This window comes from Mauremys mutica, chromosome 12, assembly GCF_020497125.1.
Source record: "Mauremys mutica isolate MM-2020 ecotype Southern chromosome 12, ASM2049712v1, whole genome shotgun sequence".
Lineage (NCBI taxonomy): Eukaryota > Metazoa > Chordata > Testudines > Geoemydidae > Mauremys > Mauremys mutica.
In genome coordinates, this window is record NC_059083.1 from 1,925,412 (window position 1) to 1,986,359 (window position 60,948).

At 60.5% G+C, this 60,948-nt stretch overlaps 4 protein-coding genes across 4 annotated transcripts in view; all 4 read left to right on the forward strand.

Moving 5' to 3' along the window:
* LOC123346429 (HLA class II histocompatibility antigen, DM beta chain-like) overlaps positions 1-4,088 on the forward strand; it is a 6,751-nt gene extending 2,663 nt beyond the window's left edge. Inside the window, exons 4-6 of the mRNA XM_044983821.1 lie at positions 1,353-1,469; positions 2,727-2,762; positions 2,853-4,088. Coding sequence (XP_044839756.1) covers positions 1,353-1,469; positions 2,727-2,762; positions 2,853-2,863 — 164 coding nt within the window. The 3' untranslated portion in view covers positions 2,864-4,088. The remainder of the gene's footprint in view (positions 1-1,352; positions 1,470-2,726; positions 2,763-2,852) is intronic.
* Positions 4,089-17,591: 13,503 nt separating this feature from the next.
* Positions 17,592-25,727, forward strand: LOC123345786 (class I histocompatibility antigen, F10 alpha chain-like). The gene is made up of 8 exons (XM_044982834.1): positions 17,592-17,707; positions 19,918-20,178; positions 20,901-21,176; positions 21,379-21,651; positions 22,464-22,718; positions 24,755-24,871; positions 25,270-25,302; positions 25,669-25,727. The coding sequence occupies exons 1-8, from the start codon at positions 17,650-17,652 to the stop codon at positions 25,725-25,727; spliced, it is 1,332 nt and encodes a 443-aa protein (XP_044838769.1). The 5' UTR covers positions 17,592-17,649.
* Positions 25,728-32,327: 6,600 nt separating this feature from the next.
* On the forward strand, positions 32,328-43,367 carry LOC123345787 (class I histocompatibility antigen, F10 alpha chain-like). The gene is made up of 7 exons (XM_044982835.1): positions 32,328-32,544; positions 35,450-35,710; positions 37,061-37,339; positions 38,244-38,519; positions 42,074-42,190; positions 42,540-42,571; positions 42,966-43,367. Exons 1-7 carry the CDS (start codon positions 32,484-32,486, stop codon positions 43,023-43,025), a joined length of 1,086 nt encoding a protein of 361 aa, XP_044838770.1. The 5' UTR covers positions 32,328-32,483; the 3' UTR covers positions 43,026-43,367.
* Positions 43,368-53,397: 10,030 nt separating this feature from the next.
* On the forward strand, positions 53,398-59,850 carry LOC123345788 (class I histocompatibility antigen, F10 alpha chain-like). Its single transcript, XM_044982837.1, has 6 exons — positions 53,398-53,414; positions 54,366-54,436; positions 55,601-55,861; positions 56,525-56,803; positions 58,923-59,198; positions 59,648-59,850. The coding sequence occupies exons 1-6, from the start codon at positions 53,398-53,400 to the stop codon at positions 59,848-59,850; spliced, it is 1,107 nt and encodes a 368-aa protein (XP_044838772.1).
* Positions 59,851-60,948: the final 1,098 nt, after the last annotated feature.

Genomic DNA, 60,948 nt, shown 5'->3' on the forward strand with positions numbered 1-60,948 from the left:
GCAGAGGTACAGGGTGGGGGGAGGATGTGCTGGGGGAAGCAGGAGTGGGGTGCAGGGCAGGGGAATGGGGTGCTGGGGGCAGTAGGAGTGGGGTGCAGGGCAGGGGAATGGGGTGCTGGGGGCAGGACATGGAGTGGGGTGCAGGGCAGGGGAATGGGGTGATGGGGGCAGTAGGAGTGGGGTGCAGGGCAGGGGAATGGGGTGCAGGGCAGGGGACTGGGGTGCTGGGGGCAGTAGGAGTGGGGTGCAGGGCAGGGGAATGGGGTGCTGGGGGCAAGGGCAAGGACTGGGGGGAAGCGGATTCGGGTCCAAGCACCAGGGTGGGGGGAGGATGTGCTGGGGGAAGCAGGAGTGGGGTGCAGGGCAGGGGAATGGGGTGCTGGGGGCAGTAGGAGTGGGGTGCAGGGCAGGGGAATGGGGTGCTGGGGGCAGGACATGGAGTGGGGTGCAGGGCAGGGGAATGGGGTGATGGGGGCAGTAGGAGTGGGGTGCATGGCAGGGGAATGGGGTGCAGGGCCGGGGAATGGGGTGCTGGGGGCAGTAGGAGTGGGGTGCAGGGCAGGGGACTGTGGTGCTGGGGGCAGGACATGGAGAGGGGTGCAGGGCAGGGGAATGGGGTGCAGGGCAGGGGAATGGGGTGCTGGGGGTTCAGGGGGCAGTAGGAGTGGGGTGCAGGGCAGTGGAATGGGGTGCTGGGGGCAGTAGGAGTGGGGTGCAGGGCAGGGGAATGGGGTGCTGGGGGCAGTAGGAGTGGGGTGCAGGGCAGGGGAATGGGGTGCTGGGGGCAGGGCATGGAGAGGGGTGCAGGGCAGGGGAATGGGGTGCTGGGGGCAGTAGGAGTGGGGTGCAGGGCAGGGGAATGGGGTGCTGGGGGCAGTAGGAGGGGGGTGCAGGGCAGGGGAATGGGGTTCAGGGGGCAGTAGGAGTGGGGTGCAGGGCAGGGGAATGGGGTGCTGGGTTGCAGTAGGAGTGGGGTGCAGGGCAGGGGAACGGGGGGCTGGGGGGCAGTAGGAGTGGGGTGCAGGGCAGCAGAATGGGGTTCAGGGGGCAGTAGGAGTGGGGAGCAGGGCAGGGGAATGGGGTTCAGGGGGAGTAGGAGTGGGGTGCAGGGCAGCAGAATGGGGTGCTGGGGGCAGTAGGAGTGGGGTGCAGGGCAGGGGAATGGGGTGCTGGGGGCAGTAGGAGGGGGGTGCAGGGCAGGGGAATGGGGCAGGGAGCGGGGAAAGAGACACAGGGTGAAGGGGATCTGGGGGTTGGGGGATCTGGGAAGGCCTCCGGCTGGGGGTGCAGGGGTGCTGTGGGGGGCTCCCCAGTCTACCCCCCATTAACCCCTCCCCCGCTGTCCCGCCCAGGGCCCGGCCTGTCCCCGGGGCTGACGGTGAAGGTCAGCGTGGCTGTCGTGGTGCTGATCCTCGGCCTCATCTTCCTGGGCACCGGCCTGGTGTTCTGGTGGAGGGCGCCCGCCCCGGGTAAGGAGTGGGGGGCTGGGGCCATGTGTCCCCCTCGCCTGGGGTCCTGAGCCCCCAACCCAATTCCCAACGGGGGGGGGGGTCCCTGGGGTCCCTGCAAGAGATGGGGACAACGTGAGTGAGGGGCACTTCCCGGGGGCTGGGGATTGATTGTGTGTGTGTGTGTGTGTGTGTGTGTCCCGCTGCCCCTGCTGTGTGTGTGTGTGTGTGTGTGTCCTGCTGCCGCCTGCTGTGTGTGTGTGTGTGTGTGTGTGTGTGTGTGTGTGTGTGTGTGTGTCCCCCGCTGCCCCCTGCTGGGGTGTGTGTGTCCGTCCCGCTGCCCCCTGCTGGGTGTGTGTGTGTGTGTCCGTCCCCCTGCCCCCTGCTGGTGAGTGTGTGTGTGTGTCCCACTGCCCCCTGCTGGGTGTGTGTGTGTGTGTGTGTGTGTGTGTCCCGCTGCCCCCTGCTGGTGTGTGTGTGTGTCCCACTGCCCCCTGCTGGGTGTGTGTGTGTGTATGTGTGTGTGTGTCCCGCTGCCCCCTGCTGGGGTGTGTGTGTGTGTCCCACTGCCCCCTGCTGGGGTGTGTGTGTGTGTGTGTGTGTGTCCCGCTGCCCCCTGCTGGGTGTGTGTGTGTGTGTGTCCCGCTGCCCCTTGCTCTGTGTGTGTGTGTGTGTCCTGCTGCCCCCTGCTGGGTGTGTGTGTGGGTGTGTGGGTGGGTGTCTTGCTGCCGCCTGCTCTGTGTGTGTGGGTGTGGGTGTGTGTGTGTCCCGCTGCCCCCTGCTGGGGTGTGTGTGTGTGTCCCACTGCCCCCTGCTGGTGTGTGTGTGTGTGTGTGTCCCACTGCCCCCTGCTGGTGTGTGTGTGTGTGTGTGTCCGTCCCGCTGCCCCCTGCTGGTGAGTGTGTGTGTGTGTGTGTTGTGTGTGTCCCACTGCCCCCTGCTGGGTGTGTGTGTGTGTGTCCCGCTGCCCCCTGCTGGTGTGTGTGTGTGTGTGTGTCCCACTGCCCCCTGCTGGGTGTGTGTGTGTGTGTGTGTGTCCCGCTGCCCCCTGCTGGGGTGTGTGTGTGTGTCCCACTGCCCCCTGCTGGGGGGTGTGTGTGTGTGTGTGTGTCCCGCTGCCCCCTGCTGCTGAGTGTGTGTGTGTGTCCTGCTGCCCCCTGCTGGTGTGTGTGTGTGTGTGTGTGTGTGTGTGTGTGTCCGTCCCGCTGGCAGGGGCGGAGCATGTGCGGGAGGGGGCAGGATCACCTCAGACTAACTCTGTTTCCTTCCCCCTTCCAGGTTATTCTCCCCTCGCAGGGCACAACTACGCTGGAGGTAACTATGCTGCCCCCCCCGTCTCCGTCTGCCCCCCCCCCCCGCCGGTCCCGGTTCATTCACGCCTCTCTCGCTGTGTTTACCCTGCAGGCAGCACCTAACGCCCGTGGGCACCCAGACCCCTGGCTCCAGTCCCCCCGCCCCAGTGGAGGATCCCGGCTCGTCCTGTCTGTCGCCCCCTAGGTTAGCCACCCCTCCCCACGGAGTTGGGATCCGTGGGACCGAGACGGGACATGTCTCCGTACCAGCCAGGCACCGCAGCGAGAACGGCTCAGACCAGATCCCCCATAGAGCCTGTACGGACCAGCACCTCCTGCACCCCTCCCCGCACTGTGGCTGTATATACTGGGGCCTATACATGGCTATAGAGCCCTCCCCTTCCCAACTCCAAGCGCCTGAGGCAAGTAGGATAAAATAACGAGATAATGACCTGATTGCTGGCCTCAAGCCCCAGATTAGAGCCAGCTACCCTATATAGACCAGCAGGCCAATACAGAGATATAATGACCTGAATACAGATCCCCTACACACCCCCATCCTCAACTTCTCCCCAACTCAGCGCCCCAGAGCCCATACAGACCACACTTGTATACTGGGGCTATAGATGGAGATAGGGACCAGCCCCTGCCACCCCTCCAGACAGAGCCCCTGAGCCCACAAGGACTGCCCCCCATGCACCCCGCTGTGTATAGCAGGGCCCATAAAGGGCTAGAGGAACCCCAGTAATAGACCCCCATCCCCACAGACTTGGAGCCCTCTGCCCTGTACAGCTCAGCGGGGCAATACAGGGATATAATGACCTGATCAGACCCCTAGCCTCTCCCCAGCCCCACAGATCCCTCAGCACTGGGGGATGCACCCAATTCTCCACCCCCCCCCGGTACAATTCCAGCCCCGGTACAATTCCACTTCCCCCACCAGGGGTCACCCTAGACCAGGGCTCCCTCCAGGGTCATCATAAGATTCCCCATCACTCACCCAGCCGCCCCTGAAGCGTGGCAGCCAGCCCCCCCCCCCAGGCAGGCACGGCACCCTCACCCCCCCGCCTGGCACTATTCCCACTGGGGTGGGGCGGGGGCAGGGCTCTAGGGAGCGGGTTCCCGATTCGGGTGCTGACTGCGTGCGGTGTGTACGGAGAGGGTGGCTGTTGTAATCTCCCCCTCCCCCCATTAAAGATCCTCTCTGGTGCAGCAGGGAATGCTCTGTGGATGGTGCCCATGGACTCACCCATGGGGGGAAGGGAGGGGGCATGGGATTTGGACAGAGGGATAGGAATGTAGCACTGGTTCCTCCCCCCACCCAGATATCAAACCCAGGAGTCCTGGCTCTCAGCCCCCCCCACGCTCTAACCCACTAGCCCCCATTGCCCTCCCAGAACTGGGGTAGAAACCAATGTTCCCTCTAATTTTTGACAGGCAAATTTCTTCTGTGCAAATTTTTGTGCTTCTATGCACAGTGTTTTCCTGTGTGCGTGGGGTTTAGGATCTGTGTGCACATGCACACACACGCACAGCTTAGAGGGAACAGTGGATAGAACCCAGGAGTCCTGGCTCCCAGCTCCCCGCGCTCTAACCACCAGCCCCCACTCCCCTCCCAGAGCTGGGAGAGAACCCAGGAGTCCTGGCTCCCAGCCCCCCACTCTAACCAGCCCCCACTGCCCTTCCAGAGCTGGGAGAGAACCCAGGAGTCCTGGCTCCCAGCGCCCATCCCCCGCTCTAACCCACCAGCCCCCACTGCCTTTCCAGAGCTGGGAGAGAACCCAGGAGTCCTGGCTCCCAGCCCCCACTCCCCTCCCAGAGCCATTTCCCTCTCCAGGGTCTCGTACGTCTCATGTGTTTGCAGCCCATCCTGTCCCTGTCCCGGCTCCTGGTGGCTGGGACACACAGAGGCTGCTGGGCCAGTCCAGAGGTGGGTCTGTTAGTGCCCAGGGTGGTGACTCTGCTGGTTCGATCCTGCTCCGGGCCGGTGACCCGCCTGGTGCCGTGACCAGGGCTGTTGGCGTTTCCCCTCGGAGGGGGCCCTGCAGCGAGTTCACTGCGATAATGCAGGACGCCACGGAGCGCTAATGCCCAGCAGCTTTATCTGACACAACCTGGGCGACCCCCCCCCCCCCACAGGAGGGGCTTTTTCCAGGGACACCTTCCCTCCGCGCAGGTGTGATTACAGGAGTGCGACTCCTGCACCCTGACTGCACCCCGTCCTGCCAACAAAGGCATCCTCCAGAAACAACAATCCCCAGCGCTGCCCCCAGAGATCACTGCACACGCCGCAAAAGAGGGCAGGCTCGGCACCCAGTCAAACAGGTGGGGAAACTGAGGCACAGGGAGGGGATGCGAGTGGCCCAACTTGACCCAGCTGGCCGAGCTGGGAATAGCATCCGGGTCTCCTGAGTGTCAGCCCAGTGCACCACCTGCTGCCACTGACACTGGGACTTACCCGGTGCCAGCCGGGGCAGGGCGCGGGCAGAGAGCCCATCGAGCGTCACACTAGGCATCCCCATGCTCCAGGGCGGGAGTCGGTGACTGACTGATGGGGGGGTGCCCCCTGGGGACGGGTCAGCCCATAACTGCCCTGGCCAGGGCTACTGGGGCACGGCCTGTCTGTTCTGTGTCCATCCAGTGCCTGACACGCTGGAGGCCTGAGCTGCCAGGGCTGCCGGGCACCACTGTAATACACCTAATATATAATGTACAGCACCTGGCACACTCGGGGCCTGGGCTGTGGCTCCCAGGCACTACCGTAATACACCTAATATATAACGTACAGCACCTAACACACTGGGGGTCTGGGCTGTGGCTGGAGCTCGTCTATGCTCCCATAATACCATTATTTAGTAACAGTGCCTCTGCCGCTGCTGCGGCGCCCAGAGACTGGGCTAGATGGACCCCTTGGCCAAGGCCCTCCCTTGGGGCCTGTAGTCCCTGACGGTTTAGGCTCTCCCCGTCTCAGGTGACGCCGGTGGGAAGAGGGCAGCGCTCTGACCCTCCTCCACAACGAGCTCCAGCCAGCAGAGGCGTCTGCCCCACAGGGTAACCTCCGCCAGCAGAGCACGGGGGCCCTGTCCCCCACTGTCAAACATACAGCCCAAGAGAGAGACCAAGCAGACCATACAGAGAGACCAAGCAGGTAACCAGCTCCTACTGAAATGATACAGCTACAATTACAGCTATTGTAAGTAATAGCAAGGAAATGTGTTAGATTATCGTGTGCTTTAGCTTGTGAATTTTCCCTGTGCTAAGAGGTAGTTTTAACCCTGTTTTTGTAACTGTGAAGCTGAGTCCAGAGGGGCAATGCTCTGGGTTCTGAATCTTATTACCTTGTAAAGTTACCTTCCGTCCTGATTGTACAGAGGCGCTTCTTTTATGTTTTTCTTTATAATAAAGTTCTTCTTTTAAGAACCAGGTTGATCTTAGTGTCCTAAAAACCCAAGGGTCTGGTCTGTGCTCGTTTGGTTAACCTGTTTGGTTGGTATAGTATTCTCAAGCCTCCCAGGAAAGGGGGTGAAGGGCTTGGGGGGATATTTTGGGGAAACAGGAACTCCATGTGGTCCTTTTCCTGAATCTTTGTCTAACTCACTTGGTGGTGGTCCAAGGACAAGGTGGAATTTGTGCCTTGCGGAAGTTTTTAACCTAAGGTGGTAGAATATAAGCTTAGGGTTTTTTTCATGGGGGTCCCCACAACTGTACCCCAGAGTTCAGAGTGGGGAGGGAACCCTGTCCCCCACACTGCCCTGAGACACACACAGCTCCGGGGGGGCAGAATCCTGTCACCCCCTGTCTGTGCCTGGCCTGACGAGCGCAGGGCTCAGACCCACGCTGGGCGAGGGACAGGCCAGAGCAGGGCCCCTCTCTCTGCCTACGGACAAAGCCCCGTGTCCAGAGACGGGCTGCAGCGTCGGTACCAGCAGCAGCTGCCTGCTCAGCGGCAGATCCCCCGGGACCCGGCTCCTGACACCATCAGCAGAGTCGTGACATTCACAGCCCTGAGAGATACCGGGCGGATCCCACCTGCCCAGCGCCCAGCCGTCGCAGGGGCCTTGGTCCCTTCTGATCTCTGCCTGGCACGTTTTTAGTCTCCTGAGGACTGAAAGGCTTCGGGCAAACCCACGCTACTGGGCTCGCAGCAGGGTAACTGGTGCAACGTGGTGGCCTGCGATTGCCAGGAGTCAGAGATGAGCTAAAGGTCCCTTCTGACCTTAAAGGCGATGGATCGAAGAGACGCCTCCCTCCCGGCCATCAGACAGCCGCGCTCCAGGGGAACCATGCAGCTGTCGCCCAGCAGGGGGAGTCCTGGACCCTTCCCACGGGCTGGACACGGACTGTGGAACTCCCCGCCACATGAAATGAGAATGAGCACTAACCTCACTGCATTCACTCCCCTCCTCCTCGCCTGGCTTCTCCAGGGACAGCCCCTCGCTTTCACACTTGTACGGCTGTCCAGACCAAAGCCGAGCTTCTTATGCTCCTGGGAGGTGCCCGGATACCACGGGGATGGACACAGAAGAATCTAGCAGGGCCGCCCAGAGTATTCAGGGGGCCTGGGGCAAAGCAATTTCGGGGACCCCTTCCATAAAAAAAAGTTGTAATACTATAGAATACTGTATTCTCGTGGGCAGTGGCATAGCCAGGTTTTAACATCAGGGGGAGCAAACACATTAAAAAAGGCGCCACCCAACCTATCAAATTACTTCCACTCCCTCCCACTTCTTGCCCCCTCAGAACCCCCAACACCCCCCCCACTCCTTGTCCCCTGACTGCCCCATCCTGGGTCCCCTGTCCCTAACTGCCCCCCCAGAACCTTACCTGTCCCGACTGCCCCAACCCTTATCCACACCCCTGCCCCCAGACAGACCGCCAGGACTCCCACACCTATCCAACCACTCCCCGCCCCCTGACAGGACCCCCAATATACACCAAGACACACCCCGTAATCCAAAGTGTGGGGGTGGCGGGGCAGGGACCAGGCACCGCTCCTGCCATTGAGGGTACATGGGGAGCTGCTTCTGCCCTAGCACCTGGCTCTAGTGTGTAGCCAGAAGCCCTTGCGAGCAGGCCGAGGGGTACTACTAGCAAAGGGAGCGCTTGATTTTAGAGTCTGATCCAAACAGACCCAGCAGAGAACGCAACAATAGCCCGGCCTCTGCCATCCCAGCACAGGGCCCATAAACAAAGGGAGGCAGAGACGTGCTGGATACAGTGCATGGGGTGGAGAAGGAGCACAGACCAGGGACGGGGCATGGAGAAAAACCACAGAGCCGGAGAGGAGAAAGTGAGGCAGGAGGAGAAGCCAGGAGGCTGGGTCTCTGGAGGGAAGGCCAGGGGGAGGGGCGTTCGGCTACAGCATATTAATAAGACCCTTGCAAACACAAGGGAAGGGATTGCAGAAGACAAGCTGGGCTACTCACTCAGTCTCCCCTGTGGGGCCCTGTGGCACTGGGTAGCAGGGCCCAGGAAATGAAAATCTCTTAACCACACAGAATTGTTAACTGCTCCCAAATCCTTTTGTGCCACGGCTGCAAGCTTAGGAGAGTTTAAGCTGTGAGATGCGTGGATTTCCTCAAGAAATAGCTCTTGTGCGGTGCCTCAAGCAGGTTTGCAGTGTAGGACCCAGACGAAAAGCCCAGCAGAGACAGTTTGCAACTGTCCCAGCTCTTTCAGCAGCCGTGGGGGCCTTTAAATCACTCAGGCTGCATCTTCCAACTAAACTGCATTAATGATACAGCAACAAAGAATCCTGTGGCACCTTATAGACTAACAGACGTTTTGCAGCATGAGCTTTCGTGGGTGAATACCCACTTCTTCAGATGCAAGACTAACACGGCTACCCCTCTGATTAATGATACAGCTCAGGCAAGTGGGCCGGGGCCGTGCAGGCTGCCCGGGCCAGCGGAAGGCTGCTTTTCTAGGCTTGTGTCTTGCTGTTGGAGAGACCCAGACCCAGATTCCCTCCCATCTAACCCCTCCCCCCGCTCCCTGCCTGCCCCCCGGGACTCCCCCCCGCAGCTCCAGCCCCGGCTGCCTCTGGAGCCCGAGTTAAACAGGTGCCAGCCCACAGCCCCTCCCCCGCAGCGTGTGAGGGGGCGGGGTCTGGCTGCTGGAGGCCCAATGGGAGCGGCTCAGTCAGGCCCCGGCAGCCAATCAGCAGTGCCGCCCTCTGCAGGGGCGGGGATCCCGCACCTTTCTACCCTCTTACAAATTCCCCTAAGGCCACTTCGGGGGAACGTGGTGGGGACCGGCGGCCCCCCTGGCTCCCCCTCGCTGTGCTCCTCTTGTGGGGGCCCCTGCAAGCCCCGGGGCCTGGGGCAAACTGCCCCACTTGCCCCCCCCCCCCCCCGCCCACGGGCCGCCCTGTGTAACGGGCAGGAGATACAGGCCCAGCCGCTGGCTGGTCCAGCTTGTGCCAGCACCTCCCTGCCTACGGCCCCCCTGGACGAGGGGGAGCCCCCACCCCCGCCAGCCCCCTCCCCAGCACTCCCCCAGGCCTGGCAGGAGCAGGTCCGGGGTGCAGGGGGGAGCTGACGCGTCTGCTCATGTGCCGCAAAGCCAGGCACTGGCTGCAGCTCCCTTCCTGTGGGGCTCAGCGCCCCGGAGCAGGAGCCCCACGTCCCCGCAGGGCTGGGCAGGGCCTGACCCAGTGACCCCTCCCCTGATGGGGCCCGGGCAGCTAGCGGAGCCGACAGACCTGGCGGGGGGGGGTCACACGTCCGGTCTCTGCTCCCTGCAGCGAGTCACGGCAAAGGAGGGGGCAGGGGTCCACACTCAGGCCAGAGGGGTCCCGTGCCCAGCGGGTCAGACCCCTGGACAGCCCGGGCCATCGCCCTACCGGGGGTTAACCCCTGCTTGGCCCAGCACAGACCTCAGAGAAACGTCTCCCTGGAGTTACACGCGCAGGGACGGAGAACCCGGCCCAGGGAGTCCGAGGGCCATTCCCCTCGCGGGGGGGGGAAATCCGCCCGAGTCCCTGGCTCAGTTTGTCCAGCCGCTGGGTCTCGTCAGGCCTCGGAGACGTGCCTGGCGGGGTGCACAGCGTGACCCTGCCCCGGGAGCGGGTCCATGGCCGGGGGAGGCGGCTCTGACAGGCCAGGCTGAGAGTCGCTGACTCGGATCGGAGCCTGGCTGGGCCTCGGGCTGGGGTGAGTGGTGCCAATCTGAGGTCGTTTGAGGACGGGGTTCCGCAGACCAAGACCCCCCCAAATACCATGTGACACCAACATTTTCCAGTGCGGCTGCTGTTTTGTGGGAACTCTGGCTGTGACCCTCCCAAGCCCAGCTCAGCCCTCGGGACGGCCCCCAGCTAGTGCCCAGCCCCTGCTGGCCCTTGGGGGAAGCCGTACTGCAAACGGGGGGCGCACTGGGAGCCCCCACCCGGGTCGAGCCACACTGAGGCGCAGCGTGTGAAATGGGCTCGTGCCGCAGGCCGGGGGCTGTGCTGATGCCAGAGGGTTTGCAGGCAGCCGGGCCCCCCGAGGGGACGTGCTGACCGTGAGCAGCACCCACAGGCTGTGAGTTCGAGTATCTCCCAGCAGCTCAGAGGTCATCAGTGGTGCCTGTTGCTCATGGCCTGCTGCGGCTTTGGGGCGTTTTGTTCTCAGCAGCTCAATGCTTGGGGTTTCCGAGCTGGTACCGCAGCGAGCGCTGGGGTCACAGCCAGACACGGACTGGTCTGAGAAGTGCTACGGTGCATCAGAGCCGGGGCAGAGTTAAGGGGGCAGGTCTGGGGGTGTTTGGTCCTGGGCTGCCCCAGATAGAGGCACTCTCAGGAGACACTAATTGTAATGATCCCATTGCTCTAACGCGGGAGCACACAGGGAGACAGGGGTGAGGAATTGGGGCGCAGCAACGGGGTCCGGTGTAGAGTCTGTGGTGCAAATCCGGGGACATTTGGCCCAGGGGTTCCCAAGATGCAGCCCCCGCCCCCAAAATAGCTGCTTCCATCCCTTTCAATTCCTCATCACTTCTTCGGCGCAGAGCTCGGGGGGATCGAAGGCTCCGACCTGCCTGAGCTGTCGCTCCGGTAGAGGTGAGGCTGGGCTGGTTCCCAGGGACCGGCAGCTCCCCCCCGGCCCACAGCCCAGACTCACCCGCCGCTCCAGGGTCCCCGTCCCCACCTGCGCCAGGCTCCGCGTGGGCTCCAGACACTTGTTCTTCGGGGACCACTGGGCGAAGCAGCCCTAGTGCAGGCTGGGGTCCCGCCGCTGCTCCTGGGCCCAGGCCAGCTGCACGGCCCCACCCATGGGAGCTGCGCTGTGTGGAAGCGGATGAAGCCCCCCCCATCGTAGGCAAACTGGAACTTCGCCCCCACGGGGTGTCCCGTCCAGAGCGCAGCCCATGAGAACCTGCATCCCGCGGGGCTCTGGGGGGAAAGAGGAACAGAACTAAATCATCAGCCACAAGCGCTCAGAGATCACGAGGCAGCCGGGCCCCACAAACCCACGGGAAGGGATTATAGCGATCACTCCGTCTGGGGTCTGGTTATTACCACGTTTGGGGTTTTCACCTTCTGGGGTCACAGTTTTTGGTCATGTCTCCTCTGCCCACGAGACCCAGAAACTCACATTTGATGCTTCCATAGTCCCGGGACTCCAGGAGCTGGGGCTTGGAGAGAGACACGGGCCACGGTGCTAAAGCCAGGCAGCGCTGAGACTCTGGAGCGGGTGCCAGGCCTTGGCAGACCCAGGCCCCAAGCCAGCAAAGCCCAGACGCGCGGCTCTAACTTTAATCAGCTTCACAGAGGTCAAGGCCGGAAGGGACGGGTCTGTCGGCTGGTCTGAGCTCCCGCAGAGCCCGGGGCAGGGAACCGCACCCACTCATTTCTGCATCCACCAGCACCGCTGGTTCGGCTGCGGTGTCTCTGGCATGACGGGCTGTCCCCTCGCCACCCAGCCAACGCAGCAGCATGTGAATCCTCGGCCTGAGCGGGACCTGTCCCCTGCCCCAGACACCTCCCGTGCGGCCCTAGGGAGCGACCCCCAGAGCAGGTTGTGGTCCCTGGGTTTGGGGAGGGAGACCCAGAGACCCTCCTTGTGGGGCCACCCGAGACCACCCTCACCCCCCCACCGCACACAGGGCTGGCCCAAGCCCCCCAACCCCCCACTCACAGCCACCTTTGCTCCCCCTCCCCCGTGCATGGGGCTGGTCCGATCCCCCTGCTGCCCGCCTGTTCGTGGGGCTGGTCCTCCACCCCCCTCCGCTGCCTGCCCACGATCCCCCTTTTCCCCTGGGACCCCCTCCACGCATGAGCCCCCCGCCGCAAGCCCACACACAGGCCACCCAAGACCCTCCCATCACCCCTGCCTGCGGGGTGGGCTGGCCCGAGCCGCTCTCCCTCGCCCTCCCTCCAGCGCAGGGCTGGGTGCCACTCCCGCCCCCCCATATGTTCCTTCGTGCCCCGCTACGGGTCCCACCCCACTTTTTTTATTTTGGCAGAAGTGGGCATCTGTCCCGTTCGCTCTGCTAACTGATGAGCAGTCGGCAGGAGCAAGCAGGACAGACGCCCACATCTGTCAGAGACGTGTGACGGCCGGGACAGGGCTAAAAACGGGACTGTCCCAGCCAAACGGGGACATATGGACACCCTGACCAGGTGTGACTCCCCCTTCCCCCAACCCGGGGGGTTCCCAGGTCCCGGAGCCCCAGACCGAGTCTCTGGGGGCCCTGCCCAATGGACGACAGCTCTGGCTAACCCCGAGCCCAGCCCCGGCCGGCCTGGCGTCGGGTGGGCACAGAGGGACCAGCCCCACGGCTGGGCACTAGGGAGGCGGCTGCCTGGGGTGGGGGTGTGACCTGAACCTCTTCCTGGGGCGTCACCAGGCCAGCACGCGGCACCTCCCTGGCCCCAGGGCCACCGCCAAACCGCATGTCAGGGTCCTTCTCCGAGCGTCTCTGGCGCTAGGGCTTGTCACAGCGCCCCCCCCCCCCGCCCTCCAGGAGCCAGCCACAGCGTGACAGGTGGGGCCCCCTTCAGTCCCCAGAGCCAGCCAGGCCGCCCATCCGTCCTGCCCCAGGCCAGCCCCCGTCACTCCTGCCCCACCCCCAGGCCAGCCCCCGTCCCTCCTGCCCCGCCCCCAGGCCAGCCCCCATCCCTCCTGCCCCACCCCCATCCCTCCCGCCCTGCCCCCAGGCCAGCCCCCATCCCTCCTGCCCCTGCCCCAGCCCACCCCCCGTCCCTCCTGCCCTGCCCCCAGGCCAGCCCCCGTCCCTCCTGCCCCGCCCCCAGGTCAGCCCCCATCCCTCCTGCCCTGCCCCCATCCCAGCCCCCATCCCTCCTGCCCCTGCCCCAGCCCAACCCCCGTCCCTCCTGCCCTGCCCCCAGGCCAGCCCCCGTCCCTCCTGCCCCTGCCCCAGCCCAACCCCCGTCCCTCCTGCCCCGCCCCCAGGCCAGCCCCCATCCCTCCTGCCCCAGGCCAGACCCCATCCCTCCTGCCCTGCCCCCAGGCCAGCCCCCATCCCTCCTGCCCTGCCCCCAGGCCAGCCCCCATCCCTCCTGCCCCAGGCCAGACCCCATCCCTCCTGCCCTGCCCCCAGGCCAGCCCCCCCCCCGCCTGCCCCAGGCCAGCCCCCGTCACTCCTGCCCCTGCCCCAGCCCAGACCCCATCCCTCCTGCCCCAGTCCAGACCCCATCCCTCCTGCCCCAGGCCAGACCCCATCCCTCCTGCCCTGCCCCCGGGCCAGCCCCCATCCCTCCTGCCCCAGGCCAGACCCCATCCCTCCTGCCCTGCCCCCAGGCCAGCCCCCACCCCTCCTGCCCCAGTCCAGCCCCCGTCACTCCTGCCCCTGCCCCAGCCCAGACCCCATCCCTCCTGCCCAGCCCCCTGGCCAGCCCCCATCCCTCCTGCCCCAGGCCAGACCCCATCCCTCCTGCCCTGCCCCCAGGCCAGCCCCCACCCCTCCTGCCCCAGGCCAGCCCCCGTCACTCCTGCCCCTGCCCCAGCCCAGACCCCATCCCTCCTGCCCCAGGCCAGACCCCATCCTTCCTGCCCCAGCCCAACCTCCGTCCCTCCTGCCCCGCCCCCAGGCCAGCCCCCATCCCTCCTGCCCCAAGGCCAGACCTCATCCCTCCTGCCCTGCCCCCAGGCCCAGGGGCGGCTCCAGGCCCCAGCACGCCAAGCGCATGCTTGGGGCGGCACGCCGCGGGGGGCGCTCTGCCGGTCGCCGGGAGGGCGGCAGGCGGCTTCGATGGAGCATTCGCAGGCGTGCCTGTGGGAGGTCCACCGGAGCCGCGGGACCGGCGACCGGCAGAGCCCGCCCTGCGGCGAGCTGCCGTGCTTGGGGCGGTGAAATGGCTAGAGCCGCCCCTGCCCAGGTCAGACCCCATCCCTCCTGCCCTGCCCCCATCCCAGCCCCCATCCCTCCTGCCCTGCCCCCGGGCCAGCCCCCATCCCTCCTGCCCCAGGCCAGACCCCATCCCTCCTGCCCCGCCCCCAGGCCAGCCCCCATCCCTCCTGCCCCAGGCCAACCCCCATCCCTCCTGCCCCGCCCCCAGGCCAACCCCCATCCATCCTGCCCCGCCCCCATCCCAGCCCCCATCCCTCCTGCCTGCTCAGGGATGGATCCAGGCCCCTGGCAGAGTCCAGGAAGAGCCCTGTGTCCGGGCAGCTTTTAACCACATCCCCCGGCAGGTTCCTCGCAGTGACACGGGTCACGCACCCCAACGGGACACGAGTTCGAGGCAGCAGTTCCCCAGGTCTGTCCTCCCTCTGCCGGTCCCCTGCCTGAGAGCTCCCAGTCCCTGGGCCCCCGCCAGCCAGTCTCTGCACCTCCTCATGACTGCTCCATCACATCCTGCACCCCAGGGCTGCCCCGAGCGGGGTCTCTGCAGCCCATCACCCCCAGCCCCCTTTGCCTGCCAGCCCTGCCCCTGCCGAGCTCCCCAGACCCACCCCCAGCCCTGGGTGCAGCCTGCCCCGGCTCCGCTGGACGCCCCCTTAGCTAGGGGCTGCTGGTGGGTCCCAGCCAGTCCCGACCCCCCAGCTCTCGCTGGCTCCGTCTCTAAACCTGCTCCCCCAACCCCAGCACTGCACCTGCAGGTCCATCAACTCCAGCTGTGGCTCTCTCCTCCTCCCTCTTCTCAACTCTTGCCTGGCTCTTCAGAGACCCCAGTGCCTGCTGCCAAGCTCCAGGGCAGGGATCACAACCTCTGGCATGTGGCCCGCCAGGGTGAGCCCCTTGGCAGGCTGGGCCGGTTTGTTTACCTGCCACGTCCTCAGGTTCAGCCGATCGCGGCTCCCACTGGCCGCGGTTTGCTGCTCCAGGCCAATGGGGGCTGCGGGAAGTGACACGGGCCGAGGGATGTACTGCCCGTCACTTCCCACAGCCCCCTTTGGCCTGGAGCAGCGAACCACGGCCAGTGGGAGCCGCGATCGGCGGAACCTGCGGACGCGGCAGGTAAACGTCCCAGCCCGGCCCCGGCGAGCCATGTGCCAAAGGTTGCTGATCCCTGCTCCAGTGGGAGGCAGCTAATTACTGTGAGTCACAGAGGAGCTGCCCCGTTCCCTCTTCAACAGGCCAGTCACCCCTGGCAGCTCTTCAAAACCAGGTCGGCAGCCATGTGCCCACGTCACGCAGCTGGAGCTGGGGGTGTGTGACGTGAGCTCTGCTCTCCGGAGCAGCGGGATTGCTCCTGACCGACTTTTCTCACACTCCCAAGTCAACCGTCAAACTGAGACAGAAACCGAGCCGGGGAAGTGGTGGTCTGGAAGGTGACAGCTTGCCCGGGTCATCAGTTCAGCTGTGTGAATACAGGAGTTCCTGCTTCTCTGAAACTTTAAAAAAAAAGGTGTCTAGGGTTGAACCAAAACTGACATTTTTTCAGTGAGTCAAAGACGAGGAAAAAAATTAATTCCAAGTGACACAAAGGTTTTATTCAGTCCCAAACTGAATATTTTGTTTAGATTCTAAGCTTTTAAAAAAGTCTTTCAAGTTTTTGGGACATTTCAAACCAAAAAGTAATTTGGAAACAACCCCATCCCCTCCCCCACCCCGCCAATGTTGCATTTCTGGAGGGAGCATTTGGCCAAATCGACACAAATTCACCAAATGTTTGTGTAGCCAACGCTGCATTTTTTGCTAAAAAAAATGCTGGATGACAAATTCTTGCCCCGCTCTGGGTAGAAGGTACCGGGGGGGGGGGCACAGCGGGAAGTGGGGGGCAGCCCCAGGCTTTGCAAGCCAACGGCCACCTCAGAGTTTCATCGCGATGGGAAAGTCACTGGGTGCCAGGGTCTGTGGGTCGCAGCTGCTGCCCGCGGCACAGGGGGTGCTGGGGGCAGACAGCTCAGAGGTGGCTCCGTGACCCCGGGCCCTGCTCTGAGCCCCTGGCCAGGTGCAGGGCAGAGGCCCTGTGGGTGCCCGTGTGGCTGGCGCGGGGGGAAACCCTGGTGGTTTTCTCAGCCCCTCTGTTCCAACAGCAGCCTCTGCCCCACACAGGGAGCCCAGCCAATCAGAGACCAGGGGCTCTGGCACCCGAGGGGGATGGCGGCCACGGATTGGCTGGAGGCCTGATTGCTATCAGGAGACAAGCAGGTGTTGGACCCCTCAGCGAGGCAGGAAGCTGGGGGCGGCGGGGGGCAGGGCTGCTGCTGCTGCTGCTAGGAGCGTGAGCTTCAGTGTATGGGAATGTATCCCACGGGCCCATCTACCCTGGTATCCTGCCCCGTTCCCACTGCCCCGGATCGAACCCACGGGCCCATCTACCCTGGCATCCTGCCCCGTCCCCGCTGCCCCGGATCGAACCCACGGGCCCATCTACCCTGGTATCCTGCCCCGTCTCCACTGCCCTGGATCGAACCCACGGGCCCATCTACCCCGGTATCCCGCCCCCTCCCACTGTCCCAGATCGAACCCATGGGCCCATCTATCCCAGTATCCCGCCCCGTCCCCACTGCCCCGGATCGAACCCACGGGCCCATCTACCCCGGTATCCCGCTCCGTCCCCACTGCCCCGGATCGAACCCACGGGCCCATCTACCCCGGTATCCCGCCCCATCCCCGCTGCCCCGGATCGAACCCACGGGCCCATCTACCCCGGTATCCCGCCCCATCCCCGCTGCCCCGGATCGAACCCACGGGCCCATCTACCCCGGTATCCCGCCCCTTCCCCGCTGCCCCGGATCGAACCCACGGGTCCATCTACCCCGGTATCCCGCCCCATCCCCGCTGCCCCGGATCGAACCCACGGGCCCATCTACCCTGGTATCCCGCCCCGTCCCCACTGCCCCGGATCGAACCCATGGGCCCATCTACCCCGGTATCCCGCCCCGTCCCCACTGCCCCGGATCGAACCCACGGGCCCATCTATCTGTGTGGGAAGGGGAATTGGGGGACCCTACCTGGGGGGAATGGGGTACACAGAACCCCTGGTGGATGGGAGAATTGGGCACACAGAACTACTGGTGTTGGGGGGAAATGGGACCCTCATATAGGGGGAATGGGGCACACACAACCCCTGGTGGGGGGTAATGGGGGACTCAGAATCCCTGGTGGGGAATAATGGGGGGACCATGATCTGGGGGAATGGGGCACACAGAACCCCTGGTGGAGGGGAAGGGGGGACGTGGGAGGGGAATGGGGGGACCCTGGCCCAGGCGAATGAGAACTGAGGGGGAGTGGGGATACCGGGAGCCCCTGAGGAGGTGGGGGGAGGGAAGCCTTATGCCCCCGAGTTGGCTGTTGGGGGCCGGGAGGATCATCCCCCCCCCCGCGCCGGGTCGGCCCCTCTCCCTGCAGCAGGCGGTTCCGCCGGCCACCCCCAGGTCCGCGGCTCCGCCCAGAGATCCCGCCCGGCGGCTCCATTGGCCGGGGCCGGCCCCACCTGTGACCGGGGCGGGGTGGACGCCCCGCTGGGCTCGTGGGCTCTGCCTTGCCGGCGTGGGGAGACCCGGCCCGGAGCCATGGCGCTGCCCCTCGCCCTGGGGCTCTGCTGGGGGGCGCTGGCGGCAGCAGCGGGGGGTGAGTGGGGCTGGGGGGAAGCGGGGGGTGAGTGGGGCTGGAGGCAGCGGGGGGGCAGGAGTGAGGCGGGGGGTGAGTGGGGCTGGAGGCAGCGGGGGGGCAGGAGTGAGGCGGGGGGTGAGTGGGGCTGGAGGCAGCGGGGGGGCAGGAGTGAGGCGGGGGGTGAATGGGGCTGGCGGGAGGGGCGCTGTGGGGAGCGGGAGGCTGGGAGCAAAGCGGGGGTTGGGGAAGCGGGGGGGGGCAGGAGTGAGGCGGGGGGTGAGTGGGGCTGGGGGCGGCGGGGGGTGGGGAGGACGCTGGAGCGAAGGGCGCTGGGGAACGAGCAGACCCGGGACGATCCGCTGGAAACCGGGAGAGAAACACCCAGCCGGGCCGGGCCGGGGCTCGGAGCGGGGGATGCTGCGCTCGGAGGGAGCAGCGCGGCTGCCCTGGGACGCTGGGGTCTCTCCCGGCGGGGCGCGGCCCGGGTGCTGGCCCATGGCTGGGGAACGGGCCCGGGGGGTCCGGGCTCTGCAGGGAGCAGCCGGGAGCCGGAGCGGGGCTGGCGAGCTGGGGGGTGGGGGTGGGGGGAAGCCGGGCCTGGGGGGGTGTCTAGCTGGGGTGGGGAGAGCTGGGGGGAGCTGGACTGGCTGGGGTGGGGGGAGTCCGAGGGTGCATGGGTGGGGCGCGTGGCTGGGGTGGGGGGGGAGCCTGGGGGTGAATGGCTGGTGTGTGTGTGAGCTGGGGGGAGCTGGACTGGCTGGGGTAGGGAGAAGCCGGGAGGCACGTGGCTGGGGTGGAGGGAGCCGGGGGGACAGGACTGGATGGGATCCCCCAGCCTCCGGCAGCCCCTAGCTAAGGGGGCATCCAGGGGAGCCGGGGCAGGCTGCACCCAGGGCAGGGGGTGGGTCTGGGGTGCTCGGCAGGGGTGGGGCTGGTGTGCGAAGGGGGCTGGGGGTGATGGGCTGCAGGGGCCGCTCGGGGCAGCCCTGGGGTGCGGGTTGTGCTGGGGGCACAGCCGTGAGACGCTGTGGAGCCGGGCAGGCAGGACGGGGCCCTGGCATGGGGGCCCAGGACTGGGAGCTCTCGGGCCGGGGACTGGCAGAGGGAGGATGGACCTGGGGATAGAGGGACTGTGACAAGCCCTAGCGCCAGAGACGCTCGGAGAAGGACCCCGATGTGTGGTTTGGGGGTGGCCCTGGGATCAGGGAGGTGCCGTGTGCTGGCCTGGTGACGCCCCGGGAAGAGGTGGCCGAGCTGTGAACCGCAGGATAACGCCGCTCATGTCACAGAGTTGAGACAAGGGTTAATACTTTCATCTTCAGACAGGAACTCCTGCTGCCCCCCAACACCTTTCGCACTTAGAGAAAATCACCCGGTGCCCCCGCAATTGGAGCCTGTAGCACCCGGCATCCACAGAGGGGGCAGAGTTAAGGACATTGGCACCAGCCTGGCCCCCTAACCACCAAACTGTCCCTCATCCACTTCAGCCCCTGTTGGCCGCCCTGGCTGTGTTCTCTGGCCCACTGGAGGTGGGTTTGTGTCACTCCGCAGAGGGCGTCTTCGACCCCCCACGTGCCGTAGGGCACCTGTGGTCGCCCAACTCCCCCTCAGCCCAGGGGCTTTCTCTCTCCCGGGGGCTCGGCTCCTCTGACTCCAATGTTCCCCTGCCCTGGGGGTCTGTACTGAGGGGGCCCAATGGGGCACTGGCAGTGACAGCCCTTCCCTGGCAGCTCCCCAGGTTCTGCACAATCTCCGCTCCCATTTCAAACTACAATACAACTCCTGGCCCTTCCAGTGGCCATGAAAACCTCCCAGCTGTGACCCTGACAGGAGGGTTCTCACTGGCTACAGCCTGCCTGAGACAACAGCCCTGCAAGCTACCCCATTCATCTCAATGGGTGTGTTAACTCTGAACCCTAATGATGGTGATGGTACTTGTTGACCTTGCTCAGTATGTCACCGCTGAACATTTTAGCAGAAGCCTCTGGTTTCTCTGGCATTGTGGGTGAGGCTTGGGGACAGCCCTGCCCCACTGCTCTGACCCCCGTGGCTGCTGCATCCCCTTTTCCACTGACTCTCTGCAAGGGCTATCGCTAGGGGTAGCAGAGGGGGGTTAAGAATAGGGGTGTGACTGGGGGTGAGGGCTCAGCCCGACCCATGGGGACAGACCCTCCTCCCCGGAGTACAGGGATAAGAGGGTGTTTATCTTGTCTTTCCCGCTGGCCCAGAGCCCCACAGCCTGGACATCCTGATCACGGGGCTGAACGAGCCGGGCGGGACTCACGGGTTCTTCATGCTGGCCAAGCTGGACGGGCTGGAGCTCGCCTCCTACAGCAGCGCCAGCCGCGAGGTGAAACCCCTCCGGGCGTGGGCAGCGCAGGCCGTTGGCGCGAGCTATTTAAGGAAGAAGACCCAGGAGTTCAGGCTCTACGAGGCCATCTCCCGAGTGGTGACCCACCGGTGGATGGTGCAGCACAACCAGACCGGCGGTGAGTGCTGCCCCCGCGCCGAGCTCCCAACCCCCACGGCGAGCTCCCAGCATCCGCAACCTCACCACCAGCAGCCCCAGGGCGCGGGAACCTGCGTGAGATTTCCCGCCCTGATTGGCTGCCCTTCCCCACTGCCCCACCTCTGGGGGAAGAGCAGCCAATCAGGGCAGCTGCAGGAGCGTGGCCGAGTTCTTGCTCCCCAGACTCAGGTCTCGGTGGCCAGAGGCTGGCTGGGAACCAGGCCCCAGGTGGGGTCTGTGCGGTGACTTATCCCGCTCAGTAAGTACCCGCGTGGGTGGGGATTTCTGAGCACAGACGGCGCTTTAATCCCAGACGTTGCTGTACGAGAGCCGAGGGCTGATGGCTGCAGCGAGACAAACTCAAAGGGGCTAATTTTACCCGGGAGTAACTCCCGCTGGGGTCAGCTCAGCCAGGGTCACGGGGGGTTCTCTGTGCAGGCCGGATGCCCCGTTCTGGAGTTAGATCAGGAGCGATGGGCTCTCTGCGGGAATGCCGGGGTGCGCCCGACGCCCTGTGTGAGCTGGGCCCAGTCACGCTGGAGCTGTGGGCCTCAGTTTCCCCACCTGTGCCCCAGGGACAGTGGCCCAGCCCTGTGGCAAAGGGTGATGGGACACGTGCGTTAGGGCTGGAGAGGGGCTCAGGCACTGCAGTGATTGGCAGACAATATCCTGCACCGTTTTTCCTCCCTGTCTCTCCCCCAGGGATCCACACCCTGCAGCTGCACGTGAACTGTGTGCTGGACGGGGACACCCCCGTGCGAGGGCAGTTTCACTTTGCTTTCGACGGGCAGGATTTCCTCATCCTGGAGAGAAACCAATCCGCGTGGGTGCCGCTGGCGCCGGGAGCCTCCAACGAGACGCACTTCTGGGACGCTGGCCACACCTGGACCCTGTTTGCCAGGGAGTTCCTGCAGGAGGAGTGCGTGGACACCCTGAGGAGCCTGCTGCGGGGCGGGATGGAGGCTCTGGGACGGCAGGGTGAGTCCGAGCAGCCGGTGGCAAGGTCCGGAGGGAGCCACAGAGCACCCCTCTCTCGTGTCCGGAGGGAGCCTTCGGCTGGTAGCGGGTCTCAGAGCTCCCCTCTCTCGTTCTGTGACCACTAGTCCTCAGGGCTTTGCCAACCGCCCCGCACTGGCTCAGGGCTGACTGCACCCCGCTGACGTGTTCCCCTCCTCTCCAGTCCCCCCAGGGATCTCGGTGACCTACAGAGACGCCCCCCACGGCTCCGCCACCCTCTCCTGCCACGCCAGGGGCTTTTATCCGCGTCCCATCCGCGTCTCCTGGGTGCGGGACGGGGCGGAGATCCTGCCGCCCATGAACACCAGCGGGATCCTGCCTCACGCCGACGGCACCTACCAGATCTGGCAGTCCCTGGAGATCCCCCCGCGGTGGGGCCACAGCTACGCCTGCCGGGTGGCACACAGCAGCCTGGGGGAGCCGGCACCCACCACGGGTAAGGGGGGCGAATGGTGGAACCCAGAGGGAAGGGATGTCCCCAGTGAGCCAGTGCCCCCAGGAGCAGGCGCTCTGCAGTGCTGTCTGTGTGTCCCAGTCTGCACCAGGCAGCGCCTTGCACCGTGTGAGTTGTGCCCTTTGAAAAGCAGCCCCGGGAGCCCCTAGTGTGGATGTCCTGAGACGGGGCTCCCACCGCCGCCCCCCTTGGGGGGATAGCCGAGGGCTAAGCCGGCCGGGAAGCCCGTCGCTCCCGCGGGGCGTCTCAGAGCCAGGCCAGGCCGAAGGTGCCTCTTCTCCTGGGCGATTGGTCCCCTGGGGCAGTAACACGGTAAAGATCCCTGACCGACGCGCTGATGGAGTCGATGCTTGTACCACGTGTAACTCGCAGTAACGCTGCTGTCCGGGCAGCGCCCGGGGCGGTGTGAGCGGCTGTGAGGTTCCCTTTCTCTGCTTCCGCTCCACAGGGCTCACAGTGCAGCTCATGGTGCTACAACCGTGGGGCGGTCACGGCCCAAGCGCCGGTTCTGGGGGCAGCGGGGCCGCGAGGGCCCCGGGGGAGTGGGGCAGCCCGGGGCTGCAGGGCTGAATCTCGCTCGGGGTCTGGGAGCGGAGCTGCATCCGTTCCCCCCTTTGCAGGCTGGTCGGCTCAACGAGGAGGCTGCCAGACATCAGTGTAAATATGTCCCTGTCCTGTAACCACTGAAACGGGGGGCTGGAGGCTGCGCTTCCCCCTCGATCCAGACCCAACGGCGAGAACTTAACGTTCAGAGCAGAACAAACGTTGGGTGTCTCCTTTTCTCTCCCCCACAGCCCTGCCCGAGGTCTCGGTTTCCCGCAGAGACGCCCCCGACGGCTCCGCCACCCTCTCCTGCCGCGCCAGGGGCTTTGACCCGCGTCCCGTCCACGTCTCCTGGGTGCGGGACGGGAAGGAGACCCCGGCGCCCCCCATCGGTGACACGTCCCAGCTCCAGTCATCCGTGGGGATCCCGCAGCAGGCCGGGGCCGGGCACAGCTACTCCTGCCGCGTGCAGCACCGCAGCCTGCAGGAGGCGCTGGCGACTCCGGGTAATGGGCTCTCTCGGGGCAGGGGGAGGGATGGGACCCCCGCTGGCACCGTCCCTGAGCGGGTCTCCAGCGTGAGCCATTGCTGAGCACATCCGGCTTCATCTCCTGCCCAGGGCGGGGACCGGATTGATGCCCACAGACGTGGCAGCAGGAGCCAGGTGACCCCACGGCCCCCACACTGTGCCCACCCCCATAGCCCCATTGTAGGCGTCTGACAGCCGGGCCTCTCGGGGACTCGGACACCAGCCGGGTTTGCTCCCAGCTGAGGGAATAAGACACGTCCCCCCCCACCCGAAAGGGGCCTGCCCCAGACCGCACCGGTCTGTGCCCCCGCGACCAGCCTGCAGCAAGCAGGGTCCAGCGCTCTCCGGCTCGGAGCCTCGGGCTGCGGGGGCTGGGACGGCTCGTTCCCAATGAACAGGAGCCTTTCACCCCGAGCTCTCCGAGCTCAGCCCCCACTGGGCAGGGCTTGGTGGGTTACCCTGTCCCACATTACCCCCGGGGGCAGGATTTTGCCTCCGGCTTGGTCGACACTGGAGCTTGGCGTTAGGTGGTGAGCCAGGCAGGAGGGAAGCTGCAGGAGGCTCTGCCAGGTGCTGGCTGGGTCCCGCTGCCCACGGCCGGCACAGCTGGGGCTCCGGGGCTCGGTGCTGTAGGGTTTAGGGGCCCAGCTCCCATTGGCTTCGATACCGTTACCAGTCCGGACTCAGCCCTTTCACCCCACGGACACTTCGCTGCCTGGACCCACTGGCCGGGAGCTGCCAGGCGTGAGGAGGAGCCGGAGCCCCGCGGTGTCTGTCAGGGGCACGTACGACCCCCCTTCTCCGCCCAGGACGGGGTCACATGCTGTGTTTGGGGCCCGATCCCCGTGTCCATTCCTGAGCTGGGGCAGGGCTCTGCAGCGCGGGGCCGGCTCTGTCCATCTCCATCGATCAGGGGCTGGTTTTCTGTTGCTGTTTGATGAGGCATGTTTAAGGTTCCTGGTGCTTTGAGGGAAAATCTCTCGTATTCCACACGTGGCATAGAAAGGGTCTGTCTCAATCTCTCCTCTGTCCCCACGGCCGCTCCTCTCTGGGGTCGGACGAGAGCCGAGCGAGAAACTTCTTCCAGCCTGGGAAAAGCTCTGAGATTTCCAAACACGCTCCCATCCCACCGCAGGTTGAAAAGCTGGAATCTCAAACTTCCACAAACTGAGAATCCGAAGGCTGTTTCTCTTCGCGTCAATGAAAATACTGACTTGAGAAATGGGAAATGTTTGGTTTCAGTTCGACCTTTCTTTCCTGTAAATTAACTGACTTTTCTCACTGAAAAGTTGCTTTGCGCTGAGAAGGGATTTCACGCCGAACACGCTGACACAGGACGTTCTGACCATTTCACAGCTTTTCCCAAAGGGGATGTTGGTTAAAACCGACCCGTTGCTCGGCCCCGTTTCACAGAGGTGACGCTGTAGGATGAAATGGTCTGAGCGGTTCCCATCGGCGCCCTTCAGCGGCGGGAGAAGGAACCCGTCCCACGGCCGAGGGGCTCTCCCCGTGTCCCTGTAACACACACGACAGGAGCAGCCGGGACTGGGTCCAATCCAGCCCTCAGGAACTGTCCCGGGTTCCCAGCTGGGCTCTCCCTGGCCTGTCCCCAGTGACCCCGATGCTGGGCTGACCCCCAAGCCCCCTGGGGCAGCCCCACGGCCCAGCTCGCCCCGACGGGGCCTGTGAGTTCAGCCCCCGGCTCCTGTGGTCGCTGTGTGCGGGTGGCTGGCTGAAATCAGACTCTGCCAGGAGGTTCCCTGCTTTAGGGACAAGCCGGGGCTGCCCCGGGCTAACGGCCCGTCCTGGCTCTCGCGGTGCCAGCTCAGGGCCCTGCCAGCCCCGGGTGGGGATCCCAGGCCAAGCCGGCTGGACCCAGCGTGACCCGGACCCGGCCGGGGCAGGGGGTAACCCGGCCCCCATGGGCAGCGACACCGAGCGGGGAGGGCCCTGAGTCAGACGCCTGGTAAATCCCCCATTCGCCCCAGTGACCCTCTCTCCTCATCCCCGCAGCGCCCGGGGAGATGGGGGGCCTGGCCCCCGGGATCCTGGCTGCCCTCGGCCTCGCTGCGCTGGCTGGGGCCGGCGCCGCGCTGGCTGGAGTCGTGGTGTGGAGGAGAAAGCGCTCGGGTAAAGGAAGCAACTGGGGGGGGGGATCCCCGTCAGGGGCAGGGGCTGGGGAGGGGCACGGAGAGGGCGACAGTCTCCTCTGGGAGGGTGGGGCGGTGCCGGGGCGCGGGGCCGTGGGGTGGGGTGGGGTAGGTAGCCCCATGGCACAGGGCAATGGGGTGGGGTGGGGCGGGTTCCTGCCTTGGCAGGGACGGGTGATGAGCTGGGCTGGGGTAGGTGGGGTCAGGATCACTGGGGTGGGGGTGTCCTTAGCTGGCTGGGGGGTGCAGATGGGGTCACTAGGAAGGGGGTTCAGGTAGGGAAGGGATTGCTGGAGGGATGGGGGCCCCCCAACCAGTTCAGCCCCCCGCCCCCCAGTGCCTGGTAGTGACATGCTCACGCTCTCTGCTTCATTTCAGACTCTGGCAGAAGCAGCTTCGCCCCGACTGCCGGTGAGTGACCCTGGGGACACAGGGCCAGATCCTCCCATCCCAGGACTGCCTGCCCCAGTGCATTGTGGGTACACGGGGGTGGGGGGGTTCGCTGGCTGGGCCCTGCTCCCGGGCTGCTGATCCAGGTCACCCACCCCAGGCAGCCGCCTCCATAGTGCCCAGTGGGGGGGGGGGGGCGTCGCTCTGTGCCCACCCGACGCCAGGCCTGGGGCTGGGCTCGGGGTCAGCTGCCGTCCATTGGGCAGGGCCCCCAGAGAGTCGGTCTGGGGCTCTGGGACCTGGGAACCCCAAGGGTGGGGGGAGGAGAAGGGGGGGGTCACACCGTGAAATCGGGAACACGGAATAAACCTTCCTCTGCCTCCCCAGGAGAGGATCCCACGCCCGGCCTGGACCCCACTGGCCCGTGTCGGACCCTGCCGGTGTGACGGGCCGGGCGCCTGGTGACCCCCCACCCACAGCCCCTGCCGGTTCGGACCCCGCCTGTGTGATGGGCCGGGCACCTGGTGACCCCCCACCCACAGCCCCTGCCGGCCCGGATCCGCTGGCCCGTGTCGGACAACGCCGGTGTGAGACGCTGGGTGCTGCTCAGCCGGGCTGGAGATGAGGCGCCAGGTTTTACCAGTGAGGGGAATGAATCCCTGAAGCTATTTCCCAGGGGTCCTGGTGGATTCTCCACTCTGGCGTGTTTAACTCACAGTTGGCTGGTTTTCTCTAGGATCTGCTCTGGGATTATCGGGGCAGGTCTCCGGCCCCTGCTGTGCAGGGGATCAGACCCGATGATCACAGTGATCCCTTTGGCATTGGGATCTGTGACTCTATGAACCCACCACCCCCAGCCCCTGATTGCCAGGAGTCGCCCGCAGCAGAGACCCCATGCGTGGCACCGTGTGCACGGCTCCTCCCCAGACACAGCAGTCGGGAGCCACGGGGCAGCTGGAGCGAAGCCCAGGGACGGTGCCAGAGCCGGGCGGGGAACAGGCTGTGAGTGCACCGGGCGTCCCGGCCGGGGCAGGTCTGCGGGGGACTCAGGGAGCAGCAGAGACCCGGAGCCGGGGGCCCCAGGAGAGAGACTCCCCGAGCCGGGCCCAGAAACCCACAGACACTGATTGGCTGGGCTAGGGGCTGGACTGGAGCGGCCGCCCCCGGCACGTGGCTGACGAGCCCCGACTCTCCACTGAGCCACCTCAGGGCCCCGAACCGGAGCCGCTATCGGTCCCCTGGAGCTGCAGCTGCCTCTGGGCTGGGGGTATCTGCCCTCCCCCCTTTGCCGCCGGCCCCAGTAAATAGCCCCTCCCCCGAGCCGCGTGTCTGAGTGTTACTGGGACCCCCGGGGCCGGTCGAGGTGCCGCGGGCGCTGCTGGCACCCCAGGGCCCGGGGGGGCTCCGGCACTGAGCAGCCTCGGTCATTACAGCAGGTCTCTGCTCTGCTGTCCCAGCCCGCGGGGCTCTGGGAGTCACGGTAAAGCTGCAGTTAATGCCAGGAAGCAGTGTGGGAAATACGTAGTTACCCCTGGCCCAGTGCTGCCCCCCCCGTGGGGAAGGAGGAGGCTGCAGGAGTTCTGACCAAGGGGCTTAGCTGCCCACTAGGGCTCCCTGCCCCCTCCATCCCTGCTGCCCCAGAGCTAACCCCCTGCACCCCACTCCCCTCCTAGACCTGACTCCCAGCCCCCCCTGCTCTAACCCACCAGCCCCCACTCCCCTCCCAGAGCCGGGGAGAGAACCCAGGAGTCCTGGCTCCCAGCCCCCCCTGCTCTAACCCACCAGCCCCCACTCCCCTCCCAGAGCCAGGGAGAGAACCCAGGAGTCCGGGCTCCCAGCCCCTCCTGCTCTAACCCACCGGCCCCCACTCCCCTCCCAGACCGGGAGAGAACCCAGGAGTCCTGGCTCCCACCCCCCCCATTCTAACCCACCAGCCCCCACTCCCCTCCCCCAGAGCTGGGGGCAGGGGTGTCTGCTGGTCTGGATGGGGCTGTGGGTCTGATGCAGGCGGGCTGGGGCTGATGAGGGCGGGGGAATACTGGGCCGGCTGGACCCCTTGGGATCTGCCTGCGATGGCCCCTGGCCCTGGCGGAGCTGGCTGCCTCGCAGGCACGCGGGCCCCATCCTGACCCCTCTCACCCCGGTTACAAATTGCTCTCAGCCCTCCGGCCCAGCAGCGATCTCCACTCCCATGGTGCCCGGTCGCGGGAGCTGGGCGGGTGAGGGTGCCGATCTCCTGGGTGTTTAACCCTGCACCTGCCATGGGCGAATCTCGGCCCGGGCACAGGGTGGGGTCTATGGCCTGGTTCAGAGCCCTGGGTACATGCTGGGTCCTGGTGGCCCTCCAGCTGCCCCTGCCCTGAGCACCCCAGCTTCCCCCATCCCCTGCTGGCACATAGTGGGTGATGGGGGCAGCATCTCTGCTCTGCTGGCAGCTCACATCGGTTCTCTGCATTCTCCAATACCCCCCCCCCCCGCCAAGGCTCAGCCACAGCGCAGGGGGCACAGGGCTGCAGGGGGCAGGAGGCGCCTGGGGTGAGTGACAGGGTGTGGGGCAGATGCAAGGGGCAGCCTGGGGGGTCCCTGAGCCTGAATGACTCTCCTTCCACCCCAGCCCCCTGTGAGCCCCCATCCTTCCCTGGAATCTGAGGGACCCCCCCCATGCTGAGCCAGAGCCCTGCACCCCAGGGAGACACGTCCTGTGTGCCATGGGGGGTGTTGGGGTTCCCCTGAGCAGAGCAGTGTGGGGCTGGGGTCGTGCACTGGGGGAGCCCAGCCCTGAATCCCCCCATCCCTCCTCTCCCTGGGCTGGTCCCTTCTGCCCCACCCCAGCAGTGGCTGCACCCTGACTCCAGCAGCTCGGGTTCCAGCCAGGGGCACCCGGCCTGGCCAGCAGTGGCCCCGGCTAGCGACCAGCCTGGGTGCAATTGGCCAGGGCGGGGGGAGGGAGTGACCTGGAGGCTTGGGGGACCTCCTGGGACCTGCCAGGGTAGTGTGGGAAACTGCTCCCCGTGGGAATGTGCTGCGCAGGGTGCACTGAGCATGCTCAGTAACCTCTGCTGAAGCCACTGCCCTTCTCCGTGCCCTCACTTGAGCAGTTTCTGGCATGACACCTGCCATTGACAACACCCTCATTACACCTGCGCTTCCCCCTGCCGTGGACGGTTAGTGGCCTTTTCCCGCCAGCTCCGAGAACCCGCCCGCTGGGGCCTGGATGGCGGAGGCTGGGGCCGGGCGTATTGCCAGGAAAAGACCCGGGATTTGCTGCACTACGAGAAAACCTCCAAGCAGGCGACAGGCCGGGGGCTGTGGCTGAACAATCACACGAGCGCCGAGTGTTGTGTTAGGTGGGACCCTGCTCTGTCTGTCTCCCCGGCCTCTGGACATCGCTCCCTAGGCCCCCCGGGATGTGTCTGGGGCAGGGCCTGGTCTGGTTTCTGCAAAACTCCCAAAGAGCTGCTGGTGCGTTGGCTCGGCTGTGCGGGGGCAGCTCACAACCAGACGGGGTGGATTTGTGAGAGACCCTGCAGCTCAGCTGGCAGCTCCGGGCTGGAGGCAGCACACACGCACACACGCACACGCACTGTCCCGCCAGTCGATGTTACAGTGACCAGTCCAGAGGCCGGACCAATCTAGTGGCCAGCTGGGCTGATTGTGGGTAGGGAGGAGCTGGGTCCCGTCGGTCGAGACACGATGCTCCAGGGAAGTCTTGGCAGGACGAACCCAACGTTTCATGGCAAGGCCCCCTGGTTATACAATGATTTTCCAACGAGTTCTGCACCATCGTGCTGTAAGTAACTGTCCTTTGACGAGTGCTTGTTTTCTTAAATGGTTTTTTTTTATTTTTTTATTTTGTTATTAAGTTTTTTTCAGGAGTTACCCCAGGCTGGCTTTGATTATAGCTGTTTGTCCCCAGTGATAGGTGCCTGTTTTATTTTTAGAGTTGTGAATTTGCTTTTTTTTGACACTGTAATAGCGGCGTGTGGTAATTTTTTGGCGCCTTTGCGTTTGTTTGGGGTTTGTTTAGAACGTGTGGTTTGGTGATGGCCTTTTTTAATACACATATTTTATTTACCCACAACACAGGATTAATTTACACAGAGCATTTTGAACAGGAACATCAAGTTGCAACGCAAGAGAAAAACAATCAGCCCAGACACAGATTCCGGCTGATGCATTTCTACCAATGACCCATTCAGCCCATTCCTCTCTGCTATTCAGAAAGGGTGGCTGGCAGGATATGGTTAAATCCTACACCAGTACATTTAATACATGCTGCATTATGATTTTTTATTTTAAATTATACAAACATAAAATCCTAAGACTACATGTCCCCCTTTTGATCCCTCAAGAACAGTTCTCGAGTGGGTCGTATTTTATACAACTGTTTCCTAGCAATGTACTGAGAGGCCATTTGAGCTTGTGGTTGTAATTTAACAAACGTTCCTTTTGTCCAACACCACATACGACACATTCCTAGCAAGCAAACACAGGACCCTATTAACACAACTAGTAATGGGTGAAACCTAACAGGCAATCTGCTCTTAGAGGTCGGGGACCAGCCTGTGAAAAGGTCGTACCCGTGATAGGCTGTCCGTTGTGTTTTAAACCTAGCAATTTTTAGCACGTCTCCATTTGCACATCATGTTTGAATGTCGCTTTTTTATATTTTTTAGTGTTTGTTCTAAAAACGGAGTCACCTTGGGTTTTGACAATAAGTGATTAGTTAGATTGTGCCAATCCAGACCAAGAGTAGCAGAGAAATTAACCAGAGTAGCGGTTACAATGCTCTGTGCTTTTTAAATTTCTGGGAAATAGTACGTGTGATTGCTAGTATATAACACATTGGCACTGCATCTACATTCATCCACTGGGGGGTGCTGATACTTGCATTATCCCAGGATGTAACACACACACACATTGTCCGTTGTACAAAACATACGTTGCATTTTTTAATTTGTCCCACACACATGTTCCCAATGAGGTATTCTTGCTCCATGGTTTTGGGTAGGACAAGCACACCCATTTCTGAGGCCTCCACGCCGTACACCCTCGGGTGTCCAATAATTTCTCCTCTTTCCCAGCCACTGGCCCATAACCTGGGGTAGCCAAAAAGATCCCATGGTCAATTTTGGGAGTGGGCTCAATTTTAATGGTTTTGTTTTTATACTGTGGGTGAGCAATTTTAACAATAATTTTACCTAATAACAAATTAGTCTTAATCATGCTGGGAACATATTGCATTCATTTATGTTTGTAGGTATTGAACAAGGACCTTTTTTGTTGTTTTAAACATCTGAACATTCCCAGATATTACCTAAAACATTTCGTGTTCCAGTGATGCTAAACTAAGAATTTGCAGCTCAGTACAGCCTATGGCTAAGGCCGTTTTTATTTTTTAACTTTATTTGTGGTTTATACAGGTGGTGTTTAGCTACCACCACATATTTTATGTTGCTTTTAGGTTTTTCGATTGATTTGTACCCAGTTTATAATAGTATCTGCCTGCTTGTGAATGAGACTATTTTGCAGCTGTGACAAGGAACTTCACTTATTTTTAATTACCTTTAGGTTTATAGTATTTATCATTTTTGTTTTAAAACCATTTATTTAATATGGTGTTTACTACAGTTTGTTTTGCTCGGCCATTGGGGTGTTGATGTGTTTTTATTTAGGCCGATATAATAGGAAGGGAGTTGGGTGAACATTTAGGTTCCAATTTAGACACATTTTGCTGAGTTTAATTTATACCAATTTTTATTTTTGCTAATAGTGGATTTAACAAAACTTTTACTGGATTTTTTTTTAGCTTTACCTTTTTGTGGAGGGTCAGAATTTGAGCCTTTTGGTTTCAGGTAGTTTGTTTGCTGACCAGGTCTGTCCTTTATCTGCGGCTCCTTTGTGCTGCCATTTATGGGCTGTTTTGTTTTGTTTTTTATCCGGTAATTTGCATTGACACAGACGCTTTTGGATCCAAAGCCATCAGCAGCTCAGAGACTCTGTCTTAAAAGGGCCACAATCAGCTTCCACCCGAGTTCTGATCCCTTTTCACTTTCAACTCCTGCTTTTAAAACACAGCGAGATCTGAAAAAGAAAACCCAGCTTAGTGCGGCTCCTTCTGGAGCCCTAATAGGATTTTAATTAAGTAGCTGTTGTGTTTGCATTTCTTTTACCCCCTCTCAAATATACACTGCACATGTCCTGGGAAAATGCACCTTCCTTCCATAGTTTAACTTTTATAACGTTATTTTGTGCCTACAGAGGTTTTATGTACCCATATTAAAGTGACAGTTTGATTACACAGAGCGTCTTAAGGCTCAGAGTTTTTAACATTGGTTCTTTGTTCACCTCACTCCTTGTGTTGCTCCAGAGGGGCACTGGTTTTTTAAAATTTTTTAAATTTTTTTAATTACAGCGCGGGTGAGATAATGCTGGGTGCCCCCTCACTGCGTGCCCCCCCCGTCCCATCTCCAGCCGGGGCCGGCCCTGACACTGCAGAGGGAGGAGATAAAACACAAACAAACCCCACAACACATTATTGTGTTGCGGGGGGGATCCCTTCCTGACCCCTGCCAGTGGCTGGCTGAGGCCCTGAAGCATGAGCGTTGGGAACATGAGCTGTAACTGGGACACAAGCCCCAGAGCCTGGACCCACCATCCCCATCGCCCGCCAGCCAGTCCCGCGGCCCAGTCGCTCTGGCAATGGAGGGATGGTTCGCGCCCCCCCAGCTCCTATGGGGGCAGCTCCAGCCTCGCCCCTCGGAGGGTCCGAAACCTCCTTCTCCTTCCCAGCCGGGAGTCGCTCCTGGCCCCTTTGTGCCCCTGCCCCTCGGTACCCGGTGCCCTGCCCCAGAGCGGGCCCAGCCCCCCGGGCTCCGCCAGGCCCTGCAGCCCCCGCCCCACTCAGCCCTTCGCACCCCCGGGCCCAGGCCAGTCTGCCCGGATACCGATGACGAACAGCCTCGGCCTGCGTCCTGATTGGACGGGCACAGGCAGCAGTGATTCTGCAGAACGTGAAAGTGACAGTGCCGGGACAGCGCTCGTGCGAGTTAGTGCCAGGGGCACAGCGGGGGGTTTGTGCCAGGCTGACCGGCTCCCCTGTCCCCGCTGGGCCGAGCCCCCCGCGTGCGGGGTGACCCCACGTCCGGATATTCGGGGCTTTGTCTCATAGCGGCGCCTATTGCCCCCCCCACCCCGGCCCCATGGCCTGGGGGCTGCTCCTGGCGCTCTGCGGGGCGCTCCTGGCTCCAGCCGCGGCGGGCGGTGAGTACGGGGGGGCTGGGGGACTCCAGCTGGGGGGGTCACCGGAACAGGCCGGGCAGCCCCCTCGGACACGCGTGGGGGGCGCAAACTGGGGGGTGCGGCCTTCCGGGGGCGTAAGAGGTTCTCGGGGGGTCGCGGGGGCTGAACAAACTGGGATCCCGGGGTTCCCACACCGCCGGGAACACCAGCGCCCCAGCCAGCCGCTCTCCAGCCGCCCAGCTCTGAAGGCAGCGCCCCCGCCAGCAGCAGCAGCGCCCATAGAGGGGTTAATGCTGATTACCCGTAACGGGGGGGAGGGGCGACACATTCCATGAATGATGGACGCGGTGGGGGGGTGACTGGAGCAGTTTACACCCAGGGCTTGAAGGGCTGTAACCAGGGCGGGGCGAGGGGGGAAGCCACCCAGAGCACAAAGCTGCAGGGGTGGAAGTATGACAAAAACTCGGGTGGGGTCACAAAGATGCTTGCTGGCCCCGGGCACTACCACAGCTAGTTACCAGCTGGGCGTGGGGCTGGCGGGGGCGGGGCCGGCTCTAGACCCCAGTGGGGCAAGCATGAGCGTGGGGGGGCCCTTTCCCGGGGGGGCGGCAGGCTGGGCCGGCGGACGTGCTGCAGTCATGCCTGCGGGAGGTCCACCGGAGCCCCGGGAGCAGCGGACCTGCCGCAGGCATGACTGTGGACGTTTCGCTGGTCCCGCGGCTCGGCTGGACCTCCCGCAGGCATGACTGCGGCAGCTCAAGCGGAGCCGCGGGACCTGCGAACCGCCCGCAGCTGCAGGAGGTCCAGCCGAGCCGCGCGACCAGCGCCCCCTCCACAGTCATGCCCGCGGGAGGTCCGCTGCTCCCGCGGCTCTGGGGTGCCTCTCGCGCATGACTGCTTGGGGCGGCCAAAAAGGTAGAGCCGCCCCTGGGTGGGGGGCACCCCATGGGGCGGCCGTACAGTAGCGCAGAGGGGCGTGAGCAGCACCTGCACAGCCGGGTCCTGGCCACGATGGAGGCTCCTAGGTGCTGCCCTAGTCCAGATAGCGAATGGACCTTCTGGCCTTGAAATCTACAGCCCTTCAGCCCCTCGGCTCTGTCTCCTCCATGGGCCTGAGCCGCGTCCCCCCATCCTGCTTTGGGGGCTCTGCCAGAAATCCCCACACGCCAGCCCAAGAACCGCCCCCCACCCCTAGGGGTGATGTCAAACCAGGGTGACTGACACAGGGAGAGGAGCCGGCCGGCGCTACTGGAGCAGAGGGGGCCCTCCCAGCGACCCTCGCGGGCAGTGGTGTCGTGGTAAATACAGCAGTGGGTCACGTAACCTCAGCGAAACTCCATGTCACCAATGAGAAGGGGGCGAGCTCTGGTTACCCCTGGTGCCCCGGCTCCGGCACCGCTGTGCAGTAACTGGGCTGGGGGGCAGGGGGGCACCGGGCTCAGGTAAGGTGCAAACAAAAAAAGCAACTTATGTTTTGAGGAGCAAAGGGGAGTCCTGCCCTCTCCTGCAGCCTGTCTGCACCAGCCATCTCACCCCCCCCAGGCCATGCTGCGTGGCAGACACCCTAGTCAGGGAAACTCAGGGGGCTGCTTTCCCTGCGGGGTAGGGGGCTTGTTGACCCTGCCTATGGCACAGAAAGGGGGGGGGGGCTGAGAAGCTCACATCCCAGCAAGACTAGCCTGCACACACCCACGTGCACACACACCCACGTGCACACTCACACTAAGCCCCTTGTTTTCAGATTTTATTTTGTTTAAATTTTTCTGGGAATTCATCAGTGTTAATTAGAAACATCTTTTAAAATGGGTGAAAATCAGTACTAGATATTAACTGTCCAGTGTTTTGAGTCAATGTCAGGGTTAATACTGGGGGACGGGAGGACAGAAAAAAAGCAACAGAGGGAAAAGTCTGACTATTGAAAGTGAAAGCAGTTTAATATAGTTTATTTCAGGAACTGGTGTGTGTGTGTGTGTGTGTGTGTGTGTGTGTGTGTGTGTGTGTGTGTGTGTGTGTGTGTGTGTGTGTGTGTGTGTGTGTGTGTGTGTGTGTGTGTGTGTGTGTGCAACTTTCTTTCTATTGCCTTACCTTCACAGGTAGCCTTCCATTGACACTTAGATTAATTTATTATTCACACAAACACACTGACCTGATGTCACAGGTTGGATTTTCTTACCACAATCAGTATTTCCACGTGAGCCAAAATTGAGGTGAAAAATGAGTAAACACCAAATAACGGCTTCTGTAAAACCCGGGAATTATTCAGTAAAAAGTCAGTTAAAACTGAAAACAAAGTGCCTTACATCCCCCACATGCATACACCCATGGCACACATGTGTATACACACGTATCAGAGGGGGAGCCGTGTTAGTCTGGATCTGTGGCACCTTATATTCCGACGAAGTGGGGATTCACCCACGAAAGCTCATGCTCCAAAACATCTGTTAGTCTATAAGGTGCCACAGGATTCTTTGCTGCGTGTATACACATGCAGATAACACACACATACATCACACGCACACACCCCACATGCTCACCAAACACTCCAGAAATGCACACACGACACAAGCACCCCAGATTCCGCTGTAAGCACTTGGCACATCCACCCCTCCCAGCCTGAGGGCATTTGACGGGGGGCAGGGGGCAGTTGTTTGGTGGGAGCTGCCCTCCCCACCAATGTCTGCCCCTTCCACCAAACAAGCCGCCGGCTTTCAGAGGCTCAGGCTGAGAGATCGTCCTTCCTGAGTCCCCCTCGGCTCCACGCGGTCTGAGTTACTGATGGATCCCAGCTTGTCCCTCGCCCAGGATGGGGCTGAGGGCAGGGGGATGTGACTGGGAGGTCTCTGCTGGTCCCCACTGGGTGACCCTGGTGTCCCCTGAGCAAGGGAGGAAGCTGCTTGTTAACTCAACCTCGCTCCTGTTGTTTTAGGACGCCACAGCTGGGCCGTGCTAATCACAATCATCACACACGAAGACAGGACCAATCACTTCACCATGATCACCAAGGTGGATGACGTTCAGATTGCGTACTACAGAAGCGACACGCGAGAGGTCAGAGCCACCCAGGAGTGGGCAAAACAGGCCGTGGGTGCCGAGTTTTTCCAGAGAAAGACCCAGCAGTTCCGGACATATGAGGAGAATTCTAAAGGAGATATCAGGAGGTGGATGCAGCTGTACAACCAGACGGACGGTGAGTGTCTGAGAGTTATCGTTATTAATGGACACGTGAGAGCTGCCTGCTCAGAATCACTCCCACTGGGGATTGGGGCCTCGCTGTGCCACGTGCTGCCCAAACCAGAGCTGGCTGGAACATGGAGCTTTCTTCCCACAGAAAATTTCCCATTCCCAGAAGTGGTTTCATTCCCGATCGGAAGGGAAGTCGGAAATGGGAGGTTTCCATGGGAAGGAAACTTTTCAGAAATTCCCTCTCAGGAGAATCCCAGGCAGGGAGACGGGCAGTCCCGGGATCTTCCCTTTCAATTTCCCCAACAGAAAATCAATGTTTTCTGGCAAAACCAAAAATTTTTAACGAAAAATAACAATTCTGCAGAAACAGCCTGTCCTCAGGCTAACAGAACGTCAGGAACCGTTAGGAAAGGGATAGATAGTCAGAAAGAAAACATCATATTGCCTCTATATAATCCATGGTGCGTCCACACCTAGAATACTGCGTGCAGGTCTGGTCACCCCTTTTCCAAAAGGGCAGAGTGGAACTGGAAAAGGCTCAGAGAAAAGGGTAACAAAGATGATCACGGGTATGGAACCGCTTCTGTATGAGAGAGACCAAAAAGATGCGGGGTGTTGAGCTCAGAAAAGAGACGGCTCAGGGGGATATGACAGGGTCTATACAATGATGACTGGGATGAAGAAAGTGAATAGAGAAGTGGTCTTTACTCTTTCCCACAATAATAAACCAGGGGCTGCCTGATGGAATCAATAGGCAGCAGATCTAATACAAACATGGGGAAGTACTTTTTTCACACAATCCACAGTTACCCTGTGGAACTCACTGCCAGGGGATGTTGTGAAGGCCAAAAGTATAACTGGGTTCAGCAAAGAACTAGATAAGTTCCTGGAGGGTAGGTTCATCAGTGGCTATTAGCCAAGATGGTTAGGGATGGAGCCCCATGCTTGGGACAACCCTGAGCCTCTGCCTGCCAGAAGCCAGGAGGGGAAGACAGGGATGAATCAGTCCAAAATTGTCCTGTTCTGTGCATTCCCCCTGAATCCCGGGTGTTGGTCACTGTCAGGCCTTGGTCTCACCCAGTATGGGATGTTCACTGGTGCAGAGACTCCAGGAGCTCAGTAACTGTCCGGCAGGGCTCCAACCCCTCAGTCCTTCCCGTGGTTCTGCTCTGACCTGTCCTGCTCCTCAGCATCCTCTGGGATTGTTCGCTAGCTCAGCATGAGGCCAGGCGCACGGTCAGAGATGGTAAAGTGCCGCTGTCACTGTCCAGTCAAGCAACCTCTGACCCCACCCGCCTACAGACCCATTTCCCAGCTCTCAGTGCAGGGTCTGAGCTCTCTCCCTCCCCCGCAGGGATTCACACCGCACAGCTCCACATGGGCTGTTCCCTGAGCGACCAGGCCCCCGTGGACCCGAGGTTCCAATACGCCTATGACGGGAGGGACTTCATCAGCTTTGACAACCAGACGGGGATGTGGGTCACAGCCGTGCAGCCGGCCTTCGCCCTGAAGCAGCTCTGGGAGTCGGCAGACAAGGCCTGGACTCAGTACGTCCAGTGGTGGCTGCAGTCCGAGTGTCCGGAGACCCTGCAGCGCCTGGTGCAGCATGGGAGTGGAGTCCTGGAGCAGCAGGGTGAGTGAGCAGAGGGGATCCGTCATGGGGTGTGGGTGACAGGGACAGGGATACCAGTGGGAGGTGGGTATGTCTGGAAGGGGCAGTGTGGCCTAGTGGATAGTGCACTGAGCTGGGACTCAAGACACCTGGGTTCTAGTCCCAGCTCTCCCAGGTGACCTTAGGCCACTCACTCCCTTGCTCTGTGCCTCAGTTTCCACACATATGCAATGGGGATAATGACAATAACCTCCTTTGTAAAGCACTTTGAGATTGACCGATGAGAGCTCTGGGTTGTTATTAGAGCAGGCAGGTTATTACCCGGTTCTGGCTGCCTGGGCATCTCTGTTCTGCAGGGCCTTTCCTGTCAGCTTCTAGCTCCCTCAGACTTCCCTTTTCGGGCTGAAACGTCTCAGCTCTAGGTTGTGAGTTGATTTTTTTGGCACATTTGAGCTGCAAAATGCTCAGCTGTTTGTGAGTGTGAAGGAGGCGGGGCTGAGGGGGGCAAGGGCAGGGGATGCATGTTGTCACTATACAAAGAAAAAACTTGCTTTGAGGTGGTTCTGCCCAGCGCTGGCACCACAGCAGCTGAGGGCAGAGACATGGACCGGAACAGTAGACTCCACATGACAAAGGGATTTAAGCACCTGGAGATGCAGACAGGGGCCAGCTGGGATTTCTGAATGGAGGCGCCTGACTCCCCCTGAAATCACCGGGGTTAGGCACCGAGGGGTGTTTGGAAATCTGCAGTAAGTCTCCAGAAGGGATTTACACCAGATTAACAGGCTCCATTTACAAATCAGTGTAAATGGATGCAGACCGGGTCTCACACACGAGAGTACTTGATACGCTGCTGGACTTTTTCTCCTGTCTGTTACATGGCCCAGTTCCTGGCATGAGACTCACACACTGTATCTCTCCCCAGTGCCCCCCAAGGTCTTGGTTTCCCGCAGAGATGCCCCCGACGGCTCCGTCACCCTCTCCTGCCGCACCAGGGGCTTTCACCCGCGTCCCATCCACGTCTCCTGGGTGCGGGACGGACAAGACATCCTGGCGGAAACGGACTCCAGCGGGATCCTGCCCAATGCCGATGGCACCTACTACACGCAGTCGTCCCTGGAGATCTCCCTGCAGCAGGACGGGCACCGCTACGCCTGCCAGGTGGAGCACAGCAGCCTGGGGGAGCCCACGCTCGTCTGGGGTAAGGGGGGGTGAATGGCAGGGCACAGCCCCATGGGAATTACAGAGATGGGGGCAGCCCTGCGGCAGGAGGCTCAATATCCCCAACCATCGTCAGAGCGAACTCTTCTAGCTCTGGATATTCGTGTGCTCCACAGAAATGGCTGATCCCTTGGTGAATTTCATTACGTTTCTGTCCATGGCGCCATCCAGTGACAGTGAGTTCCACAGGCTGACTCTGTTACGAGGGAAGGGGCCGGTTGCTTTGTGGCTGGCAGTGCCCAGCAGAGCATCCACCCTCTGTGGCCCATCCCCATCTACCTCCCTGCTCAGTGTAGTGGGTATCGGTGGCTCCTCCCCGTCTGGCTCAGCGGGAGGCCACCCCACCACACCATGTCATGGGGCTCCGCCCACAGCCGGGGAATTAGCAGTGAGGTTAATGGTCTAAGGCTCTAGCAGCCCTTAGGTGGGACAGGCCAAACGAGCTGACTGTGAGCCCTGGCCCTTAGGCAGGGGCACAACAAACAGGGGCTCTGGTCTGCAATCAGGGCAGATCAGTGGTCAGCCTCGGGGCTCAGGCCGGGATGCTTCTCTGGCCTCTGAGGCGGGGCAGAGCAGTAGGCAGTCTATTGCCTGGCAACTTGGCTCAGGTAGACGGCAGACAAACGCAGGCCTCTTGGCCTAAGTGGGGAGGCTGCCACCCTGGGGCGGGGTGGGTGGCAGGGGGTGTGGTGTCACGGACCCACCCAACTCCACCATGTCCCAGCCCAGGACCTTAACAGTGGTGGGGCGTCCCGCCACTGCGTCCACAGGGATCTGGCTGCAGCATGCCAACAGCCGGACTGGAGTCGGCTGTCCCTGGGCCACTTCCTAGCTTCCCCTCGGAGTGTGCCTCGGTCCATGGGTGTAGGTGTCCAGCGGTGGCCCCAGCAACTCTGCAGGGTCCAGGTCAGGCGGCGACAGCAGCAGCTCTGGCCAGTCTTCAGCGCAGCCAGGGTTCTCCTCAGGCTCTACCTCCGGGAGCAGGCGGGAGGCGTCTGTCTCCTCTGGCCGCTTTCTCCCAGCTGAGCTGGAGGGTTCAGCCTTTACACATCCCATCTATCCTTCGTCTTCCGCCCACCATGGTTTAGCAGGTGGCTCCTCCCGCTCTGGTTCAGGGGGAGGCCAGTCCGCCTCATTACACACCCCTCCTCAAGTCCAGCTTCACGACTCCAGAGCTGGCCTCTGGGCTCCCCCCTAAGCAAGATGAGAAGTTGGCAGTGGCATTCTCCTCACCTGCCCAGTGTCTGACTGTACAGGCACATTGCTGGGGGGTGAGGTACCCCCACATTAGCCTGGTGGTGGAGTTCTTCATGGGGGGGCTAGTCCCTTGAGGGGGGCGTGGTCGATGAGCAGCACGAAAGGGGACCCAAGAAGATAATATCGGAGCACATTAATGGCCCACTTGCCAATGAGGGCCTCCTTCTCTATGACCCAGCGCCTGTATCCCTGGGAGAAAAGCTTTCAGCTGAGGTAGAGGATAGGAATCACGTCTCCATCCAGGGAAAGGGCTGCCTCAAGCCCCACCTCTGAAGCATCTGTTTGGACCAGAAACTCGCGGTTAAAGTCCGGTGTGAACAACACGGGGTCCTGACAGAGGCTTTCCTTGAGGGTTTGGAAGGCGTCTTCACACTCGGCCAACCAACACACCCGGCGGGGGCTGTTCTTGGTCAGGGAGTGCCACGAGGGGCACTGTGATTGATGCAAGTGGGGGGCACAAACCGTCGGTAGCACCTGGTAGCATACCAGACCTGGGCCGAGCATCTATCCCAGGTATGGAGTCACTTGCCATCCGATCCAGCATGTTTCTGGGTTGGCAGTGAGTCTGACGTGCCGTGGGGTCTGAAGGACGGCGGCCACTTGATTTAAATGATCTTCCCAGAGGCGGCTGTAAATCACTACATCGTCCAAGCAGGCCACAGCGTACTCCATTTAGGGGTTCAGGAGGTGGACTGTGAGGGGCTGGAAGGTCGCCGGGGCTCCGTGGAGGCTGCAGAGCATCTGGGTGAAGTGATATAGCCAGGTCGGAGTGGCAAAGACACATTTCTCCCTGGAGCTCAGGTCCAAGGGGATCTTTGCATAAGGTCAAGTGTTGAGGAGCTCATCGATCCTGGGCACTGGGTATGCGTCGAACTTTGAGATCGCGTTTACCCTCCGGAAGTCTGTGTGGAATCAGAGAGTCCCAGCTGGCTTCAGAACCAGCACGATGGGACTGCGCCACTCGCTCCGTGACCGTTCTGTGACTCCCAGCTCCACCATTGCTTGGACTTCCTTCTTCTCCTGGGTCTGTCGCAGGAGAGGGGAGGTGGTCTCCCAGACCCCCGCTCCCGGGGTGTGTCTGGATGGTGTGCTGCACGGCTCTGGCCTGGCCTGGGAGTGCGGTGAAAGTCACACGGAAGGTTTCAGCAGGCACTGGGCCTGTTTTTGTTGTTCTGGTGAGCGGGTGTCACCCAGCTGGGGCTCCTTGATCTTAGCCATATCAGAGACTTGGGGACCTAAGGCTGGCTTGGAAGGACAAGGAGCGCTTCACGTGTATGCTACGGCTTCAGAAGGTTCACCTGGAATGGCGTCGGGGAAGCAGGGTGCGCAGTCCATTAGGATGAGGCTATAGCAGAACCCAGCATTACTCTTCAGGAGGGGTCCCACCAGGTGCATTGCAATTCGCTCGAAGGGGACCCCTACTATGGGCAAGGGTACCAAGGCGGCCAGCTGGCACTTGGGGCATGAGCATCAGTCGTCCCTTGCCTCACAATGGGCCGTCAGTCAGAAGAAGCAAGATAGGACTCAGGCCAAGGTCTTTTCTTGCCCCAAGTGGCCTCATGGGCAAGTTTCAAAACGTCCCTCCGATGGCAGCGAGGGACGACCAACGGGAGCCGAACCTCGTAGGTTTCTGGGTCTCGGTCAGCACGGTAGAGGCGATCCACTGTGAGCTCAAATTGGGGCTAATTGGCCATTCTCTGGAGGTCTGTCGCAGCTCCGTCGATGCGGGCCACCTGGTCATAGGCACGACTGAGTGTGGGATCGTCCCTCTGGTCTCAGCAGGAGTGAGGGACGCCATCAAAGGCTGGTAGGGGGATGTGGGCCCACCCAACTGCACTGTCCCAGCCCAGGGCCCTAACAGTGGTGGGGAATCCAGCCACGACACGCTGACCGTGCTTCCGGCAGCACTGCAGCCGGACTGGAGTCGGCTGCCCCTGGGCCACTTGGTACCTCCTGCTGAGGGTGCACCTGGGTCCGGCGCTAACTCTGGGAGCAGGCAGGAGGTGTCTGTCTCCTCTTGCCGCGTTCTCCCAACTGAGCTACAGGGCTCAGCCTTTAAACTGCCTGCCCCGCCCCTTGACTTCCAGTGGGTGGGGCAACCCTAAGCCCCACCCACCCTGGTTTAGTGATTGGCTCCTCCCCCTGTGGCTCAGTGGGAAGTGTCTCCACCTCATCAAACTCCGGTTCCCCCCCTCCCCCCGGGGCCAGGTGGCTGCCCCAGGAGGATGCCCCAGCGGCTGCTCCCCTCGGTGACCTGGGCCCTTCTCCACCCCACAGCCCCTGGGCAGAAGGGCCCCCTGTCCCCCTGGGTCCTGGCCGCCATCGTCTTGGCCGTGCTGGTTCTGGCTGGAGCCGTAGGGGCCGGCGTCGTCCTGTGGAGGAGAAAATCAGCAGGTGAGAGCCGGTGCCGCGGAGCCGGGATGTGGGGAGGTCTGGGGAGTGGGGCAGCCCAGCCAGCCCACGGGGGAATGGCTCCTCCCACTGCCCCCCAAGCAGAGGTGGGGCAGGGCCATGGGGCAGGGCTGATCACCGTAGCCCGGCCCTGCTGGGGGCAGAGTGGGCTCTGTCATTGGCTGGGCGCCGAGTGCCCTGCTGTGGGGGCACTGGGGTGGGGCTGGCCTGGGTGAGGTGTAGCTGGGGTCACTGGAGACCTGTGTAAAAGGGGACAGAGGGTCGGGGTCTCCACGGGGGAGGGGTTACCCTGCTCCCCTGCACTGACCCTCATTCTCTGCTTGTGTTTCAGGCCCCATGAATCCCGCTACACTCCAGCAGCCAGTGAGTAAATCCAGGGTACAGGGCCCAGCGCCCCAGTGCATTATGGGCGTGGGGGGATATGGGCACTGATGGGGCTGGGCTGCATGAGTCATGGGCGTCACTCCAGCCGCCTGTTGCAGGCCAGACCAGCCGACTGGGAGCTTCCGAGTGTGAGGGAAAAGCCAGAGCCCGGTGGTGTCTGTCGGGTGCTGGTATGACCAGGGTCATGTGCTGCGTTTGGGGTTCAAACCCTGTGTCCATTCCCAGCCTGGGGCAGGTCGCTCCCATAGAGAGGAGTTTGCATGGGGGGGTGCAGTGTGGGGAAACCCCAGAGCTGAATTCCCCTCCCCCTTCCCTAGCTGGGATCCCGGCCCCGCTAACGCCGCTTCTGAACGATTTTCCTCTCTCTCCACAGCAAAGAGCGGGCGAGATTCTGCCTCCAGCTCATCATCAGGAACAGACCCCCGGAGTGTGAGACCCCAGTGCTAGGGGCAGTGACCCTGCCCAGCTGCTGACCCCGCTGGCTGGGCGATCTCTGTCCTCTGACGATTCCTGCCCTGGTCATTAGAGCAGTTTCGTCTCTCGGTGTTGGGCCTCAGGCTCTCGTATTGCAGCGTTTGCGTCTCTGCTTCTGCAGCCAGGACTTTGCCTCAGCTTCTCTCCCAAAAGGCCGACTCGCTCCAATCTCCCTGTTAGGATATAGTATCAGAGGGGTAGCCATGTTAGGGTACGTCTACACTACGGGATTATTCCGAATTTACATAAACCGATTTAGTAAAACAGATTGTATAAAATCGAGTGCGCGTGGCTACACTAAGCACATTAATTCGGCGGTGTGCGTCCACGGTCCGAGGCTAGCGTCGATTTCTGGAGCGTTGCACTGTGGGTAGCTATTCCGTAGCTATCCCATAGTTCCCGCAGTCTCCTCCGCCCCTTGGAATTCTGGGTTGAGATCCCAGTGCCTGATGGGCAAAAATCATTGTCGCGGGTGGTTCTGGGTAAATGTCATCAGTCATTCCTTCCTCCGGGAAAGCAACGACAGACAATCATTTCGCGCCCTTTTCCCTGGATTGCCCTGGCAGACGCCATTAGCATGGCAACCATGGAGCCTGTTTTGCCTTTTGTCACTGTCACCGTATGTGTACTAGATGCCGCTGACAGAGGCGATTCAGCAGCGCTACACAGCAGCATTCATTTGCCTTTGCAAGATAGCAGAGATGGTTACCAGTCATATTGCACCATCTGCCATTGTAAATTGGCAATGAGATGATGGTTATCAGTCACTCTGTACCGTCTGCTGCTATCATGGGTGCCCCTGGCTGAGATGGGCTGGGGGTGCAAAGACAAAAATGGGAATGACTCCCCGAGTCAATCCCTCCTTTATGGTATCTAAAAATAGAATCAGTCCTGCCTAGAATATGGGGCAAGTGTACTAGAGAACCACTGTATCAGAGAACCAGAGAGCACAGCTGGTCTGTGTCTGATCCCGCAGAAATGATGAGCTGCATGCCATTCACAGGGGGTGCCCCTGCAACAACCCCACCCGTTGCTTCCCTCCTCCCCCAGCCTTCCTGGGCTACTGTTGCAGTGTCCCCCATTTGTGTGATGAAGTAATAAAGAATGCAGGAATAAGAAACAGTGACTTGTTAGTGAGATGAAAATGAGGGGAAGGCAACCTCCAGCTGCTATGCTAGTCCAGACAGGACATTAAGCAGTGTGGGGGAGAGGAGCCCAGCATCCCACTGCTATGATAGTCCAGGCAGAACAGAATCTTTTCTTTACACATGAAAGGGGGGGGGGGGCTGATGGAGCTCAGCCCCCTATTGCTACGATGAAGACGGTTACCAGCCGTTCTGTACCATCTACTGGGAATGACCGGTATTTTGACCCAGGCGCCCCCAGCCGACCTCACCTGAGGCCAGCCAGGAGCACTCACGGGCAGATGATGAGGATGGATACCAGTCATATTGCACCATCTGCCACCAGGGAGGGGGAAAGAGGATACTGCAATTGAGTGCCGCAGCATCGCGTCTACCACCAGCATTCAGTAGACATAGGGTGACATTTAAAAGAGACAAGAGAGGATTTTTTTCCCTTTTACTTCTGGGGCTGGGTGGGTGGGGGTAAATTGACGAGCTATGCCCTTAACCACTGCAGACACTGTGTTTGACCCTACAGGCATTGGGAGCTCAGCCAAGAATGCAAATGCTTTTTGGAGACTGCAGGAACTGTGGGATAGCTCGAGTCCTCAGTCCCCGCTCCCTCCCTCCATGAGCGTCCATTTGATTCTTTGGCTTTCCGTTACGTTTGTCACGCAGCAGTGCGCTGAGTCCCTGCTGTGGCCTCTGTCTGGAGATTTTTTTTAAAATGCTTTGTCATTTCGTCTTCTGTAACGGAGCTCTGATAGAACAGATTTGCCTGCCCATACAGCGATCACATCCGTATGATCCATGCGGGAGCTCTTTTTGGATTTGGGACTGCATCGCCACCCGTGCTGATCGGAGCTCCATGCTGGGCAAACAGGAAATGATATTCAAAAGTTCGCGGGGCTTTTCCTGTCTACCTGGCCACTGCATCCGAGTTCAGATTGCTGTCCAGAGCGGTCACAGTGGTGCACTGTGGGATACCGCCCGGAGGCCAATATTGTCGATTTGCGGCCACACTAACCCTAATCCGATATGGTAATTCCGATATTAGCGCTACTCCTCTCGTTAGGGAGGAGTATGGAAACCGGTTTAAAGAGCCCTTTATATCGCTATAAAGGGCCTCTTAGTGTGGACGGGTGTGGCGTTAAATCGGTTTAACGCTCCTAAAACCAGTTTAAACGCGTAGTGTAAATCAGGCCTTAGTCTGAATCTGTAAAAGCAGCAGAGTCCTGTGGCACCTTATAGACTAACAGACGTATTGGAGCACGAGCTTTCGTGGGTGAAAGCTCATGCTCCAGTACATCCAACGAAGTGGGTATTCACCCACGAAAGCTCATGCTCCAATACGTCTGTTAGTCTATAAGGTGCCACAGGACTCTTTGCTGCTGTTAGGATACAGGTTTCAGAGCAGCAGCCGTGTTTGTCTGTATCCGCACAAAGAACAGGAGCACTTGTGGCACCTTAGAGACTAACACATTTATTTGAGCATAAGCTTTCCTGGGCTACAGCTCACTTCTTTGGACGCAATGGTCCGTTGCGTCCAATGAAGTGGGCTGTAGCCCATAAAGCTTATGCTCAAATAAATGTGTTAGTCCCTAAGGTGCCACAAGTGCTCCTGTTGTTAGGATATAGATATTCAGGCCTGTCTGCAAAGGCCTGTACTTTAAGAATTCAGGTGTATTCTTATCACTTAGCTAGTTGTAGAGGTATAAAAGAAAGAATTAGAATCACTGTCAGCCTGTATAGGGCCTTCTCTCAGTGTGACAGTGTAACGACCTGTTCTTAGGCTCAGACCTGTTGCCGGCCCAAAGGGCCCGAGGAGGGGCAACACTGGGCAGGGCCGGCTCCAGACCCCAGCGCGCCAAGCGCGCGCGTGGGGCGGCATTTTGCCGGCAGGGCGTCCGGCGGGTCCGGCAGACCTTCCGCAGGCATGACTGCGGACGGTTCGCTAGTTTCGCGGCTCGGGTGGACCTCCCGCAGGCATGCCTGTGGAAGCTCCACTGGAGCCGCGGGACCAGCGGACCCTCCGTAGCTGCGGGAAGTCCACTGGAGCCGCGGGACAGTGGACCCTCCGCAGTCATGCCTGCAAGAGGTCTACCCGAGCCGCGGGAGCAGCGGACCTCCTGCAGGCATGACTGCTTGGGGCAGCCAATTTCCTAGAGCCGCCCCTGACAGCGGGGTTTGTTGCCCGGTGTGCGTCACACTAATTAACACACCAGGTTGGAGAAGCAAACCAAGTTTATCTGAGCTCAAATAAGGTGCAAGGGAGAAATAGCAATCTCAAATCCTGCACACCCGCGCGCAGGGGGGGTCCCAGTATTTATACCCCCCTTGTTTTTCCCCCTTCCTCCCTCCCCCTTGCAACAGTTACACTAAACACTATATTGTAGCTTGTTAGAACTGTTCTCATTCACATGTTTATCTATGGCCTTCACAGCACCGACGCATGCAGACTTTCCTCCCCCGTCTTACTGCCGCTTTTTGCTGTTTCGAGCTGTACTGCAGCTGCAAGCTAAGAAAGCTGATAGTTACACATTTTGCTTGCTGTTTGGTAGCATCTTAGGCTGGTTAAAGTTCACAGCATGGAAGAACTTTGGTTCACTCAGGCCTAGAGTCACAACTTTGGTTCACTTAGGCCTAGGGACACCAACAGACCTTTGGGCTTAGCAGCAGAGGCAGCCATAAGCTGGGAAGTGTACGGTCACATGCTCACATCCCAAACTAGTCACCTTGAAATAAGGCGCCATTGGCTGTTAGGAATACAACCCTGTCCTGATATTCCTGTCACCTCCAGAGAAAGGGAAGAGCCTAGAAGATGTAAAAGGAAACTTCGTTTGATAGAAAGAACAGGGGTCCTTGTGGCACCTTAGAGACTAACAAATTTATTTGAACATGAGCTTTCGTGGGCTACAGCCCACCTCTTAGTTTGAGAGCATCCTGTCTGGCAAGAACTCACTTATCAATAGCTGGGCTGTGAAGTCCTCATTTCAGTGTTGTTCTATCACTGTAGTCCCCATTTCCCTATTGTTTATTTGCATGGTCTCTGTCTGGTTCTGTGATTGTTTCTGTCGCTGTATAACTAATTTTGTTGGGTGTAAACCAATGAAGATGGTGGAATATAATTGGTTAAATAACCATGTTACAGTGTGTTAGGATTGGTTAGTTAAATTTCAGTAGAACGATTGGTTAAGGTCTAGCTAAGCAAAACTCAGCTTTGACTGCAGACTATATAGAGAATCAGGAAGTAAGAGGGGGAATAGGAATGGGGAATGGGGGTGGGAGAATTGGACTCATGTTGCACTAAGGGGGGGGGAATGGGAACATTGACACAGGCGAGGCTCTGTGGCGTCAGAGCTGGGAAGGGGGACGCTAAGGAAGGAAAATGAAATCAGTGCTTGCTGGCAGTTCACCCCAATAAACAGCAAATTGTTTGCACCTTCGGACTTCGCGTATTGTCGCTCTCTGTTCATGCGAGAAGGACCAGGGAAGTGAGCGAGTGAAGGAATAAGCCCCCTAACACTCCCGTCTCTGCGGGGGCCGTGCCACCAGTGCCAGGGACGGGGCAGTTCCTCTTGTCCAGCAGCAGGAATCTGTACAGAGTCTGACGAGCAGGCACAGACGGGGCAGGGGAGCCCCACAGCGGGGCATTATGGGCTACCCCACCCCCATCTGAGAGGTAAATGGGCCTGCTTGGAAAAATCAAACCCCAAAATGGTGATTTTCAGCAGGAAAAGACTCTGTGCTCTGGTTGAGCTCAGGTCCGAGCTTTGCCCTGAATGTTGTGTGTCAACAACCCCCCCGCCCCCCAATTCTGCACAAAGCTGAGCCGCTGAGTCTCAGAATCTCAGCACGTGTGTAATCGAAGCCCGAGCTCGTAAGCTGGAAAAGTACGGCCCCCCCCACCCCCCCCGGCTGACACCCTGAGAGCGAAGGGCTACGAGGTGCAGATGGACGCCTGATCGTCAGCGCCCTGGGCGCCTGGGACCCCTGCAACAAGCATGTGCTGCAGACCTGTGGGATTGGTCAACACTAAGCACAGCTCATGCGGTGCCTCATGGTCTCAGACACCATCTGATGGTCCAGGGACATCTACATCAAACACATCACTGGCCACCGATAGTACCAGGAGCAGGAGCGGGGCCAGGGTTTCTGGCGCCCTAGGCAGAATTCGGGGGGTGGCATTTTGTGCACTTCCCACGGAGTGCGCAGGAGCTTCCGGTTCTGCTCCCGTCGCACCACCGAAGACGGACCCTCTGCCGAAATGCCACAGGCGACAGCGGCAGTCACTGAGCTGCTCGATTGCCGCTGTTTTCCGCGGCACGTCGGCAGAAGGTCCTTCGGCGGCGCAACGGGAACGGAACCGGAAGCTCCCGTGTGCCCCGTGGGGAGCACACAAAATGCCGCCCCCCGAATCCTGGCGCCCTAGGCGACTGCCTAGGGTCGCCTAATGGAAGCGCCGGCCCTGACCAGGAGGCGTGAACCGGAGCAACATCGTGCATTGACTATGAGAAAGGGACCAAGACACTTTCTCCATTGGACCATATGAACTGGAACCATAAACTCACTGAACGTTAAATCTCACCAAATGAGGGTCAATCCATCCTCATCATCGCATCCACTCATTATGGACATAGCCATTATATGAACAACAGACTATCATCTCTCAATGTCTGCACTTTGACCTGTTAACCTTTTACCCCCAATTGGGGATATTGCAGATCATGTATTCCTTACGCCACCCAATCTTAAACTGAACTTCACACCCCTTGATCATCTGTATGTTATTCCCTGATAACCAGAAACTTCTATGCTTAAACTCTGTACTGTTCTCTTTTTTTTAATTTTAACATCATCTTAATAGAATTCTTAAATATGTGAGCATCTCTCTGTGGAGCAGGAGCAGCAGAAGACCGAGGACCTGTCCCTCTCCGGCCCTGGCTCCGGGAATGCAGAACTGGGTTTTTCCTTTTCAGTTCCAACTTCTTGCTGGCTTTGCATTTTTTAAAATCATTTAAAATAAAGCCAGGACTTTTGCAGGCTGGATCAAATGTTGTCTGGGGCTGACCCAAGACCTCCATTGTCTCAGATACTTACAGACCTGCGGACTGCATATATTTTTGGATCCGAGGGCTTTCTGAGCCCAAAATTATGGGAATTAGGAGGTCTTTTATTTGCATAAAGGGGTCCTAATCAGACCCCATTGGGTGATGCCAGTGACCTCAGAAAGAGACTGCCCCGTTCTGATTGGCCACGGGAGCCTGAGGTTGCCTTCACTTGTTAGGCCAGCTGGGCTGCACTGGCTGCTGGTCTCTGGCCATGCCATGCCGCCAGACCTGACAAAGTGCCCTGTGCCTCATTCAGCCCCCGCTGGCCACCGAGGGGTAATATCCAGCAACGTGGGGCGTCGGAGATCTGACACCTACAAGGGAGTCATTGCTAGCTGGCCTGCAAAGCCATCGACCTTAGCACGCATGAGCTGACAAGGCCCCTGGCTAATCACAGCCCAGCCGGCTGAATGGACCCCCAAGAGTCGCGCTGAAACACCCAACAAAAGCGTCCACCTCTCTGGGTGTTTTCTAGTTCTCATTAGTGAGCGCGGACGCCTCTGGCTTAGCGTTCTGGTGTGTGTGTGTGTGTGTGTGTGAGAGACCCACAGAATCTATATGAGCACAGCGCCTATAGAATAGCTGCTCAGATCCCGACACCAGCCTTAGGTCACACAGCCTCACTATTGGAAAGATCACACGCGCAGGTATTTTGGGGTTAGCACCTGCACATTTAACCCTGCGAAGTCCTGTTGTTTTCACTACGTTCGTCGTCTGAGCATTCAGCGTAACCGGGTGTATTGGAATGTGACTCTGTGGGGCAGTGGGGGGAAGAGATCGGCTGTTACCGAATCAGCCATAATCCGGCCGGCGCCTTAATGGCACCGACAGCTCTGCTGCCGATGTTCATGTCCCAGGGAGCAATCGGACCCTCCCTCTGTCAGCTCTTGGGCTGGAACCGAAACGTCCGGCTTGGCCTTGGGGATGTGCTGTGCCTGCGGTGCTGCTAGCGACCCAGATCCGCCGCCTCCCCGGTGCTACATAGCCCTTAGCGGGGGCTGTTAATGCACGTGGGGTGGTTTAGTGAACCTGCCTGAGCACAGTAAGTAACTGGACGATTTCATGTTCTTCCATTTGTACATATTTTGTCTGAAGCTTTTGCTGGGCTATTGAGCTAATAAAACACAGACCCTGGAACGTGGGTGTCTCGGCTGTTTGTTCCCCAGACGTCAGGGCTCCGGAGGAGAGTCTGAGCCCCCCCCCCCCGAGGGCTGGTCCCTAGAACTGCCCCCGCATCCCCCAGTGACGGGCACCAGATCTGGCAGCTGCCGGCTGTTGAGGGGAAGTTGACCTGTGCGATGATCATTTATTTCCCTCAGCAACGTGGATCCAGAGCGTTGGGGGCCCGGGGTGGTGGATACCAGCCGGTCAAGCCAAAGGCCGACCAGCCCCCCCCGGAATCACTCTGTGCCCCTCACACCTCCAGCCCCTCGGTTAGTCACTGGCCTGTGCCCTGAGCTAGGGGATTTATATCTGTTATATCTTTGAATCCCGGTGTACAGCTAGTTGTTCTGAGTGTGCCTGTGGCCTTCCAGTGGTTACGGTGCTAGCCTGGGAGACCTGGCGCTGCCACACACTTCCTGGGTGACCCTAGCCTCTCTGGGCCTCAGTTTCCCCATCAGGATAACAGCCTGGCCTGTTGCCAAGGGGGCATGAGGATAAAAGGATTGTGAGGTGCTCAGCTGCTGCAGCATTAGATAGAAATGTTCTGACTTGTTTGGTATCCTTCTTAGCTCTTGCCTTTTATATCATGTGGCAGGGAGTTCCACAGGATAATCTATTATACTTTATCATTTTTTAGAATCCTATAATTCACTGTACTGGCAAAGTAGAATTGTTGCAGAACTCCGGGCACCACGTTTCATGGCTGCAGAGCTCTCTAGACAGGAAAGCCTGGTGTTCTTCTGCAAGGGCAGGTGCCAAGGTACCAGGCTAGATGCGCCCATTGGTCTGGTCTGGATCCTGGGCTGGACGGGCCCATGGGGGTCTGTCCAGTGTTGCTAACAAAGCCACCCCCAGCCTGGGCACAAGGGGCCTCCCCTGCCTGGCGTTAGAGCACCCACTCACCTCATCACAGATGGTGATCAGGTCTCCAGCCAATCAGTGACCTCCGCTCTTCCAGCTGCCACAGCCGCTGCCCCTGATTGGAGGATTCCCCGTGACCGGGTGGGACTAAGGCTGTCTGGCTGGGGCTGCAGCATGAGGAAATCAGGACTTTGTCCCACAGCGTGTCTGGCGCGGGGACTCTCCCTGCACCGGGGGGTCTATGGCCTTTGGCAGAGCGCCGGGTCAGCGCCCATGGATGCTGTCTGCTCCCAGCGTTGTCCTGCCGCAGGGAGGCAGGTGGCTGCTGGTTTGTGACTGAGCCCTGTGCAGGGGGCACACGGGGACGCTGGCCGGTCAGGTGCCAGGATTAGCTGTGCACACAGCACACGTCACGCCCTGCAGGGAGCCGCACCTGGCACACGGCTGCTCCCTGCTCCGGTCAGGCCTCGGTCCTGGCACTGCCTGGGTGTGCAGTGAGCAGAGTGCACAGGCTGTTTGCAGGGGCTGCCGGCTGGCTCACCCGCTGCTTCCCCGAGGCCAGAGGGTGAGACCCCTCCCCAGGGCAGGAACCATGAGCCGCCGCCTGGGTGTCGCCCTGGGGGTCTGTTGGTGCCTCCTGGGGGCAGCGGCTGCTGGGGGTGAGTACGGGAGGGGCTGAGGCCCGGGGACCCAGGGCCCAGCTGCACCGTGTCCCCTGGCGTCTGCAGGGGGCAGTGAGGTGGAAGGGCAGCCGTGCAGAGCCCCAGGGGCCTTAGGGCTGGCTCTGGTTCATGCGCCCCAGGAGGGTCGAGGTGTCACCCAAAGCCAGGGGCCCTTTTGAGAAGTGTGGGCTGGGTACGAGCCCCCCTGCTGTGTCAGGCCCAGCCCCAGGGCCGTCCAGAGGATTCAGGGGGCCTGGGGCAAAGCAATTTCGGGGGCCCCTTCCATAAAAAAAAGTTGCAATACTATAGAATACTGTATTCTCGTGGGGGCGCCAGTGGGGCCTGGGGCAAATTGCCCCACTTGCTCCCCCCCCCCAGGCAGCCCTGCCCAGCCCAGCCTGGGGCTGGGGGTTCGGAGGGGCTGGAGAATTCTCCCGCCAGCAATAACAGCTGCACTTCTCTGCCGAGATTCACGGGGCTGCTGGGAGCGGGCACAGCCCATGGGCAGGCGCTGGACGTAAGCAGCAGAGTTTTACAGTGAGGGGAATTAACCGCTGGAACATCTGCCCAGGGCCGTGGGGGATTCTCCATCCCTGGCGGTTTGTGAACCAGGACTGGCTGCTTGTCTGTAAGATCTGCTCCAGGAATTATGTAGGGGCAGTTCTCTGGCCTGGCGTCGTACGGGGCGCACTGGTGATCCCAGGGCTCTGCTGCCGTGGGGTCTAGGGAACGTCCTCGGGGAGATGTGGGTTCATCCCTGGCTCTGCTGTCGGCTGCCTCAGGCAGTGGTGTGCAAACTGCTCCAGTCGTGCCCCCGCTTTCCATGCATGGAATGTGTCGCGGCCGTCCCCCATTACTGGTAATCGGCATTAATCCGTCTATCGGCGCTGCTGCTGGCGGCGGCACTGCCCTGAGAGCTGGGCAGCTGGGGAGCGGCGGCTGCTGGCCGGGGCGTTCGTGTTGGTTGCTGCACAGGAGAATTTTTAATTTTTTTTTCCGCCCCACAACACCTCTCTATTTTTGCCCCACTTCCACTATTATGGCAGCAGGTCCTGGGGGACCCAAAGGATCCCGGTTTCTTTGTGCCCCACAGTTTGTGCCCCAGTGACGCAGGGCAGAGATTCGTCAACTGGGGTGTGTGTAATGTATTCGGGGGGGGGGGGAGAGAAGCTGAGAATTTTTAGGGAAAACCAGCGCACTGCGCACATTGTACCCCCAGCACTGAATAACTAGCACCGCTGATTCCGCCAGACAGAGCCGCTCCGCAGGTGGCGCTGTGCATTAGACTCGAGATGCCATGGTGCAGTTTGATGGGTTTCTGTTAAGCTAGCAGGGCCTTACGCAGGCGTTACTATCGGTACGTTAACCCGGTTGCTCCGAGGCGGGGTGCACGGTTAGTGGCTGTAAGCATGGCCCACAACCGCAGGTTTGCTTTTCCTCTTATTACACTGGCTCATTGGCTCATTTGTGCAACAACAGCAAAACCATCTCAAGTGAAGCACAAAGAGGCTGAAATGGATTCAAGTGCGGCACCGGCACCGCATATATCGATGCGTGTACTAGTGTGTGTGAAACGGCTACAGACACAAAGAAGGGGGGAGTGAGCATATAAGCTTGAGAACGACTGGCCTAGGGGTGCCGAAGACGTCACTCATATCACGGTCTGAAGCGTCTGCAGCCCTGACCACATTCAGCTTAAAAATTGAGAGATTTTTTAAAGAAAAATACATTTGTGGCTTTCTCTTTCTTTCTTTCTTTTTTGCCTGGTTTCTGGGTCTTTTGGTCGCTCTCATTTCAAGTTTTCAAACTTTTCTTCACAAACCCCAGGACTAGGAACCTGCTTGTTAAAATCAAAGAGGAGAGTCTCCTTCTGACAGGACCCCAGGACTCCGGGAGCTGGGGCTTTCAGAACAGACTCCAAACAGTGCAAGGCTGGAGGTTTGCTAAGAGATCTGCCCCAGTTCAACCGGCAGTGAATGCCGGGCAGGGCTCAGATTAGATGGGCCAGTCTGGCCTTGGGAGCTAGGACATTGTGAGAATTGACAGCTGGGCTCCCACGTGCAGGAGTTTGGGGTGGGGACTGACCCCCGAGGTGCTGGAGTCTGTCCCCCCCCCCCGGCACCCGCTAGCAGAGCCTCCCTGGGGTGCTGCCAGGTGAATGGCTCTTCACCTGCAGCTCTGAGGAGAAACCTCCCAGACCTGGTTCTGCTGGGATACTGCCAGCAAGATCCAGCCCCGCATTCTGATTGGCCGGCTGGGCTTGTGATTGGCAACACTTGGGAAAGTGAAAGTGATGGGGTTGGGGGGGCTGCAGATTCCCAGGGACTGGAGCTGGGGGGTTTGTTCATCTCCAGACTGGGGGAGACCCCTGACCCAGCACAGGAGCCATAGCCCTGGGTGTCGCCCTGGGGCTGTGCTGGGGGGTGCTGGGGGCAGCAGCAGCAGATGGTGAGTAGAGCCGGGGTGAAGGGGGTCAGGCACTAGCTGCACCTGGGGGGCTGGGGGGAGGCAGACCAGGGAAAATCAGCTGGAAACACGGTGCGGGGGGGAATGACCTGCCAGCGAGAACTTTCTGCAGGGCCTGCTGACAAGGGCTCTGCTCCTTAACCCTCCAGCCTCTCGGCTCCGTTCTCCTCCACGGGCCTGAGCCCCCCACACTCCCCCATCCTTCTCTGGGGGCCTGCCAGAAATCCCCAACCCCCAGCCCAAGATCCCCCCCAACCTGACCCATAGGGGTAAGTTGGAGCAGAGGGGGACCGGCCCAGCGACCCTCGCGGGCAGTGGTGTCGTGGGAAAAACAGCAGTGGGGTCACCTAACCGCAGCAAAACTCCATGTTCTCCGCTGGGAAATGGGTGAGCTCCGGTTACCCCTGGTACCCCGGCTCTGGCAGTCCTGTGCGATAGCCCAGTGTGTGGGGGGGAATGGAGGGGCACCGGCTCAGCTAAGGTGGAAACAAAAGTTGGGGTAACACCAACAAATTGACCTGCTGTCACGGGTTGGATTTTCTTACCATAATCAGCATTTCCTTGTAGCTGAGTGAGCCAAAATTGGGGTGAAAATCAGTAAAAACTCACTTCTGTAAAAAATCAGTGTAAACTCACTTCCGGGAATTTTTTTTGTAAAAATCAGTAAAAGCTGACACCGAAGGGCCTTGCACACCCACACCCCCACCGCCCCAGCTGTACAGACATCACACGCCCCACACGCACACCGCAGACAGCCACACGGGTCACAAACACCCCAGGTTCCGCTGTAGGCAGTTGGCATATCCGCCCCTCCCATCCTCAGGGCATTTCGCCATGGGGGGCAGTTCTTTATCGGGCAGTTAACTCCCCCCCCGGTCAATGTCTGATCCCCCCCCCCCCAAACAAGCCACCGGCTTTCAGAGGCTCAGGCTGAGAGATCGTCCTACCTGATTCCCCCTCGGCTCTGCGCAGTGTGAGTCACTGACAGATCCCAGCTCGTCCCTTGCCCAGGATGGGGCTGAGGGCAGGGGGACGTGGCTGGGGCTGGGAGGTCTCTGCTTGACCCCAGTGGGTGACCCTGGTGTCCCCTGAGCAGGGGACAAAGCCGCTTGTTAACTCAACCTCGCTCCTGTCTTGTTGCTTTAGGGCACCACAGCCTGGCCGTGCTAGTCACAGCCGTCATCAACGAAGACGGGACCCATCACTTCACCATGGTCACCCGGCTGGATGACATTCAGATCCTGTACTACAGCAGTGACACGCGAGAGGTCAGAGCCACCCAGCCGTGGGCAGAACAGGCCGTGGGCGCTGAGTATCTCCAGGAAAAGACCCAGGAGTTTTGGGTGCATGAGGAGGACTCTGAAGTCATTACCAGGAGGTGGATGCAGCTGCACAACCAGACGGGCGGTGAGTGTCTGAGGGTTCTTGTTAGGAATGGACACGCGAGAGCTGCCCGCTCAGAATCACTCCCCTGGGGATCGGGGCCTCGCTGTGCCACGTGCTGCCCAAACCTGCGCTGGCTGGAACATGGAGTTTTCTTCCCTCAGAAAATGTGTTATTCCTGGAAGTGGTTTCATTCCCGATCGGAAGGGAAGTCGGAAATGGGAGGTTTCCATGGGAAGGAAACTTCCCTCTCAGGAGAATCCCAGGCAGGGAACCGGGCAGCCCCAGGATCTTCCCTTTCAATTTCCCCAACAGAAATTCAATGTTTTCTGGCCAAATTGAAATTTTGTCATGAAAAATAACAATTCTGCAGAAACAGCCTGTCCCCAGGCTAACAGAACGTCAGGAACCAGTAGGAAAGGGACAGAAAATAAGACAGAAAATATCTTAAAGCCTCTATATAAATCCATGGTGCACCCACACCTTGAATACTGCGTGCAGGTCTGGTCACCCCTTCTCCAAATGGGCAGAGTAGAACTGGGAAGGGTTAAAACCCTCTAACCCCAGCCACCTACAGACACATTTCCCGGATCTCAGTGCCCTGGTGTCACCGTCCGGCCGAGCCCCCTCTGACCCCACCTTTCCCTGATTTCAATGCACGGTCTGAGCTCTCTCCCTCCTCCACAGGGGTTCACACTGAGCAGGTTCACGTGGGCTGTGCGCTGAGCGGCCAGACCCCCGTGGACCCTAGGTTCCAGTACGCCTACGACGGGGGGGACTTCATGAGATTTGATGCCCAGACGGGGACGTGGGTCGCGGCCGTGCAGCCGGCTGTCCCCGTGAAGCAGCGCTGGGAGACGTTGGCCAAGACCTGGACTCGGTATGTCCAGTGGCTCTTGCAGTCCGAGTGCCTGGAGACCCTGCGGCGCCTGGTGCAGCAGGGGAGGGCGGTGCTGGAGCGGCAGGGTGAGTGAGCAGCAGGGATCTGTCATGGGTTGGGGCGACGGGGCACAGTGACTCCAATGGGACGTGGACATGTCCAGAGGGGCGCTGTGACCTAGTGCAGCACTTTTCAACCTCTCTGATACCAGGGACCGGCTTGCTGCCTTCCTGAACCGCCAGGGACCGCGTGAGAGAGCAAATGGAACAATGGGTCCTGGGTATTTCTCATTCAGCAATAACTGAATGGATGCAGTGATGGCAAATGCAAGTACAGAAAAAGCCCTTTACATTTTACATATTAATAGTCTGTGTCGGGGAAATCCAGGCAACGAGGCTGCCAGGGACCAGGCGTGGGCCACGGACTGATGTGACAAAGTGGGACTGTTCTTAATGTTTCCTCTGAATACTGTGTGGGGGCCTCAGTGTCCCCTCTGCAGTTCTTAAGTCTCCAGTGTGTATAAATGGCCGACACTCTGTATCCTGGCAACAAATGGTCAGGGCCCTTCCCCCGCTGTAAGGAAATAGCTAAAGGTGAACAAAGAGATCAGGTGACCTCCTGGCCCGGGAAAGAGACAAAGGCCAGAGAGGAGGGGCTGGAGGGGGTTTCAGTCTGGAGCTGGCTGGGGACGGGAAGTGCAGTGCAGACATGGGGGGTCTGTTTCGCTGGGCCCCAGAATGGACCTGGCCGAGGGGTCCCGTTCGCGGTACCTACAAGCTCTGTTTTAGACCCTGTTCCTGTCATCGAATAAACCTCTGTGTTACTGGCTGGCTGAGAGTCACGTCTGACTGCGCAGTGGGGGGGCAGGACCCTGTGGCCCCACCAGGACCCCGCCTGGGCGGACTCGCTGGGGGAAGCGCACGGAGGGGCAGAGGATGCTGAATGCTCCAAGGTCAGACCCAGGAGGTGAAGCCGTGGGAGCTTCTTGCCCTGCAGACAGGCTGCTCCGAGGGAGAGGAGGCTCCCCAGAGTCCTGCCTGGCTTTGTGGGGAGCAGTTCCAGGGCATTGCCCGGGGACTCCGTGACAACTGGTCACTGAGAAACACTGGCCTATGGATAGTGCACTGGGCTGGGACTCGGGACACCTCAGTTCTAGTCCCAGCTCTGTCACTAGCCTGCAAGGTGACCTCGGGCCAGTCACTCCCACACTCCGTGCCTCAGTTTCCCCATCTGTGAAATGGGGATAATGACAATGACGTCCTTTGTAAAGCGCTTGAGAATAACCGATGACAAGTGCTGGATGAGAGCTGTGGGTTGTTATTAGTGCAGACGGGTTGTTAGATGATTCTGGCTGCCTGGGCGTCTCCGTTCTGCAGGGCCTTTCCTGTTAGCTTCCAGCTGACTCAGACTTCCCTTTTCGGGCTGAAACGTCCCAGCTCTGGGCTTAGGGTGACCAGATGTCCTGATTTTATAGGGACAGTCCCGATATTTGGGGCTTTTTCTTATATAGGATCCTATTACCCCCAATCCCCTGTCCTGACTTTTCACTCTTCCCTATCTGGGTTGGGAGTTGGGGTTTTTTTTTGGCATGTTTGGTGTGGAAAAGGCCCAGCCCCTTGTGAGTGTGAAGGAGGAGGGGGTGGGGGAGGGGGATGCATGTTGTCTCTATACAAAGAAAAATTTGTTTTGTGGTTTTTTGGCCAGCGCTGGCACCGCAGCTGCCGAGGGCAAAGACATAGGCAGGGACTCGGGGCCGCGTGACAAAGGGATTTAAGGGCCTGACGATGCAGACAGGGGCCAGCTGGGATTTCCGAATGGAGGCACCTGGCTCCCCATGAAATCACCGGGGTTAGGCACCGAGGGGCGTTTGGAAATCTGGCCCTTAGCCCCTAAATCGCACACGTGTGTTTGGGTGGCCCAGTGACAGCCTGCCGTGACGTAGCCATGTTACAGTGCGGGATCACGCGCAGCGAAGGAGAGCCGGGCCCAGGCCTGTGCTGGCAACTACCCAGTTCAGCTACCACCAATGTGATCAGAGGATTTACACCACATTAATTAGCTCCATTTACAAATCAGTGTAAACAGGTGCAGATCAGGTCTCACACACACTTGAGTAATCCACACAATGTGGAGCCTTTGTCTTCTGTCTGTTACATGGTCCCAGCCCCTGGCATGTGGCTCACATGCGTGGTGTCTTCCTTCCAGTGCCTCCCGAGGTCTCGGTTTCCTGCAGAGACACCCCCGACAGCTCCATCATCCTCTCCTGCCGCGCCAGGGGCTTTTACCCACGTCCCATCCACGTCTCCTGGGTGCGGGACGGAGAAGACATCCTGGCGGAGATGGACTCCAGCGGGATCCTACCCAATGCTGACGGCACCTACTACACGCAGTCGTCCCTGGAGATCTCCCCGCAGCAGGACGGGCACCGCTACGCCTGCCGGGTGGAGCACAGCAGCCTGGGGGAGCCCACGCTCGTCTGGGGTAAGGGGGGGTGAATGGCAGGGCACAGCCCCATGGGAATTACAGAGATGGGGTGAGGCTGGGCTGTAGGAAGGTCAATATCCCTGCCCATCGTCAGTGTGAACTCGTCTAGCTCTGGGTATTCGTGTGACCCACAGAAATGGCCGATCCCTCAGAGATTCTGATTTTCTGGCTGTGGTGGCATCCAGTGACAGTGAGTTCCACAGGCTGACGTCGTTACGCGGGAAGGGCCTGGTTGCTCTGTGGCGTGTGTCTGGCAGTGCCTGGCAGAGCACCCGCCCTCTGGCCCCATCCCCGTCCCCCTCCCAGCTCAGCCTTTCCCCTCCCCTGGGGCCAGGTCTCTGCAGACGCCCTCGGGGAGACGTTCAAGGCAAAGGCCTGTGGCTGCCCCAGGAGGATGCCCCAGCGGCTGCTCCCCTCGGTGACCTGGGCCCTTCTCCATCCCACAGCCCCTGGGAAGAAGGGCCCCCTGCCCCCCGGGGTCCTGGCCGCCATCGTCCTGGCCGTGCTGGTTCTGGCTGGAGCCGTAGGGGCCGGCGTCGTCCTGTGGAGGAGAAAATCAGCAGGTGAGAGACGGTCCCCGCGGAGCCGGGATGTGGGGAGCTCTGGGGCGTGGGGCAGCCCAGCCAGCCCACGGGGGAATGGCTCCTAGCACTGCCCCCCAAGCAGAGGTGGGGCAGGGCCATGGGGCAGGGCTGATGACTGTAACCCGGCCCTGCTGGGGGCAGAGTGGGCTCTGTCATTGCTGTGGGGAGCACTGGGGTGGGGCTGGCCTGGGCTAGGTGTAGTTGGGGTCACAGGAAGCCCTGTGTCCGGAGGAGGGGGGTCGGGGTCTCTGCGGGGGAGGGGTTACCTTGCTCCCCTGCACTGACCCTCATTCTCTGCTTGTGTTTCAGACCCTTACGCTCTGGCAGCCAGTGAGTAAATCCTGGGAATGGGGCCCAGATGCCCCAGTGCATTATGGGTGCGTGGGGGGGTCCCTGTCAGGGGAGAAGGGAGCCCAGCAGTGACTGGAGATGGGCCCCGATCGCTGGTTACTCTGGGTCTGACAATTCCTCGGCCTGTGGGAATCTGCGAGGCCGTCCCCAGCCGTCGCCCTTCCCCGGCTCCCCGGGATTCTCTGACAGACGCACTGCCTGATCCCAAACCCAGGGAACCCCAAAGGGCCGGAACAGCATCCACAGGTCATCCCGAGAGCAGAGCTCAGCCAGCATCCCAGCATGCACTGGGGCCCCTTAGCCTGGCTCTGGGGCCGGGATGTAGGCCGGTACCTGGAGCTGCGTAGGGGTGTAACGCTCTCTCCATTGTCCCACTCTCAGTACTGGGGGTTTCTGTGCAGAGCGCAGTTTGGGGTCCATAGGTGACACTGCGGGGGGAGCCCAGAGCTGAATTCCCATCCCCCTACCCTAGCTGGGACCCCCACAGCTAAAACCACCTCTGAATGATTTTCTTCTCTCTCCACAGCATAGATCAGAGAAGATTCTGCCTCCAGCTCTTCATGGGGGCAGACACCTGGCGCGTGGGACGGGACCCCGGCGTCGGGGGAGCCCTGCCCAGCCGTTGACCCTGCTGTCTCCGTGATCTCTGTCCACTGACTCCCTTCTGCTCTGGGGGAGATTCTGGCGTTGCTGTCAGAGCAGTTTCCTCCTGTGGGTATTGGGTCTTAAGCTGTTGTATTGCAGGGTTTGCGTCTCTCCTGCAGCGTGTTCATTCCAAGTCACCGGTCACTGGGCCCTTCTCCGGCCAGGGC

Bases quoted from the DNA above. Each gene is read 5' to 3' on its own strand.
- LOC123345787 (XM_044982835.1), top strand. From the start codon at position 32,484: ATGGCCTGGGGGCTGCTCCTGGCGCTCTGCGGGGCGCTCCTGGCTCCA. The intron at 37,340-38,243 runs GTGAGTGAGCAG...ATCTCTCCCCAG, and splicing joins TGGAGTCCTGGAGCAGCAGG to TGCCCCCCAAGGTCTTGGTT. The intron at 38,520-42,073 runs GTAAGGGGGGGT...TCCACCCCACAG, and splicing joins GGAGCCCACGCTCGTCTGGG to CCCCTGGGCAGAAGGGCCCC.
- LOC123345788 (XM_044982837.1), top strand. The intron at 54,437-55,600 runs GTGAGTAGAGCC...TTGTTGCTTTAG, and splicing joins GGGGGCAGCAGCAGCAGATG to GGCACCACAGCCTGGCCGTG. The intron at 55,862-56,524 runs GTGAGTGTCTGA...CCTCCTCCACAG, and splicing joins GCTGCACAACCAGACGGGCG to GGGTTCACACTGAGCAGGTT.
- LOC123345786 (XM_044982834.1), top strand. From the start codon at position 17,650: ATGGCGCTGCCCCTCGCCCTGGGGCTCTGCTGGGGGGCGCTGGCGGCA. The intron at 17,708-19,917 runs GTGAGTGGGGCT...CCGCTGGCCCAG, and splicing joins GCTGGCGGCAGCAGCGGGGG to AGCCCCACAGCCTGGACATC. The intron at 25,303-25,668 runs GTGAGTGACCCT...CTGCCTCCCCAG, and splicing joins CAGCTTCGCCCCGACTGCCG to GAGAGGATCCCACGCCCGGC.